The sequence below is a fragment of the Martes martes genome (assembly GCF_963455335.1).
Source record: "Martes martes genome assembly, chromosome: 13".
In the NCBI taxonomy this organism is placed as follows: Eukaryota; Metazoa; Chordata; class Mammalia; order Carnivora; family Mustelidae; genus Martes; species Martes martes.
In genome coordinates this window covers 12,761,127-12,829,089 of record NC_137901.1, presented here as the reverse complement: position 1 = coordinate 12,829,089, position 67,963 = coordinate 12,761,127, and the positions used below count along the sequence as shown (strand labels likewise).

Genomic DNA, 67,963 nt, shown 5'->3' with positions numbered 1-67,963 from the left:
TCAGACTCCTGGCTGGCCCAGGGCGGTGTCTTAAAATAGGCAAGCTTTGGTTTTCTTTGCCCTGGAATCTGGTATTTTCTCTTTCTATGACCTGGGCTCACTCTCATCCAGAGCCTTCTCGTTCTTTGGCTTATCCTCTTCACACACTCCAAAACTCCTTCCCTGACCATGTCTCCCTACTCTGTCAAAATCCTTTCTGTAGGAATTTAGAACATGTATTATTTCTTCCAGATCCATTAACATGATGACTTTTATTGCTAACTATAGAAGGAGAAGGTTTATTCTCTGGTAAAGATATTTCACGAAGCATGTACCGTGTGATGTCTTAGCCAAGGGGACCCCAAATTCACACCACAGAAGTGGCCCCTTTCATATCCGTTGACTCTTCTTGCTCACAGTGACAGCTACTTAAATTTCTATGGTGAACCATGCTACTGTAACACTAAGGCTAATTCATATGAATGATCCTTGTTATAAAAACAGGGTTTTGATATATTTAATGGGAAGTCATTAGTAAAATAAGATCATGAGATGGCATTTTATGTCAAAATGGGACTTCTTTTTTGACCTACAATTGTACTGCACTTTGGATAATTTCAGTGGTGACATGAGAGATGATACATGTGTGTATTTCCCATCTACAAGCAATTCGCATGGAGAGGGGAATTAGGAAAGTACCAGTGGTTGTTCATTCAAAGAGGAGAAGAGAAAAGCATAACGCTGCCACGTGCTGAGCATGAACAAGTCATTCAGCAAACACTCAGGGAGCACTGTAATTTGAGCCGAGTGCCCATCTCCGTCCCTGGGGAAGACTCGGGGCTTATGGAGCTCACGGTGCTTACTGTGTACAGGGAGACTAACACCCGATGGTTAACACACTCACAGGCTGCTCCCTCACAGCTGGACAGGTGCGTCACAGAAAAAAACACAGTGCGTATAATCTCCCGATTAGAATATCAGAACTCTATTCATAAAGTGTTCTTATTTTTGACCTTCTTTCTCCTTTAGACATGTCTCATTGTAGTGCTAGTGGGAAGAAAATAAACACCTCAATAGAGATACTTTGATCATGTATTTCTGGTCTTTTTTTTTTTTTTTAAGATTATTTATTTATTTATTTATTTGACAGAGAGAGAGAGATCACAAGTAGGCAGAGAGGCAGACAGAGAGTGAGAGGAAAGCAGGCTCCCAGCCGAGGAGAGAGCCTGATGCGGGACTCGATCCCAGGATCCTGGGATCATGACCTGAGCTGAAGGCAGCGGCTTAACCCACTGAGCCACCCAGGCGCCCCTGTTTCTGGTCTTTTAAAAGTAATGCATGCCTATTGTGAATGATGTGGGGAGTTTTTTTAAAATAAAAAATAACAGTTGACAGACATCTATGAAGTTACCACAATCACTGTTTACGTTTTGACATGTTTCCTTCAAGACGTATTTCTGCACATATTTTACTTATATGGTTGGGGTCATATTGCATATATAACATATATATTTATATATATGCATATGTATAAAAATAATGTTTCTCACCCCTTATGGTAAGTAGTATTATAATTTTCCTTCCTACTTATGATTGGTTTATGATATTTTTTTTACCACTGTTTACCACTTATGATTGTCTCACCCATTTTCCTAGAAAAAGACAAGCCGTTGAGAGACTTGCCAGTTCATTATCCCCAGCTGCTGCCGAAGTGATCTGACCACAGCTGCTGCAAGCCCAGTTTCAGGTTGACTGAGAGACGTGATCTTATTTACCTCACAACAGTGAGCCTTACTATGTGGTCCCTCTACTCTGCTCAGTGGTCTCCTCCTAGCGGTCCTGCCCGCTGCGTTCTTCCTCTGCTACATTTTACAGATTTTTCTTCCCCTTTACAGTTTTCACAAGCAGCTTCTCGTGTCTGGAGTTCACGTGGGGTGTCTTGAGATTAGGTCTCAGCTGGCTCTGGGGTCAAGTCCTCTCTGTGAGGTGCTGTCCGCTCTCCTCTCTCTCCCTCCTCTACCACACCAACTGCAGGCGGCCCATCCTAGGCAGCCACGCAACGGTCTTTGCTTCCCATGCCTGTAATTTTAGTTCTTTTCCCTTTCCATGGCCACTTTTTCATTTATCTTTATTCTCTCCTGGAGGCCTCTAACACACATGTATCTATCCTTCCCCTCTTTCCTGTGACACTGCCCAGCCCTGGTGCCACTCACGGGCTTCTCATCATATATTGCCCTTTATGCTTCCTCTAATAGTTTGATGCGTGACCCTCTTTTCTTGTTATACTGATCTGATAACATTTCTCTAATCTAAGTGGGAAGGTAGCTTCCAAATCTGGCCACCCACAGTCACTCCATTTCGCTCGCAAACCCTGTGGAACACTTACTCTATGAAAGATACTGTGCTAAGCGCTTGGCGGTCATGATCTCATCTGCTCCTCACAAAAGTCTGTGTTGTTCGGGAATGCTTAGGTAATACAGGCTTATTATTTATCATTTCAGGTAACAATAACAATAAGAACAAAAACTAGAGGTAGGTAGTTTCCAGCATTGACTTGGGAGTGCTCTGAAGTCAGGGCTCTGGCTTGGCATCTCTGCCAAGCTCTTGGCCTTCCTCTTGGATTGATGTGCAGTGGGAGTGTCTCCTGGCATCTCATCCTCAAGCAGCCAGGCTCAAAGCTGGGGAGAAGGGGGTGGTGTATGACAGGGAGTTTCTCTTTGTATGTCTCTATCCTATTAGGAAGGAAAAATTTCCCCAGACATTCCCCAACAGACTTCTCCCAAAACTCACTGACCAAGATTGGGTTATATAGCTACCCCCCAACCAACAATGAGGCCTTCCTTCCTCAAGACAAGGAATCTCTTGATACCTCAACAAAATCAGGAAGAAGGGCAGAGACTGGATTGCTTTTGCGGAGGCAACAGACAGTACCAGCATCATTAAGAAACTTAAGCTCGGAGCAGTTGAGGAAGAAATTTGTGTAAGATTGTATAATTAGTAAGTGGCAGGAAGAAAATTCAAATTCAACCTTTCTGAGTCTCCCAGGATCCATATCTTTGCTCACCATCATCTTTGCCTTTCTAGAAAATCTTAGCATTTCTCTCAGTCAAGAGGTATTTTGTTAAGTACCAGCTGGATGCTCAGCACCGTTCTTGCTGCTGAAGGGGGATTGAGTGTAGAACCTATTTGAGAATAGAAGCCCATCCAAATGAAATCTCGAGAATACATATGATGAATTAGTGAATTAACAATACGCTTGTATGTTGTAGCTCTAAGAAGGGCAGTTCTACATAGCATGACTTCACTGAGATTTATAGAAATCAGACTGGATGTCACGGAAGCTGTGGGGTATGAGCAGAAACTCACAGATTTGGGTCAGTGGGGAGAAGGGAGGACAGCATTCTTGTTGAGAGGGATAATCGAATGAAAGCAATCAGATGGAAACAGTAGAGCCTGAAAAGTGAGCAAAGCAAAGGGTGGCTAGGTTTCTAGCTATACCCGCTCTTGGCCCAGCAGATTGTTGAGCTGCCAATGTGTGGTTCAAGAAGAGTTGAACAGATTGGTCCTGTAGACACTGCCAGAGGAGCCCCCCAGGAGACTGAGTGTGGAAAGGGGGACCCCTGGACCAGCAATGGCATCTACTGATCACTCGCTGAGACAGAGATCTGGCTGAGCACGGGGGGATGTTAAAACTTGTAAAAAGGTCAGTGGCTGCCTATGAGTTCCTTTTGGTGTCATGGAGGAACTTAGGAGTTGAAAGATCATTGTCGAGGGTGGGATTCCTGCTTTTTCTTGATGTGACCTGGGTCTTCCAGCAATTAAGAAAATCAAATAACTTGGCTTTTGGCTGCCAGACACAGATTCTGAAGAATACACTTATCCCATTGTCCCTCTGATAATAATGAGGGGTTTGGGCTAAGTCACCCCCACTCCTTTGGATGGGAGATTCACAAAAGCAAGATGAGGTATGGGTAGATCTAGCTCTGGGAACCACGGATGAGCTAAGAAGCCCATAGAGGGCTCAAACCCACAGACTTGGTGTCACTGACATTCAGGTTGTTAACCCAGCTCTCCAAGCATGACAGGGAGCTTGCCACAGCGGCCGAGAAGAAACACAGTGCTTTTACTTCTAAGCGTCTCTTCCATTTGAGGATTTCCTATACACGAAAGTGGAGCAAATACATGAGAAGCCACCTTTAGTGTTTTGCCCTTGTCAATTAGCTCAAACAATATAACCATGTTTAGACTCAAATTATCTTTCATCATGCCTATTTTTTATCTGTTTTTGTCCTTTAATTCCTTTCCTGTATCTAAACACCTACTGACCTTTTTTCCCCTAAACTTGGCTCTTTTTATTAATTTTTTTTTAAGAGAGGGATCATGGACGTTCGTGACAGGGGCGGGGAGGGGCAGATGGAGAGGGAGAGAGAGAATCTTAAGCAGACTCCCTGCTCAGTGCGGAGCCTGATGTACCGGGACTCCATCTCACAACCCTGAGATCACCACCTGAGCAGAAATCAAGAGTCAGATGCTTAACCAACTGAGCCACCCAGGCACCCCCACCTTGGGATTTTTTTCAATCACGTTTTCAACATCATGATCCTAGAGTTAAAAGTCAATGTTAAGTACAGAGTGGATTTTCTCTGTATAATAAAAGATAAGATCTGTGTTGGAAACACTGGGCAAATAGAAAGTTATTTGGGTGTGGCTTTTGACAGATTTGGGTGGAACCCAGAATTATTTAGAAGATTCCACTTTGAGAAATTTAAGACAGTTTAAAATAGAGAATCTCCAAGAAAGAAAAACAGTATTTCTCTTTTCCTTTCCAAGCCCAAAGGGTCACTTGGGGGCTGTTTAGACTCAGAAAGAAAGGATTCTAGTGTCTTTAAATATTGCAAAGAGTCCACGAGCCATCCCTGTGCAATGATAGAAGGGTAATTGTAGACTTCGGCACTGTCCTTGGGCGCAGGTACGGGGGGGTGCTTGAAACGGGCTGGCAAACTTCAGCTAATTTTAACAGGCATGTGTAGGTATTGCCAAATTCTTAAGTTTCTGAATGACGTCATCCTCCGAACAAATTTCTTAAACGGAGCCTTAGCAAACAAGCATTTTTATAATAGTGATGTCTTTCTGAGTAAAATGTTGAATCACTCAAAGGATACAGATTAGAAAGAGAGTGAGGAAAAAAAATGCTCCGTGGGAGGGGCAGAGCTGTATAAAACCAGTCCACTCCTTGTGTGCACTATGACAGCTCTCTGAGGACGTTTTCTTGTCAGCAGCGCCTCCGGGAATAACCAGGTATTTTTCAGTGATTTCCATGACTGTGGAAACAGGTTTTCATTTTCCTCCCTCTTCTTTCTTACTGGTATTACTAATAATGAAAATTAAAGCGTGGGGTGTCTTTAGAAAATGAGTAAAAATGTCATGGTGTTTTCTTGTTTAGGTTTCTTTTAAGTGAAAATATTTGGGGTCGAGATTTGAATTAAATTTGTAGCAAGACTTAATCTTGAATCTCAGAAGCCTGCAGATGTCTGTGTAACATTAGCTGAGCTATAGTGCCCAGTCAAGTTGAGACGGGGATTTTACTGAACAGGTTAGAATATGTATATTCTTTACTAACTAGGGTTTTGACACAGAATTGGATGGAAATGGTAGACCAGTTAAAAGATAGTAATTTAAGTAATGAAAGTAATCTATAAATTGTATAGAAATATAATAAAAACAAGAAAGAGACAGTCTTTATCTAAAACTACCAGAAATTACAGAAATTCAGCAGCAATCCGAGTTGGGTCTGTTCAGTCCCCCCTTGTACTTATTGAATTGAGTTCAATAATTGGCCAATTTGGTGGGAGAGAAAAATTTTCCAAACAGTTGTTGGATTGACTGAAGTAATAGTTCAATAATCATTTGATACCCATAAACAGACACTCATTCATTATGAAAGTCATCAAATTACAGGAACCGCTTTTAATTTTGTCACGGGGAGAAGGTACTCAGTTTGGATGGGATGTTTCCTTGAAGGTACTATTCTCTCGTTGTCTTCATTGCCTTTTGTGGTCAATTTCTAAATATTTGCGCCATGTTGTCATAAAACAGATGGTTTTAAATGCCACAGCAAACTCAAATCTAGCATCCGGCACCAACTAGAAGAGGCCCTTGGTGGCACCTCAGGACACCTCCCAGCTTGATGATGTGTGCCCAGCTTTAGGGCACGTTTGTCAACTTGTGGGGCAGGAAGTGACACAGATACCACAGGGCCCAGCCCCACGTGTACTCCCCATTTATTCTTCCCCGTGATGATATTAAACCTTAATTAGTGGGATGATATTCAGAAGTTAAACAATTTTTAAAAATTTTAGTGATAAGAAACGCGCAACAGGTGTCACTGTTTTGGGCGATGATGTCATTTGACATCATTCTGTGACTTCAGTTGTACATTGTCTCAGGCAGAGTCCCACGTAAAGGTAAGGTGTGGAGTTGCCTGAGAGGAAAAATGGCATATGTGTGCCTTCATAGATTTCCAAGACCGCAAACTTCTCAAACCTCATGTGAAAAGCACCAGAAGGCTGAGATTGTCTGGGCTCTGAAGCTAACTAGCTTCATCTCCGTATTTTTGTATCAAGAAATTACTAGGGTTTCCTGGGCAGGTATTGACACAAATTAAGCAAAAACAATGCTGCTGATGGAATTTGGTAGCTGCAATATAGACATGAGATTTTTTTAATGTGAAATGCCGTTAATTGCCCCTTATTTAAGGAATAAAAACTAGACTATTTTTAAAAGAAGTAAATGCACCTGGGAGAATTTAATTCTGTCCTTATGTACTTTTTTCCTTTATAAAGCCACCAGAAATCTATCAAAAGCCTCTCTGATAGTTTAACACTTACCTTTCCTTAGTGTCAGAGTGACTGACTACGCAGGATACTATAACGAATTCCATCTGGGAGAAGCCTGCGGTTACTTTTCTGCCTCTGAGCCCTTATTTATTTTCTTCACATGAGGGTAGAGATATATTTTATTTATGATATTAATTATCAGTTTGTTTCCAAAATGTTATGAGGTAGTTCACAAAAATGATCTGCCCAGTAAGACTAATTAATTTCAAGATAATTTTAAATCAGTAGAGAGAAGAGGAAACAAATGTCTGAGTCACCCAGTTAACCCAATCTCAGTGATGAATCAAGAGAAAAAAAAAAAACAATACTGGGGTTTGTTTGTTTGTTTTTCCTGCTTAATATGCCTTCTAGGAGCATTACGGACTTGCTACCTTCCTATTTTTATTTCCTCTTTCTAGCATTTCTCAAGCTAGTAATTTGCCTAAACTCTTACACAAAATAGTGAAGTTCAACCACCAGCAAGGAGAGGCACTGTGAGGCAGTGTGGACCGAGTGGGTTCCTGAAGCAGACCTAGGCTTAAATCCCTGCACCATTGCATAGAAGCTCTGTGGCCTTCTGCAAGTTACTTAAGCTCTCTGAGCGTCAGGAGGCAACCTAAAAAATGAAGATAACAGTATGTACCTTCTTCAGATCCTGCGAGGACTGAATGAGAAGAAATGGTTTCAGGGGCACATTTTGCTTAATTTACAATTTTGTCTCGATAAAATACACTTGGGTGGTATTTCAAATGAGACATTTTGATACAGATTGCAATGATTTTCTTAAAGAAGAGTGTTCATGAACCAAGTGTTCCCCTAAGACAACCCCAGATTGGGGAGGGAAGTGAGTCCTGGCCCTTGCTGGGAAGCCTGCTGAGTGAGCCAAGCCTACAGATGGGGACGTCCCTCATCTCGGAGCCTCCCTCAGCCCCTCCTCAGCTCTGGGAAGCCACTGTCACAAAGGTTCCTGTGGGATGAGTGTCAGCGTCATTTGGTATATTTATATATTTTGGTAATTATAGGGTGTGTTTTAAGCCACTGTGAAAGCATAACACAGAGCCAGAAAAATGATCACTGGCCAGTACCAACAGATACCGTACACACCTCGGGTGTGTCCATGCTTTCCGCTTCACACGGAGACTTGGGTCACAGAAGGTGTGTCCGTCCTTTATCTCCAGGTGGTGATAGGGTGTGTGTGTGTGTCTGTTTCATGTTCATTGCATGCAGTGTTGCCTGCAATGGATTTGCCTGCTGGGGGGGGAGCGGGGGTGCAGGAGAAGCTGGCGGCCATTCCAGCACCCCCCATACTGAACTCCTTAGCACGGGAAGCTGTTTTATTGCAGGTTGTGGATGTAGGTGTGGAGGGGCGGGGGGTACAGGAGGTAGGAAGTGGGTAAAAATACCAACCTCAACTGATGAATCCAAGCCACTTCTAGAAACAGGGAGTCTGAAGGAAGACTGGTGATCTCAGCTGGGGCCGACAGGAATACGTGTTTGACTCTGCGTGTATTTGTCCATGTGTGTGCTGGACATTTGCAGATGGAGCCTTGAGGTTGAAAGTGTGACCCTGGAGGCCCCCCACCTGGCTCCGACGCCTGGTCCTGCCCTTTATAGTTGGGTGACACTGGTCACTTTCCTGATTCTCTGTGCTGTTGTTTTTTCCTTCCTAAAATACAAATAGCAATGCCTTTCTGATAAGGTTTTGGTAAGAATTAAATGGTTGGTAGAATGTTTAGAATGGCATCTGTTGTATAGTCAAAATCTAATAAATGTTATTCATTGTCATTGCTCTTATTATGATTATTATATGAAGCGTCCCTACTCAACATGTAACTGCTCCCTGCATCTCAAGATCAGCTACATAATTTGCAGGATCCAGTGCAAAAGGAAAATGCAGAACCTTTGTTCAAAATTATTAAGGATTTTAAGTTGGTAGTAGCAGAACATCGCATGAAGCCTGGAGCCCTGTGAGGTTGCTCATGTCACATGACCATGATGATATCTGGGCTCTAGTTCATGCTGTGCCATGGAGGAAGAGCAGAGGGGGATCCCCTTTCCTGTGCAGGGTACACCATGTACTACTCAGCCAATATCACCCAAAATGTTGAGTCACCTTTCAGACCTGTTTCTTTCTTTCTCACTTTCCTTCCAGATTGAAACAATGGAAGACCTTTATGTGGCCAACACAATCTTTGCCCTCAATTTTTTCAAGCATCTGGCAAATACTAGTGCCACCCCGAATCTCTTCTTCTCTCCATGGAGCATCTCATCGACCATGGCCATGGTCTACCTGGGTGCCAGAGGCAACACTGCAGACCAGATGGCCAAGGTGAGTGTCTGTTAAAGCTCCAAAGTAGGACTGGATCCCTCCTGAATGGAATTGTAGAATTGCAATTGTATGCTTCAGGTAGCTTGACTTCACCGAGGTCCGTTGTTGTCACGTGCCATCACCACACAAGTTTCCTAGATTTGAATCTCCAAAGCAGCTAAACCATGAAAACTTTCAACTGTAGATAACGGAGAGTGTCCTGAAAAGCTCTGGTCACCACACTGCTGGAGATACAAGGAGAGCGGTGTGACTTCGGAGGGCCTCGGCCACGTTATTGACCCTGTGAGGTCCCATCAACAAAATGGTGTCTGGCCTGATGGCCAGTTTTCAAAATCAGGGTGGACAGGGTGTGCAGGAACACTGTGAGGCCTTCCTGTTAAGTCCACTGGCTTCAGTGCTTGGTGAAGGGACACCAGCTCAGTCAGGAGACTCCTTCACTGAGTCTTGGGCCTTGGAAATCCACCACATGCCACAGGACTCCCGTGGGATGAATTCAACCTGCTCCTGTTATGTCTGAGGTCAGTGCGCCGGATAAGGTCATCATATAATTAAGAGTCTTTCAGACTCACATAGCCACAAATGTTGACATTGAGTGCTTGAGGTACAGGCCCTGCTTTCTCACAAGCACATACCGGGCTCTCAGTCACACCAAAATGCCCCCGGCCACTTTCGGGTTTCCCACGAGAACCGTGCCTGAGACTGCGGCTGTCCTTGGCCGGTGCACAGTGACCCATTTACCATGGGCCTGGTTCGAGGTTGTTCACAGGGAGTGTTAGCCAATCTCACTGCACGAGGCAGGGAAGTAAAAGGCATCCCTCCCGGTGAATGTGGCAGTTTAAACATCTAGGCTTACAACAAAACTCAGTTGCTCAACCCTGATACCGGCGGTATTTGGCAACACTCCTTCCCCTTTACTCTCTTCCCCTTGGAGGAGGCTAGAAACCTCGAACTGCACATCAAACTTCAGAAAACATCAGGGTCTTAATTTTTTCACTATAAAGGGAGCAGAAGTAATATAAATGTGAGGGAAAGTGATAAATGAAGTGCTCTAGGTTGTTAAAATTAAAAAAAAAAAAAAAGATTTTGACACCGGAGGCGAATGAATGCATCCGTCTCTCTGAGCACAGATGGCTTTTCTGTATCTAGAAAGTGCTTCAAGCATGTGGGTGTAGGCGAAGATGTTCTATTGTTTTTCTATAACTCTGCTGCATGTACTGGTTTTATAATTCGAAGGGAAATGTGGTTCATTCCCTGCTACAAGGAAGAAGCGAGGCTCTTTGGCTTGGAGGAAGGAGGGCGGACTCTGGGGACAGGCCCGGCTGTGTGGAGTGGTGGCTCTGCCGCTCGCTGCTAGGTGTGTGAGCGAGGGCATGGAAACTCTCTGAGCCTCTGCTTTCTCATCTACACCAAGAGCACGAGAGCGGCCTGGCTGGAGGACAGGTGTGAGGGCTAGAGTCAACCGCAGAGCGTCTGGGAGCTGCATCTGTGTTAACAGCTAGTGACCCTCAGGGCCTGAGCCAGGCGCCCTAAGAACCTTTCATGAATTTGCCCACAGCTGCGCGCTGCCAGGAGCTGAGGCTGGGATGACGATGTTCTTTCTATAGACCAGGAAGCGGGGCCGGGAAGAGGCCCCCCCACTGGGACTTGGTGCCCCTGGTAAAGGTCATGGTGGCAGTGGAAAGGAAGGAGGACATGTTCAGAATGAAGCCGCAGGCCCCCCTCGGGCTCCACTGCCTGGCTGGGCAGGGTGCCTGCCTCTATTTACCCCACGGCCTCTGCATGGCCCAGGGTCCCCTCCCGTCCCCCGTTTCTGTGGGGGTTTTGCTGTGATTCAGGAAGGCTTTAGGGCTAGCCAGGAGACTCCTGATTTAAGTGTCAACTTCCTCAGAAGGGACGAAACCCAGAAAAGCTGTTTCGGGAAATATTCTTCCCTTCTGTAGGAGCAAGAGTACGGCCACTTCTTTTCAGAGGGTTAGATGGGACTTATGACATATAACCAGAAGAGCGGAGAAAGATCCCATAGCCCCTAACACCGGTCCTGCCGACCCAGAAACACCACCTGGCCGGACAAGCTTGCCTTTCCTTCATCAGCAGAGTCCCCACCATCAGTCCACTCACCAGAGAAGTCCTCCTCACCACAGGCCCCACAAGGGATGCGATGCGGGCCCAATGGGACCCAAGGGGTGTGGGAGGTTGGGGGAAGGCCTTGGTGTAGGGCCAGGCTTGGGGTGCTGAGGCCCGAGAGGCCAGGCTGGAAAGCTGTTGTGCTGGGAAGGAGCCCGAGGCAGCTTCGTAGGACCAGCTTTCATCCTCCAGCTTCACTGTTTTCTGGATCTGCCATTTATGATATAAAGAGATTCATATGTCATCTGACCCCAGTCACCTGTCCCCCCATGGATGCTGGTTTCTCTGTGTAATACAGTGTGTGCAAATATTTTATGGGATCCCTGTTAGTAGTGAGTAAGCGTGTTTATGCCTAAACTAACTTGGGCTTGTAGTTTTCGACAGATTAGTAGTGGATAATAGATAAGGTCTTTGAAAAGGCAGAGACCTACAAGGTCGTGAATTAACCTTATTTTTTTCTTCAAAATACTGGCATTTGTTATCAAGTCCATTTATGGCTTGGATGGTAATTTAGATACTTTAGTGAAAAGGTTACACATCATCTCATAAGAACAAATTGTTGTCAAAATGGCCAGTATATATAGGGATTGGTGTAAAATAACTCAAGCTGTATCTTGTGAGAGAAATTTCAGTTGCAGACACCTGTATATTATGTATAAAGAGTATGTGCTTGTTTCTGAGGTACAAAGGCAGGGAAGTAGATGGGACCTCCAAGAGGTACCTGAGCACCACTGGTTTCAAGGTGACGTAATCTAGCGGGAGAATATACTCATAAATACATTGTCTCTAATTCCCAATGTAGGTGTTTCAGTTTGACAAGGTTGGAGCTCAGAAGACCCCAGTGACCCCAGTGAACCTCACCGGTTGTGAACTCATGCAACAGATCCAGAGGGGCACTTATCCTGAGGCCATTTTGCAGGTATCTGACTCACTGGTTCCTAATTCCTTTTGCATTTTATTTCTAGAATCTTCTTGTTTTAAAGTCACAGTGGTAGACAGGGAAGGAACTGAGTACAACTTCTCCCATTCATAGAAAGAAAACCAAGACTCAGAGCCCTTAAATAAATATCCTATGGGCACATGGAGAAATATGGGCAGGGCCAGAGCAGAATCTAGACTTCAGGGCTTTTAGGTCAAAAACTGGTTTTGGATTTAATCACATCACTCTGCCATTAGGTGGGCATGTGTAATTAATTCTGAAATCGTGGTAGCAGCTCCTAGAATACACGTGCACGGATGCAGGTTTCCAGGTGGAAGAAGGTAAAGAGTGACAAGCAATTGAGCAATGGGGTAGGTCAGGCCGATGACTTCATGAGAGACCACCGACCCTTGGATGTCCCTCTCAACCTCCCTACCTGTTTATCATCTGTCCGTGTACGTATGTATGTACATGTCTATTCATCATCTATCTCAGTTAATATCTTTTCTCATCTATCTCAGCTAATATCTTTTCTCAATCCTCTATTTCCTTAAACACCAGCTCGCCGGCTAACTTACTGGGCATGGATGGACTCTTATTGATAAGCAACTCCCCTAATATGCTGTGGGTTTGGTAAGGGGATATCGCCCATAACTTCCTTCTGGCAATGCTGCTCCATCCCCCGTTGCCCAGGGACTTATGGGCTAGAGGAGGGGAAGAGGGCCCCCATCAAGATGGAAATCCAGCCAGTCTCCTGGGACCCCTGGCAGCCCATCTGCAGGGCTCTGTCCCGTTTTACCCGCTGTGGCTGTCACTGAGTCCTATGTCTGTTGTCTTGCTTACAAACTCCGGGTTGAGGATTAGAATTCACCTACATTTTCATGGCTTTCTAGAACCCAGATTTCCCACTGTACAGACTCCCCTGTAATTATCAAATGGGTACTTTTGGACATATATTAACTTTTTCTAGAACATTTCTTAGGTAATGTTTTAGTATAATAAAATCCCTTAGAGACCTTGAATTCAGGTAATTATAAAAGAAGCCTCACTTCCTTCTAGGACATCGGTTACTTCAAGGTGAAATGTAATCTATAGGGGCAGCAAAATTTGAAACGAGTAAAACGTTGCCTTCTGGGTTTTAGCACGCTCTATCAGAAGTATTTCCTCAGAGATTCCTCTAAGTGTCAGAAAATGCCAAGTATCCATTAATACGGCATTTTATTGTTGCACTGAAAGAACACGTTTGCTTAAGAAATACCTCGTTTAGCCACCCCGTGTTACATAAAGAGACCCCTCCGTTCTGTTTCAGGCACAAGCTGGAGCCGCAGTCCACTCGGCGTTCAGCTCTCTCAGCTCTGCGATCAATGCGTCCACAGGGGAATATTCACTGGAGAGCGTCAATATGCTGTTCGGAGAGCAGTCGGCGAGGTTCAAGGAAGTACGTGGAACCTGCAGCTGAAATGCCAGGCCCCGCCCTGTGCAATGGGGTCACTTTCGAAGCTGCTGTCTGTGATGCACACAGAGAGTCAGAATTCCACACGAGCGCCCTGAGGCTCCACACGCCCAGGGTCACGGCAGCTGTTTGCATGCTCCCGCGGTCAAGTGCTCCCTCCCACGGATATGAAGGCCCCACGTGGGGGGGCCCACCTAAATCACGAACAGTGATTTCCAGGACCACTGCCCACGTGCCCAGCCTTCCCCTCGGACTCAGTGTCTGTAATGCACAGTTCAGGAGGGCAAATGAGTGTGGGCAAGGGGGTCAACGGAGCACTTACAATCCACACCATTTCCTCTTCCAGCTCCCAGCCCCCCAGTGCCACCCTCCAACCCTTCCCCTACCTCAGTCCCTTACCGCCCCTCCTCCCCCCCAACTCTTGACAGTAAGCCCATGATTTACAATTATATCAAGTCTTGTTCAGTATATATTTTGGGTCACCTTTGGCTGGTTTCTTGCTTTAAAGGAATATATGCAACTCTCCAAGAAATACTACTCTACAGAACCCCAGGCGGTCGACTTCCTAGAATGTGCTGAAGAAACCAGAAAAAAGATTAATTCCTGGGTCAAGACTCAGACCAAAGGTAAAACCAAAGCCGTATTTCCTGTTCTTCTTTTCAGTTAGAAACAGTTGATCTATGTTTTTCAAAAACTCGCTCCTGCACTTAGCCCTAACTCCCTTAAAATTCCTCTCACCTTAATTATTTTGGTTAACATAACCCGATGCTTGTTGAGCCGAGTGGTGCGTTAAGTGAGAAAAAATAGTTGAGGTCTACTAAAGGAAGACATGTGTTCAGTACTTAAATAATCTGATTTGGGATATTACCTTGGGATGGAAGATGAGAGGAGGCAGACACATCTTCCAATGTAGGAAATACCAGTATTGAAATAATCGTGCTCTGCTGTCTGCTGGGACAAAATTGTCTGCTGGGACAAAAACAAAGAAAAAAGGCATGGCCCTCTGCTGAGTAACTGGTGTGAGACCACTGGCAACAGAGGAGGAAGGAACAGAAAATTATTTTACCTGTTTTTCACCATTCCAAGTCTACCTGCTGTGAAGTTCTTTTGGTCCCTGCCGATAGTCCAACAGGGACTATTGGAGCTTATGTCCCTAATTCTTTCATGGACTCCTGCTTCTCCTTTGTTCTTTACCAGGACTCACACTTGATTAAGTCATCCATTCGTTGTTATTGTATTGTTATCGAATCCACCGCGTGTTACGTGCCAGGCACCGTACACGTTCTGTAAACGAAACAGAACTCAGACCCCGCCACCCAAGAACTTGCAATCTAGGGGAGGCATTCAGTTCAGTCAGTGATGGCTGTAAGGTGACCATAAGTGTTTTGATGGGGACATACAGGACACTGCATGGGAGCGCGTGAGGAAGGCGCTTGCCTCCAACGTTATGACAGGAGGGGTCTTCCTGGAATGAGAAGTGCTTACGTCGTGACTAGGAGGATGGGCTGCAGCTGGCCAGGCCAAGGGCATGGGAAGAGGATTCTAGACACAGCGTATAGATGTGCCAAGATGCCTAGGTGAGAGAGCTTGGCCCTCTGAGGCAAAGAGTGGAGACTGGCTGGCCTCCAGTGTAGAGTACAGGGGAGGGGAGGAGACTGCAGGGGGGACTGACCTCACACACTTGTCATGCCATCCGTCCCCACGCAGAAACAGCGTCGCTGCCCTCTAGCTGGCCTCTGCCAAAGATCTTACTCTTCACCTTGGCTTTCGAATCCTTAATTATCCAACAGACCGGACTTGATGACTGCTGGCCCCCGAGCTCTTGGTTGCTGCCCTCCATACTTACTTCTTACGCATTCCTTAATGTCAGAGTTTAATTTAAGTGGCAAGCCAAAGCCCTAGCCTTTCTAGAGGTACCTCCCAGCCACTCCCCTCTTCTCTACCCCCTCGCTCTTTTGTTAGCTTTATGAGTCCTGTTAACATTCACCTTATACAGCCTTCAACTGTAGCTGACCTGATTTTATTTTGTTTGCTTTGCCGTCCCCTACAGACCATAATTATTTGAGGGTAGGGCCAATATGTCACTCTTCTCCTGTGTCTCCACAAAAATTAGCACAGTCTTTGGCTGATAATGAAAATCCTTCATTCTTCCAAATCTCCAGGTTGAATTGTAGGTCATAAATAAATAATTGCTGACTAGTAATATATAGATGGATTTCTAGGGAGAAAAACACAGAAATTATTAGATTTGTTCTGGGTATTTCATAGATTTATGAGCTCTTAGGACTGGAAAGGTCCTTGGAGATAATTTATCCAAATTTGCCCCTTCGTGGTGGTGGCCCTCTTGGTCTGAGGGGGTTAACTGACTCTTTCAAGATTCCACTACCAGTTAATGATGAAACTGGGGGTTCTTTGTCTTTGATCCTTAGTCTAATTCTGAATTCTTTATTTGGGTGTTTAAAAAGTTTGCTTTATAAGGTAGGCAAAAAGTAAATGCTCTTGTAACTCCTATGTTTAAAACATGGTTGCAAGCAATAGTTTGCAGTCTTGGTTTCTTGGCCCCCATACTGGGAAAAAGCACAAGTTCTGTAGAACTTATAAAATATTTTTGTTTCTCTGAAAATAGTTGTTCTCCCTTTGTTCTTCATTTCTATAACGGATTTTGAAATTACTGTTCTAAAATACTGGCAAACCACTGACACAGAGGAGTCAGGGAAAGGGAAGATTAGCAGAAGTGAAAGTAAAAACCAACTGCAAATTCAAGAGACATGTAGGAGTTCTGCTTTTCTGAGAACAGCACGAATTCGCTTTCTTTCTAAGCATTGTCTTCAGCGGCCATGACTCAAGCAGTTGTGTTGTCAAAATGCCTCGTCCTTTGGGCTGACTGCTTCACCAAATTTTGTAATAATTTGAGGGAACTGTCTGTTTTATTTATTATGATCACATGAATTCTGTCATTTACATCACAAAGTTAAGTAAAGCTGTAGCATTTTTCAAGAGTAACCAAGAGTTTTCATTGCCCGGGGGATATACTGAATGGATAAATGGAAGCTGGTCAGATCCCATTGCCCTTTATGTGAGTCCTGCGTCTGTCAGTAGGATCGGGAGGTGGTAGAGGCCGACACAGAATCCTGACCACTTTCCCCGTTTGTGACCTTGAGGAGGCTGCTAATCTTTCTCAGTGGAGGATCTTTTTGTGTAAAATGACGCTAGTAATATCCCAATAGAATAGCGGTCAGGATTAAGTAAAATAATGTGTTTGAGCAGTTGAAAAATTATAGGGCAGGTATTAAGTGTAAGTGGGCTGTTTCTCAAGCCATGTTGTTGTTGTTGTTCTTAACTACCACAGTTGGGTATTATAATTTCTGAGACCCTTCCCTCCCTGGCTTATTCATGTACTCCCTTCTCTGCACAGCCACAGTACTTTGCATTCTGTTGCAGGATTTCTGACACGTTGTCTCACTGCTGATTTTGAATGCCTCTTCTAATATTCTCAGCCCCTCCAGGGAAATTCTTCATTTTTTCCCTTCTTGTATCTGCCCAACTCCTGCGGTAGATCTAGCACAACTCCAAAAAAAAAAAAAAAAAAAAACAGTTTTTGAATGAATCAGTGGGTCAGACCCATAGATTGTCTGGATCTGATCTAGAAGGAGGGCGAAATTTTGAGAAACTTTGAGAAAACAACATAAAAGGAGGTGAAAATCTTTCCACGTTTGATAGTCATTCTAAATTTTAAATGCATAACTCCTTCATTTTCTCTTGGACTTTGCAAACCTTCTGAGAAAGGTGGTCTGATTTATTTATGCTCTAAATAAATTGGGAGAAAAACCCGAGCTTGAGATCATCACCTCTGCAGAATCTGACAAATGTAGATGCTGAGTTTGATGGTGACTCAAGAGATTCAAATCATAACATCATCACAGTTCTTGGTCATGAACCCTAAACATATGTTGTTTTCTGTAGGCAAAATCCCAGACTTGTTACCTGAAGGTTCTGTGGATGGGGACACCAAGATGGTCCTGGTGAATGCTGTCTACTTCAAAGGAAAGTGGAAAACTCCATTTGAGAAGAAATTGAATGGGCTTTATCCTTTCCGTGTGAATGCGGTATGAGACAAGATGGATTTTCCTAGCATATATTTTAGGATCTTGGCCAAGACAGAGAAAGAAAAGTTAGAGAACACTCATAATCCTGTATGACTTGTTAGTAATAAATTATGCACATTGGACAGTTGGTTGACTCTTTCCAGCTACTGAGTATCACTCAGTAATTTTCTGAGAGACCATATGCGTAATGGTGAGGACCACGGGCTTTATAATTACATAATTCTGGATGCAGTTGTAGGTTCTACCACTAAGGTTCTACTAGTAGCCATCTGTGACCTTATTTATCTTCTGGGCATTCCATTTTTTAATCAGTAAAACTTGGCCATTGTCAGGATTCAGTGATATTGCACAGAGTTCTTGGCCCATGGCAGGACCTGAACAAATATGTTAGTATTATTATAATTATTAATGTTGTCCATCTTAATAATAGATGTAATCATGATAAGGCTAACGAGAGCAACTGTAAGGGTATAAATAACTTATTTTGTTGATTTTTAAGAACATATTTCTTCGACACTACAGCAGAATTGATTTCTTCATGTCTAATTATAAATCTCGTGACTCTTAATATCAACTTTCATATTTTACTTTTTAACGATTTTAGAATCAGCGCAAACCTGTACAGATGATGTACTTGCGTAAAGAACTGAACATTGGCTACATAGGTGACCTAAAGACTCAGATTCTAGAACTCCCATATGCTGGAGATATCAGCATGTTCCTGTTGCTTCCAGACGAAATCAGTGATGTGTCCACTGGCTTGGAGTTGGTAAGCCGTTCCAGCTTGAATTGTTTGAAACCTCTAGAGCTAAACTCACCTTTCATGAGAAGCATGTCTAGAGGTGCAGAAAATGGTGTGTAGCTCCTTGCAGAAACATGTGAATTGGTTGATTATGAATGTTCATGTCTCAAACTTTCATTCAGAGCATGAAAACACGTCATACATGCTACTTTCTTGCAAATATTTCACCAGTGTATTACATTTTTCTATCACCTACAACGTGGTAAAGTTAAAGTCATTGATTGCTAACATGAGACTTGTAAGTTATTTGCCTTCTATTCTGAGCACTTAAGGGTTTTTTTCTTTAATGTTTGGATTTGTAGCTGGAAGATGAAATAACCTACGATAAATTCATCAAGTGGACCAGCAAAGACATGCTGGCCGAAGATGATGTGGAGGTGTACCTCCCTCAGTTCAAATTAGAAGAACGCTATGAACTCAGATCCATTCTCCGGAGCATGGGCATGGAGGAAGCCTTCAGCCAGAGCCGGGCCAACTTCTCAGGAATGTCTGACACCAATGACCTGTTTCTGTCCCAAGTGTTCCATCAAGCTACCGTGGACGTGAACGAGGAGGGCACGGAAGCAGCTGCTGGCACCGGGGCCATTGTGTCGGGAAGAACTGGCCACGGAGGCCCACAGTTTGTGGCGGACCACCCTTTCCTCTTCTTTATCATGCACAAAGTCACCAAGAACATCCTGTTTTTTGGCAGGTTTGTTTCACCCGAAAATTGAAAAGTTCTGTTTCTACACAGGATTTCATAGTATGAGCTGTAAGCCTCCAAATTGCGTTAAGTGCCAAGAATTTAGAGACTTTTCCTACACATTTCTGCTTTTTTCTGAACAACTCCTACTAGACACTAAAGATAAGTACAGCAATAAGTAGACAGCTGTCCACCATAACATTGCAAGCCTATTAATCATTTGGTCTCCTAAGCGGGATGATGCCCCACTTAGGTCTTCCTTAGTATTGGTTAATTGTATAACATTAACTTTTACTATATTATTTATTATTTTATATAATGGTTTTAATTATTGTTCACTGTCAGTTTTATGCAGCTGATAGTTGCAGAAGCAGGTGATCAGTAATTTTTCTATGTAAAAAATGCATTTACTTGTTTGTATAATGAGGGATGAGTGGTTGTCCTTTCCATGCCCTCTTATAATAAATAACTAGAAGAAAGCATTGAACAACAGGAAAATATATGTTATGTACATTTCTAGTATTATGTATCACATAGATGTGTCTACAACTTAAGTAAAATTGCAAGTATATGAAAAAAATAAACACGTTTCCACACAACCATTTGTTTGTTGTCATTCCATTGGGTCATAATGCAAGGTGGTCCTTGCATTAGCTTGTAAGACTTGTCATACCTTGATTCCTAAGGATCAGGCATCGTGCTTCATTTTGTGGGGACCAAGAAAAAACAGAATAAAGGAGATAAAAGGATAACTGCCTCTTCAGGGAGCCCCAGTGTTGGGACTGGAATGGGGTTGTGTGGAAAATGGTTTAGAGCTATGGTCTCCTAGCAGCACAGGGCATAGGAATTCAGAAAAGCTTGAGTCAAAGTCCTTTGGGGATCCTCTTGGTTAAACCTCAAGGATATCAGGAATAAACCCTATGTGCAGTGGTTCAGACATAGAATCAAGGCCAAGGTCATTGAGCTGAGGGTTCAGAGAGGGGAAGATGGCCTTGGGTGTAAGAGTAAGAGAGGAAACACAAATGCCTTCTTTCAGGGGTGTTTTCTTCAAATAGTGCTGAATGCCTTGAGTGGATCAGAGACAGAGCAGAACATGAGTAAGTCCTGAGAACTGAGGCGGGTCTGGTTTGGGGAGTCCGAGCTGGCTACAGAGTCTGTCTCCAGGAGCGTGGCCAGACTCTGAGAATGTCTCCCAGGCAAGAGGCTTCCCGTGATGGAAGGCAGGGATGGATGACCCACTGGAACATGGCAGCTAAATGGGTAACCTCAGGCTTTTGACTGTCCGCCCCTACATCTCAGTTTTAGCCCTTATGAGTCCTCTAACCATGGGCCAAAATGGTGCTTCTTTATGTTTTGGTTTTCAACCTAGAAAAAGTAATGTTTTTCTCCTAAGGCTGCCATGATGGTTAAATGAATTCATACATCACAAACAATTCAAAGAATGCTGAGCACGTACAGAGTTTAATAAGTACTAGCACTGATGTTGATTACCTTTGTCAGAAATAAAACTGTCTGTCACCTGGTCAAATGTAGAATCCCAGAAAATCATAAAAAAAAAAAAGTGTGTAAGGCTTGAATTGTGGTTTGTTCCCTCGACACCAGCCTTTTTTGAAAATTAAGAGTTCTTGCTTCTTGGATTCTCTTATGTTTAGATTCATTTTTCTATGAACTTCAGTAATTCAGCAATTAGATAAGTAGCAGCATTTGGAATCATTGTGATTCTTTAGGTATCCATATTTCTCACTCTCACTTTTGAGTTAGAGGATGGGCATGGAATTCAAGGTTCAAAGCACTCTTCAACACTCCAGGGGTATGATTTTATGGTCTTCCAGCACCAAAATTGCTGATGGGAAAGCTGATGTCAAGATAATTCTTTCTCCTTGTAGTTTTCATAATTTTCTTTGTGTTCTTAATGATGTTCTTGGTATTTCCTTGCATTAAGACTATTTTTTAAAATTGTTCTTAAATTTTGTCTTGCTCATCAGCAGATTTTTTTCCATCTGGAAACTTGTATCTTTGCTTCAGTTCTGGGAAACTCTCAGCCATTGCTATGGACTAAATGTTTGTGTCTCCTCTCCCCCATATATATGTGAAAGCCCTAATTTCTAATGGGTTGGTATTTGGAGATGGGGCTTCTGGAAAATGGTTAGGGTTAGATTAAGTCATGAGGGTGGAGTCTTCATGATATAATTTGTGCCCTTAGGAGGAGATGAAGGGATCAGAGCTTCCTCTCTCTACCATATGAGGACAAGAGAGTAGGCAGCCTACTGTGAACCAAGAACCGAGTGAGTCCTCACCCCAAACCCAACCAGTCTGGCACCCTGATCTCAGATTTCTAGTCTCTAGAACTGTGAAAAAAAAAAGTTTGTTGTTTAAACCACCCAGTCTTTGGTATTCTCTTATAGCAACCCAAATGGAATAGGGCGACTATTATCTACTCATTTTCTCTGCCCATTCAATTTACGCTCTTCTTCTGGATTCTTATTAGAATAATATTGATGCATCTAGAGTTCTCTCTGTCTTGAAAATTTTGGAATACCTAATGAATTCATAAAAAGGCCAGAGCAAAATCTCTCCCTCCCACCCCTCTTCCCCATTCATATAGTTCCTATCCCTACAGCCCTATTAGTAATTTGTACATATTATACATATACATATACATATACATATACATATACATATACATATACATATACATAGGGCAGGCCATAAATGATAGCAACAAACAAAACTGTGTTGATAATATTATGTTGTTAATTTAGGATACTCTTACCTCTTTTTCTTTCCCTGCCCACCCCCAAACAGGCATCATAATAATGTACAACCATGATTTCATCAACATGGGTAGTATAGCTATAAAAATTTAATCAAGAGATAAATGGGAAAGGAATCTGGAGAAGGCTCAGAGGAAACCAATGAGTAAAACTTAGTTTGTGACTTTAGAGAAGATGAAACAATTTCTTGGCTGGTTTGGCAGTTTTTGCATTGATGCATTTAATGTGACATAAATAATGAGCGTCTCCGTGCTGTGCGTTGATGTTGCCCAAGTCACTCTCTGCTGAACTGCTCTCAGTCAGGATGAACAGTCCCTCTATCTCCAGCCTCCATGTGAAACTTTCTGCTAATAACAGTCTGGAGGCACCAGTAGATACTACTGTGTGCTCAGCACACGTCAGGCAGGCGCAATAAACTTCTTACACAAGCCCCATCCCCTAGTGAAGTCCAGAGAAACATTCTGCTCTGGGTTCCCCACTAACCTTCAAATGTTAAACTCTGAACCAGTTTATCAGGAGACAAGTGTGTCCCATGAAGAGAAAAATGCAAAATGCATGAAGAACATTCCAAATCTGTTATAAGTAGAGAGGCTCCTTCTCTCCCTCAATTCCTCTGGAAGGTTCTCAATTCCATCCCTCTCCCCGCTCCCCTCAGCACCTCACCATGCACAGGTATTCAGCAGTAGAAAATAAAACAATAACTACGGTTTTTCCTATAGAAGATATCTGGAAGAGGAAGGGAATATTCATAGGAAGAAATAAAAGAAAACTAAAAAGTGATGAACCAACATCTGACTCAGCAACTGTGTCTAAAACATTGGTCCAGAGCCCTTGTCCCCAGAGGTGAGAAAATGGACATGGGACTGGATGGAGTTGTTCCTTGGGTTCCACATCAACCCATCAAGGGAGAAGAGGACCAACATTTGTTGGATGTCTCTAGTACATGGCACCTTAAAAGCGGTTTTAACAATGTAATGGCAAATATTTCACCCCCAATATTTTCCATTTTACTACCCATTATTATTCTGCTAATTAAGAGCTTTCTTTCTTTCTTTCTTTCTTTCTTTCTTTCTTTCTTTCTTTCTTTTAAGAAAGACTACTGGGGAAAACTACTAGAATTGCTGCCAATTGGCAGACTAGAGAAGAGAGTAAACAAGGAAAGTGTGAGTTACAATTTGTCAGAGCTCAGGTTTCTACCTGCAGACAGACATGGAAAGTGTAGGTAAGTAAGTCATCCAGGCAAAATATTCATTGTGGATCTCTGTCTTTTTATTTGAGCTCTTGGCCAAGATAAACTTGAAAGGAAGAGTGTATGGGCTTGTAAAAGTGAATCAGAGGGTGGGGCCAAGAAAAGGGAGGTGCTAGAATTTTTAAAGATGATTTCTACAGTTAAAAGTTACTTAACTCACCACAATCTCTTATTAAAGGAACCAGTTGCCAATTCTGCTCCAGCAGAAGAAAACAAGGTATTGTAAACATTTCTTTGTTTAAAAATGTTTATTTATGTTTCCTTTCTATACTGAAATGTCTAGCTGAGTAACAAATGATCAAGAGCTCTCAAAAACAGAAATCATAGGTAAAGCTTTATCCCCCCAAGAATTCTGTACAAATCAGACAGATTTAACCCTGAGCTCGTTCAAAGCTTGTGTGGGAAAGAGGGCAAAGAGGGAGAGACAGCGTTTATTTAAAAGGAGTTAGAGAAATGGTTTTACCAGAAATTGTGAAACTGTGAATGGAATCTCCTCCAGTCACATTTCTAGATTGACCACCTCTGGTATCCGTCAATGGAAGCAAAGAGAAATAGAGCATCCTCAGAATAATTGAGGCCAACCTCTTCTAACCCTTTGGAAGAGCGAGCTTGGCGATATGAATTTGATCCACATCATTAATGCATGGAATTAATGGTTGGGCTCTCTTTCCCTCTCTCCACCTAACATCCCGTCCAGGCCAACACCCCATGGGCTGTTAGCTTTCTTCTCTTCCATGGAGTAGTCTAAGCCCCAGCCTTCTACTATGTGCTCATTGTAAAACATCCCAAATTATTGCTTCCCTCAGAAAATGGCTTTGGGTAGAGATAGAAGTGCTGAGGGGAGATGTCATCCTCTGGTAAGCACAGCTCCAAGAAGTAGGCACTGTCATTAGTATCATCAAAAGTCAAGGAGCTTTGGGTATCCTTTTGTAGAAAATGGAGTGAGGATCCTTCCCACTTCCTCATCCTCTATACCATCTTCCCTCCTTTCTTCCTCCCCCAATCCCTCCTTTTTTCTGTTAAAATCTTGAAGACAATGAGATACAATGACAAAGGAGATTGTATTCAGAGTCCAGAGAATGGGATTATAGTGATAACTTCACTCTTAGCTGTCTGTGCACATTGGACAGCACATTTAAATTCTCTGGGCCTTAGTTTCCTAGTAGATAAAACAAGGCAATTGTACTAGAGGGGACTCCGAGGTTCTTTGGGACTATGGGTATCTATGATGCAAGATTTTGATGAATGACACTATCATTTTTTTTTTAAAGATTTTATTTATTTATTTGTCAGAGAGAGAGAGAGCGAGCGAGCGAGCACAGGCAGAGTGGCAGAGGGAGAAGCAGGCTCCCTGCGGAGCAAGGAGCCCGATGTGGGACTCAATCCCAGGACGCTGGGATCATGACCTGAGCCGAAGGCAGCCGCTTAACCACTGAGCCACCCAGGCGTCCCGACACTATCATTTTATTACTTTCATAGTTCTTCAGTTTTTCCCCTAAGCCCTTGAAAAGGCTTTGTCCGTATTTTACATATATATATTTGTATATATTAAAGTATGCATATATTTTTATATATATAGATACAGATCTAAACTGACACATCTAAAACTTCTGAAAACTGCAAAGAATAATTTATTCTGAAAATGGCATAGTAGTCTTCTGATCTAGACATTTTTAATCTTCTCTGAAAAAAATCATTGTCCAACCTTTTTATGGATAAATTATTTCCTGGAAAACATCATTCTAAAATTCTGCATCCTTCAGAAAGCACTTTTCGCTCTTGGGTTAAATTTTACCAATGGCTTAACACTTCTATAAATTTTTTGTAAAAAAAAAAAAAAAAGGCAGGAATTGTTCTTTTATGTTTTAGGCAATACCTCATGTATTAATGATGATATTAACAAGAGAATTAATGAAGCTGAAGATAACTGGATATTAACTTCCACAAATAATTAACTCTTTCATTAAATAAAATTATTGTTTTCAGGAATTTGTTACAAGTAGTCAAACTCTAGAATAACCATAAACTGTAGATAGAAAGATAAAAATCTCAGGCCCTAAGATATTATTTTCTCCTCCCTTCATGGTTAGTATGGTTTTAAGGAGACAAACATTTTCCATATGAATGTGTTTCATGAATTCTAAGGAGATGAAGCTTAATATATAGGTGGTAAACAAAGCATCATTTGAATGAATACAGCTATAAAGACATTAAGGAAGTTATTTCCAAGATGGCCCTGGATCTATCAAGAAAAAATATATACTGGTAAGTTTCAAACATTTTGTGAGGTATAGACTTACTACAAAACTAGAGTTGTTTTTCTTTAGTCAAGTGATATTAACCTAGGATTATCATCACCTTCAGCAATAGACATGGGCTACAACTGAAGCAGGACTTAGAGGGGGAAGTTCTTTGACTAAGTGTAAGCCTATGGCTAGGAGGGATTTCAGCAGGATCACTGTTAATCCAGTTTATGATGAAACCAAAACTTGGCCTACCTATGCCTCTCCCTTGATTCAGAGACTCTTGACCCTTATAAGGTCCTGAGGGCCAGGTGATGTCAGTATAAGTTGAAGTTCTACACAACATTGGCACTAATGGGAAATTCTAGTCTAGGAAGTTGACTTATTTGTAATCACTTAACCAGTTTGAGAGATTATTTGGCTATAAAATGACATCAGATTGAAGTAGTTGTTCCTTTGATAGAACCCAAGTCTTAAAAGACTGAAAATGTTGGGTAATTAGGGGTGAAATTTAGAGGTTGAACATAATTTTTTTTTAATGAATGAAACTGAGTTCTTTTTGTTCAAGAAGATCATTTTCAGAGGGTCCCAAGTGAGTGAGAATAAGGGCAAAGAGCCTTGACTTCCCTACTTCTCTATGAGCATTTCCCACTAAACTGTGTATGGTTTCAAGTTTAATTGTCCTCTGCTGCGCCTTAGCACTACAATTTGAGCAATTCCCTCAAACTCTCTGGAATTCAGCTTTCTAATATGTAAACTATTAATGTTGGCAAGGGATTTTCCACAGTCCATTCAGCTGTTATGAAAAGGTACATATACAAGGATGAATGGAAATACATGCATATAAAATGGATGGAAATATATACACTATATATATGATATAAATTTGGATTAGATAATATATATTTTTGTCACTTCAAGAAGGGTTGATTAAAGAAGATAGTTGTGTCAGCCAAAAGTGAAATAAGTGGAAAGGATTATTAACAAGTTTTCCATCTCTGCTTTATTTTTCTTAGGTTTTCCCAATGGACTCTCTAGCCAAATCAATCAACCAATTCGCCCTGGACTTCAGCAAAAAGCTGGCTGAATCGGCTGAGGGCAAAAATATTTTCTTTTCTCCCTGGGGCATCTCGACCTCGTTGGCCATGGTGTATTTGGGCACTGGAGGTACCACGGCAGCCCAGATGGCCCAGGTAAGCAGGAGAGGTCAAGCATCCTCTGCGGCCTTTAAGCAGAGCCTTCTTTTTAACTGCTACCATCATTTGCTTCCTGAAGTCCACATAGCTTACGTTTTACAGCCATATCCTACAAGACAAAAGATATACTTCAACATTGTTTTAGAGCATAAAAAGAATTCTGGGGAAGAGAACCAACTAGAAAATTGCTGCTTAAGGGGCACCTGGGTGGCTCAGTGGGTTAAGCCTCTGCCTTTGACTCAGTTCATGATCTCAGCGTCCTGGGATCGAGCCCTGCATTGGGCTCTCTGCTCAGCAGGGAGCCTGCTTCCCCCTTTCTCTCTCTGCCTGCCTCTCTGCCTGCTTGTGATCTCTGTCTGTCAAGTAAATAAATAAAATCTTAAAAAAAAAAAAAAGAAAGAAAATTGCTGCTTAAAAAACCATGTAAGAGCCCATGTTCCCTAGCACGATCAAGCGGAGAGACAATAAGGTTATCAAGTTTGGTTTAGCACCAAAACCAATTTTATTTTGATTATTAATATATTTCAGAAAGTAATGGCCCATACTTTACTTTATTTTTAAATTTTAATTTCAGTAAAGTTAACATACGATATTATATTAGTTTCAGGTGTACACTATAGTGATTCACCAGTTCTGTGCTTTACTCAGTGCTCATCAGGACAAGCGAGCTCTTAATCCCCTTCATCCATTTCCCCCATTCCCCTACCACTTCCCCTCTGGAAACCCTCTCTTTGTTCTCTCTAGTCAAGTCTGGTTTTTCCTTTGTCTCTTTTGTCTTTGTTCACTTGTTTTGCTTCTTAAATTCCACATATGAGTGGTATCATACCATTTTTGAATGGCTCATACTTTAAATAATAGAATTAGTCATCGCCTTTCCAATCTCAGAAGGATTTTCTTGAAGATGCAGATAGAAAAATCAAATGAATCCAGTTCTTTGTGCTTTGTTTGGTTGTTTCTGTGCCCAATCCCTGGTTGTCTGCATGAATGTAAAGAACCCACTGAGAGCATTAAAATAACAAAGCAATAGTATTGTTTAAGCAATTATTGATTTGCTGTAAACATCTTCAAAGCATTGTGCCTGCATGTGTAGACACATGCGTGCATTTCACAAGTAGAGCCATAGATAGCAAAATTATAGTTTAAAAAGTCATGTGTATATGTGTGCTTGTGTGCAAACGTACAAATATATGTGTGTGTGTGTGTTTTAAGATAGAAATAGAAAAGAGGAAATCCAGCCCTAAATCATGCAATAATCAAAAGGTTAAGTGACAGAATTTCCACTCCAGGTGGTGCCCTTTGAGTCAAATACAGAAAACAGCACAGACAGTAATTCTGCATGAAATAGGCAGAATTTATCTCCTGTCAGCTTGGGCCTAGGATATCCCCCTTATTCTTTTAGTTCACAAGATATTGTGTGTTTCAAAATGAAAACAAAATCCTGGCTTACCCCTGGTTAATAACTGGTTAAATATTAAAAGGCTTAACAGTTAATGTGATCGACAATCTTAGATGGATTCCAACGGGGGACCATTTCATGTGAATATATTTCTGTGTGTTTCTTGTCCTTGCTTTATTTAAATGCTACTGACATATCAATGGCGATGCTTTGTGACTGAGACTGAGTTGCTCATGTATCCCTGTTTGTCACTGGGTGTCAGTCAGCACAAGCTTTGGTAAACTAGATTTTATTCCTCATTGTGAGCTGGGTCCAGGCTATGGGAGATGGAATTCTCACCTTGTTTTCTACTGCTGCGCAGTTCAGGGGAAGCAAGCATGTCCACTTCCTTTTTGTTAACTTCCAAATGAAGTGCTGGGCTGAGCACAAAGAATGTGTCTATAACTGTCAAGTGAGGCAGACAAGTAGACCTGAAACACTTAACTAGAATAAGCAACTAAAATCCCTGAATTTTCTAGATAATTGAAGCAACAGTGGCTTATGCTTAAATCATCTAAATGATGCTTTCAAATGAACAGTTCGTTTTCAAAACAACCGTATATAAAAACAAAACAAAACGGGGAATACAAGGGATTTTTACCTCTAACGATTTCCCAACATCATCTCAAATGTCCTATAAAGAGTATAAGAATAAAGAGAGTAGCTACTTAACAGCAGCTTAAAAATTTATTTAGAAGCTGCTGTTGACTTCCCCATCCAACTAGTAACACATTATTTAAGTGAAATCAGACCCCCACCCCGGTAATTAATTATATATTCTGTGGTGATGAGAATGACTGACTTGTATTTGCCGAGGAGAATTTCAGATGATCACATCTTCGCAAACTGTGTTCACATATTCCCTTTTTATTGAAATGACAGGTTCTTCAGTTTAGCAGAGATCAGGACATCAAACCTTGTCCTGAAAGTGAGAAGAAAAGAAAAATGGTATGTCTTATTTTTAATATGCATTTGATAATTAAAGGGAACTTCTCTTAGAAAAATATCATCAAACTATAGAAAAATTTTCAAAATACAGAAACGTGTACACTTTTTGGAAGGGTCGTATTCTTTCCCTCTCTCTCTTTCCACTTTTTCCTTCCACTTCAAAACTGCCCCACCTTCAAACCTGTTCTTGCCTTTACAAACTAAATGTGAAGAAAATAATACCCTAACAACTTGTAAATTCTTGCACTGCTAACATTAAAGAAAACGTTTTTTGTCTACCATGCAACTGATTTCAGTTTTTGCGTACAGGACACCAACTCATTTCATTGAGATAGAGGTTGTTCATATAGACCTAGTTCTTGTTCAGTGTTTTTATTTGACTGTTTGACTAATCCCTTTTCTTTTAAAGGAATTCGGTTTGGGCAAGGTTGAAGATATACACTCTCACTTCCAGACACTTATCTCAGAAATCAGCAATCCCAGCAAGGCTTACATACTTAAAACAGCCAACAGGATATATGGAGAGAAAACCTACCCATTTCACACTGTAAGTGCAAATGTGTCTTTTAAAGCTGATGGGAAAGAAAGAGGCATGTGAGACCAATCAGGAAACTTTTTGTACATGTCTCTAGAGGTCCCAGGGACGATGTTCATGTATGGGGTTGGCATTTCTGGGAAACAATCATTTAGAGCACCAATAAGTGTCTAGGTGTAAAGGAAATCAACAGTGGGTCTCAAGCCAGACCTAGGGATCAGACCTTTATGCTCAGAATAAAGGGGTCCACCTCAGCCGGTGAATGGGTAAGAGATGTGGTTTGCGTAGTCTCCGGGTTAGCATTTGTTTCATGGGGAATGGGGCAGGAGATGCAAGGTAACCCAGTAGGGTCGATGTGCAGGAAGAGAGGGCAGAGCTGGTCCCGGGAGCGCAGCTGGACTTGGAGCTTGTAGTTGAGCAAAGCTGACTCGGGGATCAGATGAGTCATTTCCAGCATGACTTTAGAGACTTTAGGAAAGACTCTTGGAATAATGGAATAGTATCACCTTCACCCCTTCTCCGGTGGTTGAGACCCCAGAATAACGGAATAATATCACCTTCTCCCCTTCTCTGGTGGTTGAGACCCCACAATGCTGACCATGCTTTCGTCCTCAGTTCAGATTCAAGGGATTCCCACAGTGGGCCACTCTGAACCAAGCCAAGCAATGACTTTCCCATTAGTGCATCACATCTCATCACATAAGAGAGCAGGAGGACCCAGGTGCCCAGTGGGCAAAGGGCAAGGAACTTGGGTAGGGTAGAGGACAGCAAGAGAAAAGATAAAGCTGTCTTCTGATATCAAGCAGGGCTGTCCCTGCCCATAGCCAGTGAATTCAGGGAGTTCAGCACTTGGGCTTGGTTATGACTAAAGGCAGAAAAGCATCCAGACGAGGCCTTAAAGACATTTCTGGTACTGGTAGCTTTGTGCATTCCGGTTTGGTCCAGAAGTAAGGGGTATCTGAGTGGGGCCGGCACTTGGAGATGAGAAGGACACAGATATACAAAATGAGACATCTTTTATAATGTGCACAAGCCCTGGATGTGCTCGGAGAGGTTGAGTAGAACCCATGAGTCAACCCAGGGAATGGTGCCTTGTGAAACTTTAAGCCTTCCTTTTTTACTGGATTATAATTTCTACATAGTTTACACTTCCTAATCTTCAAACCACTGCCCGGAGGCTGAATTACCTCAGCACTTTTTTCTGAACACAATTCCTCCACCAAGTAATACACTGAAGGAGTATGACAGGGGTCCGGAGGATGGCAGGTGCCCTCATAAGCCCACTTCTGATGACTGCCACCAGGGGGGACATCAAAGGTCCAGAGGACTAGGCCAGCTTTCTTCCCTCAGACAACCTGCTGAACCTTTGGCCACACTTTGCAATCCATTTTCAGGGCAGCGTATAGCTCTCCTCAGGGGCCCTCCACAGGTTTTTGGTACTTAGTGTTCATAGCAGGGGGCTGCCGGACCCACAGGCTGCACTTTGGTTCTGGCTCTGCCAGAGAAAACCAAGTGCAACTGCCAATGGGTCTTCGTCGCTGGAGACAGTCCTGGGTTCCTCGAGTTCTCTCCCTTTTCATACCAGCCCCATTTCACAGGCATGGATAAACACAGGAGAAGATAGAGGTGCTTGGGTCACTCAGTCCGTTAAGCATCCGAGTCTTGGTCTGAAGGTTGTGAGTTCAAGTCCCATGGTGGGCTCCACGCTGGGTGTAGAGCCTACTTAAAAAAAAAAAAAAATAGAGAGGGTGTGGGAGCCCCAGAACTGGGAGGCAGACCGTTCTCCACACTTGGACTTCTGCATGGCTAGTCTGTGCCCAGCTAACTTTAAAGAGGGGAGTGCTTAGTTTTTGACCAAAACGGAAGTATGGAAAGACAGAGGGGGCAGTGGGGTGGGGGTTTGCAATGGTCCATTGATAGACTTGATGTCTCGGTTTTGGACAAACTCTACAAAAGAAGATTTTACCTCTATCTTCCAGAGATATCTAGAAGACATGAAAACATACTTTGGTGCAGAACCACAGTCTGTTAATTTTGTGGGAGCTTCTGGACAAATCCGAAAGGAGATCAACTCTTGGGTTGAAAGTCAGACTGAAGGTAAGTTTTCACCAAGGTGCTCGGCAGAGTATCTTCTCCAAGCACTTTTGTATTTTTTTGAATTTGCTTTGTAAGTATGTGTATTTCTGAACTAGAACAGTGGATACATTCTAAATACGCAGAACATTTCTTTCTATCCATGCCCATGATTTTCAGATTCCTAGCTTTCCCAGCAAGTCTTATCTAAAACATCTAAGTCAAGATACCCACTTTACTAAGAGGACAAGAAAATTCTTGTATCCCAATTCCAAACAGGAGCCCAGGGGCAAAAAAGCAGGAAAGTGCAAAGAGGAAAGTCAAAATACTGCAACATTTGGGATTTCTGAGGAAAAATAGCTAGCAATTAATAATGAAATTGTGGCATTAAATGTGTTATATAATCTTAAGTAATTTTCAGAATGAGGTCGTGTATTACAGTGGGGGCTAAGCTGCTGTAGCGGAGAGATATGGTATACAGTGGCTTAATGATAAGGCAGACATTTATTTTTCTTTTACATAATAGTCAAAAGGCAGATAAGCATTCTCTTTGCTGAGGCAATGCAGAGACCCAGACTGGTGGGTTAGTTCCACCATCCTCAAAACATGGCTTTCCTATTTAAGTCTAAGATGATTCTTGCATTTGTCATTATAAAGTCACTAGGAAAAGGTGAAAAGAAAGCCTCTTTGCTTTTAAGGAGATATGACCCAAAGGTTTCACACATCAGTTGCACCCATATCTTAAACTCAGCTACATGGTTGAGTTTTACATGGTCCCCCGTTTAGGATTTGGGGACCCACCTGTCCTGATTTTCTTGGGACTTTCCTGGATTTAATACCTAAAGACCTCTCAGTCCGAGGCAAACCAGGATAGTTGGTCACCTAGACTTGCTGTAATAACCATCTTTAAGATGTAGTTTGTAGCTGGGGAGCTACACACTCACTTAAAAGTTGAGTGTTCTATTTCTTTTTTAATATTTTAATTTTAATTTTCAAATTTTTTATTTAAATTCTAGGTAACATATAATGTAATATTAGTTTCTGGTGAAAATTTAGTGATTCAACACTAAAATTTAGTGATCATCACAAATGCCCTCCTTAATCCCATTCCCCATCCACCTCCCCTCTGGTAACCCTGACTTTGTTCTCTGTAGTTAAGAGTCTGTTTCTTGGCTTGCCTCTCTCTTCTCTCTTTTCTCCCTATGATCACTTGTTTTGTTCTTAAACTCCACATGAGTGAAATCATATGCTATTTGTCTTTTTCTGACTGACTGACTTCACTTAGCATTATACTCTCTAGTTCCATCACATCATTGCAAATGGCAAGATTTCATTATTTTTTATGACAGAGTAATAGTCCATTGTGTGTGTCTATGTGTCTATCCTTTTTATCCCTTTATCAGTCAATGGACACTTAGGCTGTTTCCATAGCTTGGCTATTGTTGATCATGCCACTAAAAACATGGGGGTGCATGTCTCCCTTTGAATTAGTATTTTTGTACCTTTGGGTAAATATCTAGTGGCACAAATTGGTGGGTGGTAGGGTAGCTCTATTTTTAAATTTTTGAGGAAACTGAGAACTATTTTCCAGAGTGGCTGCACCAGCTTGCATTCCCACCAACAATACAAGAGGATTCCCCTTTCTCCACATCCTCAACAACATCTGTTGTTTCTTGTTTTGTTGATTTTAGCCATTCTGATAGCTGTAAGGTCATACCTCATTGTAGTTTTAATTTATATTTCCCTGATGATCTGTGATGTTGAGCATCTTCTCATGTGTCTGTTGGCCTTCCGGACGCCTTCTTTGGAAAAATGTCTATTCATGGCTTCTGCCCGTTTCTTAACTGGGTTATTCATTTTGGGGGTGTTGAGTTTTATTAGGTTTTATTTATTTTGGATACTGACCCTTTATCAGATACGTCATTTGCAAATATCTTCTCCCATTCCATAGGCTGCCTTTTAGTTGTTGATTGTTTCCTTTGTGGTGCAGAAGCTTCTTATCTTGATGAAGTCCCAATAGTTTGGGTATGTCTCCCTCTTTGCTCACACAGCACTCGGTGTGAAAGCTCACTTTGACAGGTACCGCACTGTTATTGAAGTTAACCACTGAAGCCTCCCCTACTAGACTCAAGGGCCCAAGTACAACGATGCTGCCTGATGTGAGTTTCAGCTTCGAATCACTAACACACAGCAGGCCTGCTAATTGTCATTGTTCAGAACGTTAACATTTACTGAAACGCCCTGAGGAAGTTGGCAGCCCTTAATTCTCAGTTCCTTTTTCGTTGAATAGTGACTCAAAAGCTATGGTGGGGCAAGAGTGACCACTGTACTTAACTTACACCTGACTTGGGTTCATTCAAAAGCAAGCCTGTTTTTAGAATGATAGACCAGCAGGCATTTACTGAGCACTTGCGTGGATTCAGTCGGCAGGAGGACCAAATGGGACTGCACGGGCAAAAGCCTGCTGTAACACCCAACACAAATTCAACATGGCAGATGTGGCTATAGGAATAATCTGGGGCTGAACGAACCCCGAGGTCTCAGATTCCTAACCCAGTGTCTGTCATGTTTTTTTGGGGAGCTCTACAGATAGGAAGGCTAAGAGCAGTTAATCTGCCATCTTTACACAAGAAGCAAAGCTTTTCAGAGCCGGGAGGAGAACCATGGTCTCGGGTTGCGGAAGCTGGCTTCTTCCCGTCCTTGCCCTGCTTCCCCAGCACAGACCGCCACCCTTAAGGAACATGACCAGACACAGCTGTCTAGGTCACACAGCCTCCTGGGAGATTGTCCTGTGTTGACAGAAATGTGCCATAAGTCTGCCCTGCCCAGTGTGCTAGGGTCACGTGTTCCATCCACACGTGACTATAGATGAGTTCAAATGTGGCTAATGTGACTGATGAATTGAATTTTTGGCTTCAGTTCACTTTAAGTAATTTAAGTTTAAGCAGCAATGGATGTCTCGTGGCTGCCATATTTGACAGTGTAGGAGTTTTGATTTTGAGGAAGAACTGAATAACTTATCTTAAATTATGGAGGAACGAGTAGACTTCAGATTATAGTTATTATAGGGTCAAGATATAGGATAGACACGCTTTGAGAAATCCTCTGTTGTCACACAACTTATAAAGTGAGAGACCTCCAAAATAAGCTAACCTAGGGCACGGTCAGAATCTTTTATTCAGCCCCTGTTTCCTGCATGCTATGACCTCATTGTTCTAGCTGGCAAGGCTGGCTCTATTCCTTAGAAGTGGTATCTTCCAAAGAGGCAGAAAGCTGTAATCTTTCTGTATTTTCTCTTTTTGTACTGAACATGAATATTGGTTATTTGAGGGCTATTCAAAACCAAATAAGGTTAAGGAATTAAACAGCTCTTCAGGAATTTTGACTTCATCCAGGCAGAATTCTGCACACCCTGGAGAAAAAGTTGTTAGAAAGTCTTCAGCATGACTACGTTGCACCTGAAACACCTGAAAGAAGCTTCTTCTTTAAGCTTTCAAATAGAACTTCTTTCAAGTGGCCATATGGACCACTGGGACATACACGGCATTCAGAGTCAAAGTCTAGATAGCGTCAGTTACATGTTGCATTTTTTTTTTCTGGTTTGTCTTCTTTCTAGTCTATAAACTACTTGAAAGTGGGTGTTGGAGAAGGTTATTATCTACGTGTTTGTCATCTCAAAATCTCTCACGTGCTTGGCACACTGGGCGCTCTAGTGTCACATTAATAACTCTGTGCTCAGCAGGACTTACTTACCCTGAATGTCTTGGAAGATTGTCCTTCCCATTTATTACATCAAACTACCAGGGGTGTGTGCAACGAACCAGCCAGTAGGTGGCACTTTAGCTCTAAAGAGTACAGCAAAATCATGGTCAAATTTGGCTCTGTTACATTGAAGTTGTATTTGACTACACTTTGTACATCCTTTATACAATAATTATATTTTACATACCCTAAAACAGCTGCGGGTTCAAGAGGTTGGTTTCTTTGAAAGCATATGAGTCCATAGAATAACGCGGCACAACTTAAATCATCTGGATCTCAACCAACCTGAGATAAATCTGTGCAAAACTCAGTCCTCGATGTTTTCTATTTGCATCTACAACTCTATCGAGTGATAGAATACTTGATTAAAAATGACAGCGTTTAAAAAATGAAACTTCTGTGCAAAAAATAAAGATTAAAGAAATGATGTACACGGCCTCCCCATGGTGAATCATCAAAGAAATTGTAAATTGTTTAATACACTGTCTTTTAATAAGAGAGGCGAATACTAAAATGACTTAGAATGTTCTGACATCATTTAATTGTTCATTGTTAAACCAAAATGTCTGTTTCATCGGTGAGGGAGGGCTGTCCTGAATAGACACGTCCAAGTCATACCTCACATCAACTGGAATCTCTAGAAGTGTTACTGACCCCAAAACTTTTTTCAAAAGCTGCACAGGGGATTCTCGTGTGTGTTGGGTGAGGACTTCTGCAGGCGGGGTGTGAGCACGCGCAGTCAGGCTCTTGGAGCCCGTTTGTTGCGTGTGCGCATGTCTTCCCAACACTGCTTTCCGAGACTTCCGTGTTGGTAGCTCGAAATCAATATGGTAAGAATATTTACACCCCAGAAATGGGCTCAAATCAGGAGTTTCCTTCTCCCCCACCCCTACCTGGAGCCAGTTTACCAGCAAACCACTGGAACTGGAAAGACAAGCTCTGGATTTCATTTGTCATTTTATTATATTTCACTGACATACTATTGTTTTCCATACCTACTTTTTTTTTTTTTTTTTAAGATTTTACTTATTTATTTGACAGATGGAGATCACAAGTAGGCAGACAGGCAGGCAGAGAGCTGCTGAGCAGAGAGCCCGATTCGGGGCTCGATCCCAAGACCCTGGGATCATGACCTGAGCCGAAAGCAGAGGCTTTAACCTACTGAGCCACCCAGGCACCCCCTACTTTTTGTTTGTAACAATAAAGGGAAATTGAGAAGTTAAATCGACCTAATTTTAGTTGTTCTTAATTATTTTTGAAAGTTTTAGCACATGTGTTATATATAGTCCTTATTTAAAAAAAAAAAAAAGAGGCAAATCAGCAACCCCACTAGTCCTGACTTCACTGTGGTATGGGTGTCCTTGCTCATTGCAATAACCTGCAGGCGGACATATTTGCTACCCATTACTGGCACACAGGGAGGTATTAAAGACCATTAGACCAAATGGCTCCAAACCAGTGGCTCTCAGTTCTCACGACACATGAAACTAAGTTTACTAATTCCTAAGTCCAACCCCAGATGAATTAATTGAGATCTCTAGGAGCAAGGCTCAGGCATCAGTATTGTCTAAATCCTCAGGTGATTCTAATTGACAATGAAGACTAAGAATAATTATCATGAATAGGATAATACCCTCAATTCTATTAACACTCCCCCTTTCCCATTGAGCTCCATTGCTCATGGCCTTTGAGGTTCCAGTTCCCTGGATAACATTTGGCCTTGCTCAGCAGTCCTCTGGGGTGTGTGTGTGTGTGTGTGTGTGTGTGCACGCCTGCACTCACTGTGGTTTCACTTAATCCATCTGTATTTTCTCTTCAAAATGTCTTTCAATAGCATCTTTTCTTCATTTGCATTCCTGTTTCAGAATTATTCTTTTCAACAAATATTTGTTCTAGAAAAACATAGTTTGACTATGTACTCTAAGGCTTTAAACAGAGAACTGTACACAGATCTTGCACCTTAGTTATCAAATTTGCTTTTCGTAGGAGAATGGGTTAGCCATTCTGAAACTATTTTATGTATATTCTAGAACTGAGCAAATAAGTAAATATATTGGAAATAATAAGGTTCAGGTGTTTCACTGACAGGGAAAGGAATTGTAAATAAGGAAAAGCAAAGATGAGCGTGAACCCCATGGTGCTGGATTGAAATAGGAGATATCAGTATGAATTCATCATCTATAATATATAAGCAGAGAATTGGATAGATATGGAAATATTTACAGATGTGTGTATAATACATGTATTTTCTAGCTTTCTCTGCTGAGCAATGACACCCCAGGAATAATGAACATAGCTAACATCCACATCTTGATTTCTAAAACCCATCCTTCAAACACACACACACACACACACACACACACACACACACACACACACACAAAACCAATATAACCAAGGCTCCTAGAAGAAATGCCAGTTCTAGGGCCGGGACATGGAAAGCACCAGATAAACTTTAGGACATACCATAGTATAGGTATTATACTAATATATACCTATATTACCAGAATATAGGTAAATGCTCAAAATATCTGAGAACATGTCAAATGGACGTAGGAGCCAACTTGAGGAGGTTTCTAATAGCCAAATCTGGGACAATTTGGGCAACAAAAATAGATAATGATAGTAATAAATTATAACCCATAGGGTAAAACAAACATCCATGAGTCTATACTGATATAAATTATTGAATACCTAAATAAAAGGAGGAGATGGGAGAGTTCTTCCTCATAGTAGAATTCCAGTTGATACATGTAGAAGGAATAGTGGAAATTGAAAATCACCATTTGGCAAAACACCACAGTCATCATTGTTTCAGGCAAGATCATCAATGAATGCTAAAATTGGTGGGCCAAAGTTTGATGAGAAACAGGAAATTTATATGGTCATCTAGTAGCTCCCCACATGACACTTATGAATTAGAAAAGGAAAAAGTCATAATTTTACAGTGAGAAACCTGTGGGAATCAAATCATCAAAGTTAACATCACCCATAATGGGAAATAAGAACACAATCTGTTTCCTGGTATGATTCATTGAGAAGCACATAACATTGTTTCTGTGATTGTGTTGGTGACCTAGGGCTGCCATGACCAATTACCACAAACTGGATGATTTGAAACAATAGAAGTGTATTCTCCCACAGTTCTAGAGGCTTCAAATCTGAAATCAAGGTGTGAGCAGGGTCACGCTTCCTTTAAATGCTCTAGGGAAGGCACCGTTCCACGCCTCCCCCCAACTTCTGGTGGTTGCTGGCAATCCTTGACATTCCTTGGCTTATGAACTCTTCAATCTCTGCCTCTGTTGGCACATAATCTTCTTCTTTAAGTCTTTCCTGTGTCTGTGTTTTTACCTCGTCTTGTCCTCTCTGTGTGTCTATGTCCAAATTTTCCTCCTCTTGTAAGGATACCATTATTAGATTAAAGCTACTCTAATCCAGGATGACCTCCATCTTAACTTGATTAGGTCTCCAGAGACCCTATTTCCATATAAGAGCACATTCACAGGGAGTGGTATTTAGGACCTAACATATCTTTCTAGTGGGATACAATTGAGGAAACATCAGACAAATCTGAACTGAGAATTGAGGGACACACTACCAAACCTTTTCAAAAGTGTCAGATTCATGAAAGACAAAGAAGGAATGAAGAACAATTCCAGATTCAAAGGCACTAAGACAAAATGACACATAAATACAACTTGAGATCTTGGATTGATTTCTGATCCAAAAGAAGGGTTTTATTGGAACAGCAGATGAAATTTAAATAGGACCTATTAGTAATATTCTATTAATGTTAACTTCCTGGTTTGGATCATTGGTGGATATAAGATATCACTTACCAGTATTTCATAATTATCGTTTTTATAAGTGTGGCATATTGCCAGGATGTAACTATACCATTTGTAATCTGTCCTTTTGTTCTTGTAGGAAAAATCCAGAATCTCCTACCTGATGATGCGGTGGATTCTGCAACCAGAATGGTTCTGGTGAACGCCCTTTACTTTAAAGGAATCTGGGAACATCAGTTCTTAGTCCAAAACACCACAGAAAAGCCTTTCAGAATAAACAAGGTAGGAAACTTTTAATAATCAGCATGGTTTTTACATGACATTGTAAAGGAGATTCTATTTGAAATTCACTCTTCTTTCTGAATATATGTTTCTGAAAAGTCTGGCTATTACCAGGGCAGGGATACCTGAGCTAAAAGCCAGGTCCATCCCACCTGGGGATTCTTCTTTCATTGTTTCGTCTCTGAAGATAGACAATTCACATATTTTATCACTTAGTTCTTGCTATGACTCTGGTGGAGTAGGTGAGATAGTTATTATATTTATTTCCCAGCTGTCAAAGTGACTGGAGCCATGCCTAAGTTAGAAATCTACCAGAACCGTAACCTCCAACTCTTCACTATTAGTTCTGTTCTTGTTCTATTAGACCAATACTTTCTTCTACCAAACCAAACTTCTCACCATAAGTAAAAGAAAGACACATTTAAAATCTCATGCTTTCCATTGTTTTCTCTTTGTGTTAGGATACAACACGCTCGTTTTTGTGATAGATAGGAACTCACTACCTCAAGAAGGGAGACTAATACAAGGTGACAGATCCCCTAGAATCCAAGGGCTGGAATATGGCTGGGCCTTGGAACTTGAGTGGAAACAAGAATTCAAATGTAGTCAAGATTCAGTCTCTATCTTTGCAACTCTGTTTCTCCCATCATTCTTTCCTCAGGCTGAAGTCTAACTTTCTCTTCTTTTCAGTCCATAATGGCAGAACATGGCTACTCACAACTTTGTCTCCATTTTAGAGACCAGGTTAATAGATCTCATTTTAAATTCCTAGGAAAGGAATTGATTTGTTAAAGCTGATTAGTCCTGGGGTGGGTCTTCTCACATAACCAGTGCTCCCAGGGACCTACTACAGTAAGCGTGTAGGTATGTGCAGTAGGTGGTTTTCAGACAGTCAGTGGTATAAAATGGGGAAAGGACCAAACATATAATTGAATAGGCTAAGCAGAAATGAGCTGGATAGTTACCTGGCTTAGTATATCCACAAGGAATTTTCAGTTGCAAGTGATAAGATAACATTCCAAAATAGCTCTAGTAAAATGCGGATTGTATTAGCTTTATTTACATAACTAAGACAACTGAGACTTCCAGGGAGTCTCAAGACTTAATCTCACTTCTCTGTCCCTCTCTCCCCTGACTCCCATCACTTCCACTCCCTCTGGTTATTGCCTTCATTCTCTAATACTGAAGATACAATTTCTCTATATGACCAGAGAATATGGTTGCCCCATCGTCAGCCTTTGAGCTTCACAACCCTGGTAGATAGTCTTTCCTGCTAGCTCTAACAGAATGCTCCTTCCTTAAGGAGGACTCTGTTTTATGCCATTCATGTGTTCATCCCTGAAAAATCACTGTGTCATGAAGTATCCTGAATGAACAGCCCTAATCATATGGCCACTACATTAGCAGACAGATGGGACTTTGTGATTAACAGCTCCCTATAGAATGGATAAGTAAAGTGTCTACAACATCTGAATTGCAGGGTTTTGTTTTTGTATTACTATTGGACTTACTATAAATACACCTTTTTAAAGAGCATTTTTAGGTTTGCAGCAAAATTGAGAGGAAAGTAGAATTCCCATATTTCACCACCCACATAATTTCCCTTATTATTAACATTTTGCATTAGTGTGGTGCCTTTGTTATAGTTAATGAGCCAATATTCATACATTTTCATTAATTAAGTCTGTAGTTTACATTAGGGTTCACTTTTGGTCTTGTATAGTTCTATGGGCTTTGACTAATGCATAATGTCACATACCTGCCATTCTGTTTTCAAATGGAATAGTTTAACTGTCCTAAAAATGCCCTGTACTCCACCCATTCATCCCTCCTCCTAAATTCCCGGCAACCACTGATCGTTTTACTGTCTCTATAGTTTTGCTTTTTCTGGAGGGCCACGTAGTTGGAATTGTATAGTATGTAGACTTTTTAGACTGGCCTCTTCCACTAAGCAATAGGCAATTAGATTTACGCTTTCTCCCTGTCTCTCCCTGGCTTGATAGATCATTTCACTTTACTATTAAATAATATTCCATTATCTGGACATATTGCAGTTTGTTTTGCAATTCACCTATTGAAGGACATCTTGGTTGTTTCCAATTTGGGGCAATTATGAATAAAGCTGCTATAAATAATCTGTGTGCAAGATTTTGTGCAGACATAGTTTTAAACTTCTGGTAAATACTCAGGAGCACACTTGCTGGGTCATGTGGTGATACCATGTTTAGCTTTGTAAGAACCTGCCAAACTGTCTCTGGAAGTGGCTTCCACTTTGCATTCCCACTGGCAGGGAATCACAGCCACATCCTTGTCAGCAGTTGATATCGTCAGTGTTTTGGATTTTCAGCTATGCTAAAAGGTCTGTTGTGCTATCTCATTGTTCTAATTTGCAATTCCCTAATGACGTATGCTTGAGCATCTTTTCATACGCTGTAAGTCTTCCTTCAGTGAGGTATCTGTTCATATCTTTTGCCTATTTTTTTTAAGGTTTTATTTATTTATTTGACAGACAGAGATCACAAGTAGGCAGAGAGGCAGAGAGAGAGAGGGGGAAGCGGGCTCCCCGCTGAGCAGAGGGCCGGATGCGGGACTCGATCCCAGGACCCTGAGATCATGACCTGAGCTGAAGGCAGAGGCTTTAACCCACTGAGCCACCCAGGTGCCCCTCTTTTGCCTATTTTAAAAATTGGGTTCTTTTATTACCATTGAGTTTTTAAAGGTTCTTTATATATTTTGATACCGATTCTTTATCAGATATGTGTTTTACAAGTATGTCCTCCTAGCCTATTGTCTTTTTATTCTCCTAGTAAATGTCAGTGTTTATGATACTAAAATACTTTCTCAAATGTTTGCGTGTGAAACCCACCTTATGCTGTTTCTGAATCATTGACATTGGCATAGTTTGCATGAGATAAGATACTTTTTTAAGTTTTAAGTAGGATCCAGCTGTGATTTATAGAGGTTGCCACAATAGTGTTATAAACCACAATAGTGTTATAAAAGGCAACTTCCACATCACTTATCGATAATGTTATCCAGTAGAACACCTATTTCAGAAAACAAGGTCTGTGTAACTTTATTCAGCATTTTGCAGAGAATCACCAGTTTTGCCAGTGTCCCAGACTACTGGGAACCAATTACGATAAAACAAAATTAAGGATTTGGTGGAACACTTTCTCAATGACTTTGTTACTTCCTTTCCATAGAATACAAGCAAACCAGTGCAAATGATGTCCATGAAAGAAAAACTCCAAGTTTTTCACATTGAAAAGCCACAAGCTATGGGCCTACAACTCTACTACGAAAGCCGTGACCTCAGTCTGCTCATACTGCTGCCAGAAGATATCGATGGCCTGGATCAGGTACAGTCTGTCCGCTGTGAAGGTGGTTCTGGCATTTACCCCTCCGGGGAGAAACAAGACGTGGTCTCGCTGTTTGTTTCTTTGATTCCTGTAGAGGAAGACAACCAACATACCTTGAGCCTTCAAGACTTTACCTTCACAGTGTCGTTTAAGTTTTATAAAATTCTATAAGTTGGGTATCACTATTCCTCAGAAAGTTTAAGTAATCTGTAGGCGCTAGCACTGGGTAGCTAAAAGAACAGTCACAGGAGCAACAGATACGTATATTTTTTGTCAGTCACAGAGCTGACCTCAGTCTAGGTCTTTCTTCTCCCTCTGGTAGGGCCTACTTAATCAAAGGTTAATTTTTTAATCATTTACATTAATCTAGCTTGAGATATACATTTTTCAACAAGACTCTGACTTCCAAAACTTGAAAAAAACCCCATTTTAATTAAATAAAGTCTTTAGGAAGAAAAGGCTGTATCTGTACTAAGTATCAGTACTACCTTCAAGTATTATTTGTTTATCAACTAAATTTCTATGAAGCCTGATATAACTTTGGTCAGACCATGTTTCTGAGCAATTTGTATGTTTAAGTTGAACATTAGTTTCCCATGCAGTGAGTGGCCTGGCTTTCTTTGAATTGTGCATAACTTTTTGTGTGTTCCAGATTCTTTATACTTGTAAGTTTCCATAGCCCTGCTAGAATGTAGAAGAGATTTCTGAATGGTATCATAAAATTTGTGAAACTGGAAAGAATGGTAAAAGTAAGACCAAGGGTGTACAGTAAACTATTAGCATCACACCTTTATAAGATAACCCTTTCTTCCTAAAAGTGCAGGCTCCTGAGCTGAATATGTTGTCAGATTACTAATGTGTACCATCTACAAGTATGTCACTGACAGCTTGAGTCTAGAAAACTCTCAAAGTAGCAAAAAATGCATCTTGAAACAAACATGTTATCTAAAAAAAAAACAACACATTTTTTGTCCTATATATATGGGTATGTATATCCATATATATTTATTATTTTAAAAATTTAAAATATAAAGAGGAGAAAAACACTCTAAAAAAACTATACTCAAAAACAGGCATTATTTTTAAGATTTGGAGATTTTCCTTTCTTTACTCTTCCTTCCCTTTTTTGGGGCATAGCTTATTGTTACTAATTTCATATTGTTGTGATTATATAGACATTTTATTTTATCTCAGATATTGTTTTTGAAGAACTGCCTCTCCTGTTAATATAACAGATATCCTTCTGTACCCTGGCACATAATTTGTTCTAAAGTTTATACTTTTGTGTAGACAGCACATAAGGCATATTTATGTTGACCCATTTCCGTGTGTAGTCGATGTCTCGCATGCTGGCATAGAAGTACGCCGTTTTGAAATAAGGTCTAATTCTCCTGTATCCTGGCAACTAGTCAGTTGCAAAACAAAGATTCTGTAGGTCAACGGGGTGAAGAATCTCATGACACAAAGAATTTCCAAACGTGTGTGCTTTATTACCCTGGTTAATGGGAGGGACGGTAATTCATCTCTCTAGTATCCAGGTCTCATGCAACCACTCTTTATAGAATTACTGACTCTCTCCTCCTCGTTCCGCACCTGCAGCTGGAAAAGGCCACCACCTATGAGAAGCTGAGTGAGTGGACCAGCGCAGACATGATGGAGTTGTACGAGGTTCAGCTGCAGCTCCCCAAGTTCAAGCTGGAAGAGACTTACAATCTCAAGTCAACCTTGAGCAGTATGGGGATGAGCGATGCCTTTAACCAGAGCAGAGCTGATTTCTCAGGAATGTCTACAGAGGGAAACTTATTTCTGTCCAATGTTTTCCACAAGTCTTTTGTAGAAATAAATGAACAAGGTACAGAGGCTACAGCTGGCACTGGGAATGTGGTGGGCTTTCGAACTAGGCTCCCTTCCATTGAATTTAATGCAAACCACCCGTTCCTCTTCTTTATCAGGCACAACAAAACCGGTAACATTCTCTTTTACGGGAGATTCTGCTCCCCCTAGACAATGTATCTCTCTCATTAAACGAGACCAACTTCTGGTGTGAAAAGTGTACCAAAAGATGGAGAAACACAATTATAATAAAAACCAGTTTGCAGCTTGTATCTTTTTCACATTTGAGTGTTAGCAAATAAACCATGAAATAACGCATTCTAGTGGTTTTATCATACTTATAAATCTAGAGAGAATGGCAAATTTTATTTTTACCACTTAACATTTTGTCTTAATGTGGCTATTATTTACATTTCAGGAGTACTGTTATTCAATTGAATGCCTTACAATTTTTGAACTACTTGGTCATTATATTATCATTGTTACTTATATTTCACATGCCTCATTGAGAGAAGAAAAATCTTTATAAAGGTGATATATGGATTTTTAGTTTGAACAAATGTATAAAGATTATGTTAGATATTAGCACCAGGGAAGAGGTGTTAGGAGTATACAGAATTCCCTGGATTATCTTTGCAACTTTTCTGTGAATCTAATATTATCCAAAATAAACATTTTATTAAAACAATTATTGTGTAAAAGTGTAGTCATATTAACATCCCTGCCTTTAAAAATCTTATGAGGTAGGGGTGCCTGGGTGGCTCAGTGAGTTACGCCTTTGCCTTTGGCTCAGGCTCAGGTCATGATCTTAGTGTCCTGGGATGGAGCCGGCATCCAGCTCTCTGCTCAGCAGGGAGCCTGCTTCCCCCTCTCTCTCTCTCTGCCTGCCTTTCTGCCTCTTGTGATCTCTCTCTGTCAAATAAATAAATAAAAATCTTTTAAAAAAATCTTATGAGGTAGAAGAACAAGTTTCTTTTTTTAAAAGAGATTTTTTCTTCATTTATTTAAGAACATGAGTGTGGGAGGGGCAAAGGGAGAGAGAGAAGCAGATTCCCCACTGAGCAGGGAGCTCCAAGACTATGGACACTGGGCTCCATCACAAAACCCTGAGATTATGACCTGAGCCAAAGGTAGATGCTTAATTGCCTGAGCCACCCAAGTTCCCCTGTTATTCTGATTTCAGAAACTGATTATATACTCTAGGTTATTTTTTTGATATTCATCTAATAAAAGGAAAGGCTAGATCTGACATGAACAGTGTATAAATTCATATCAGAAAATGTGTGTTCTGTATTAAATCTTGGCTCAGTATTGTAGGATAAAACAATGCCTTAGCTGCAAAGATAGGGAATTGTAATATATATGAAATTTTGTCATAGCTTTGCTTTAGCTCCAAAGATAGAAATTATAATATATGTAACATTTTATCATATCTCTGTGAAACATTTGCCTCCATCCATAATATCGCACACATAATATCTCACAGTAGCAGTGAAACAAATCCTTTTGTGTCTGTGTTCTGGTAAGTTGTAAGTCCTTAAATATTATAAAGGAAGATCATTGTAACACTCTCACAGTCTGACAGCATTAAACACCATATTTTTTAAACAAACAAGAAAGGAAGAAGGATGATACTAGAAATGTCAGATGAGTAAGAATGAGATTAGTAGGGTAAGTCTTGCAATCATTGTGCTCTTTTGTGTATTTTTTTTTTTTTTAACATGCTTGAGTCTTAGGAGAGTCTAGTTCACTAGACTTGTAAGTCTTGATTTATTGGATTTATGGAAGTTCAAATGTTTGCAAAAGTGTTTTTATGATCTTTGTAAATTTGCTTTAAGGTGTTTAAAGCTTTTAAAAAATCTGACAGGTTGTGTAATCAATGCCTAAACATTTAATAAAAAAATTTTTTTGTTATTTAAGCACTGTGCTTTAATGATCTAGAAAAAATTATTTTTACTCAACTGACAAGCAACTTGCCTGCTAACTAAGGTTTAACAGTAGGGGAAGTCTTTCCCCACCTGTGAAATTACCCTGTGGGAGGGAAAATCCCACAACTTTAAAGAACCTTGCCCTTACCAGCAGGGTGGCAGACTAGGAGAAGAAAAACGGGATTGATGAGTTTCTCATATGGAAGAGCGCACGCAGAAGTATATTGCTAAGTTTGCCTGATTGGCGCAGTATTTGGGGACACATTTGCCATCAGTACACAGCAAACTGAAGAAACCGGAAGAAGGCAGTAGGAACATAAAGAAAAAAGCTATTATCAGGAAAGACTAATACATTCGTAGTATACTCCTTAACTCAGCAATAAATACTATTTAGTTGTAATCAAGTTAACACTTAGGGCAAGTGAGATCGTGTGAGTGGTGTAAGAAGACCCAATCCTCAGCCCCTAAATTAGGAAGGCAAAAGATAATGTCTCAAATTGTTAGGTCAAAAATGGAAATATAACCATATTATTTGCAAATCTGGAGGCAGGTATGAGGAGAAAGAGTGACTGCTTCTGGGGAGGTGGGAGGAGTGGTTAGGAACCTCTTGTCTTTTCAAATATCTCCTCGAGCATTATTTGATTTTTCAGCTAAATGTATGCACATTAATATCATGAAAGGAAAAGTTTTCAAAGCCCTCCGAAAAAACATAAATAACATAAAAATTACCTGTCACTCAAAAACTCGTCACGTATGGAATTTATTTGTTCTAATCTATCCAAGATTACGCTCATATGTAACTTTATTCCCAATTTACACTTAATAACTCATGCTCCCTGTGACAACACTGTTTTGTTCTCCTAATATTTACATTAATATCCTATCATGGATGTGATAGAATCTGATCTGTTGTGTTGTTGGGCATTTGCTGATTTTCTCTGTGCACACGAAAAGAAGGATGAAGGGGTCATCATTCCGCATAATATTTTAATCCATGTTTGTGCGTTTTACTTTCAGTGAAATTCCTTGAAATGCAATTTTGATTCAGAAAGTATAAATATTTTCACAGCAATTTCTTCTTTTTCTTTCTTATTCCACCCATGCTTCTTTTCTTTTTTCGTTTCATTTCATTTTTTTTTTTCTTTAAACACGATTGTGGAAGTAATTGGCACCCAATTTACAGCATTGTTTATGGAGAATAAGAAGTCATGCCCATCTGACCTTACCAGCCCGATAGTTTTGTTTGTTTGTTTGTTTTAAGATTTTATTTATTTGACAGGGATCACAAGTAGGCAGACAGGCCTGCAGAGAGAGAGGGGGAAGCAGGCTTCCTGCTGATCAGAGCACCTGACGCGGGGCTTGATCCCAGGACCCTGAGATCATGACCTGAGCCGAAGGCAGAGGCTTAACCCACTGAGCCACCCAGGTGCCCCTTTTATTTCCTTTTTTAATGGTTAATTTTTTAATGTGAGCATAGTTGACACACTGCTACATAGGTTTCAGGTGTACCATAGCCATTGCTTTTCTTTCTTTTCTTTGTTGCAAATTTGCTAATGTCCTTTGCTCCTGTCTCCACTGGGGTCTGTTTTTAACTCAACTTTTCTCTTGAGCTATTTAAGTGAGGTTTAAAAATTTCAAATGTTTTCTTATTTTGTCATTCATCTTTTAATTTTGGGGTACCTTTTTTGACATATGGAAATCAAATATGTTTAGTCAAATGTACTGAACTTTTGTGATTGGTTTCAGATGACTCATTATAAGTGTGTTAGGATGCTCTGAGTGGTAAAATGTTAATTTTGTAAGTATTTAGAAAAGATGTAAGAGCAGAGGAGTACTGCTCCCCACACAGAGCTCACCAATTTACTTACTGGGATTTCTCTACTGCATTTACAGGCTTTCGGACTAAATGGGCCTTTTTTTTTTTTAAAGATTTTATATTTATTTGACAGAGAGAGATCACAAGTAGGCAGAGAGGAGGAAGTAGGCTCCCTGCTGAGCAGAGAGCCCAATGCGGGGCTCCATCCCAGGACCCTGAGATCAGGGCCTGAAGCTGAAGGCAGAGGCTTAACCCACTGAGCCACCCAGGTGCCCCCTTCCTGGGCCTTTTAATTCACTTCTTATTCTCATTCAGGTTCTTCCTTGCCTACTCTACTCTTCCTAAGTAAGGGCTCCAGGGCGGTGATCACAACACAGGGCATTGGTGGGAGATTAGGTATCAGTTAATTAACATTAGTTAATCAATTAACAGTAGTTAATTAACATTAGTTAATTATTATTTTATTTTCAAAAAGTCTAGTGTTCCAAATGTGCTGACCTTTTCTGTGATGCTAAGTGGCTGTTACCAGTAGAACCCCTAGCAAGTATTTTAAAAAAATGCTGTTGACTGATTGTCTTCAGGTAAAGGTGTGTTTTATCTATGAATGTGAAATCAACCGCTTTTGAAGGATTGTAAAGGGATCATTTGAGAACATCCATGGGCATGTTTTTCCATTGTTGTATAATCTCATTATTAGAAAAAGATGTTAAAACTCTCAAATATGGTCACTTAAAAAGTTGCAAATATAATTCTGTAAACGTCACAAAACCTTCCAAAAAGAAAAGATTTAGTGGGCTTCTAACTGTTCAAATACTGAAAGTACACGCTGAAAAATCTGGGTTTGCAAAAGCCAATGATTTTCAAGAGGATAATTAGATTTTTAATATTTAGATCTCAACCAGAAATCTTTGTACAGTTAGTATGTCAATGAAAATCAAGTGTCAAGGTTTAGTCAGTAGAACCAATGATGACGACTTTATTCTACTTTAATCAACCCATTTCCTGGGAAGCATTTCCTGGTGACAGCTATCAATCCACGTTTAGAAATAAATTGAGCTTAAAAGCGGGTCTTTACATTATTGTACTTCAAAGCGTTAAATTAAGGTTAAAATTAACACTTAATTCAATCACTGTGACCTCATCAAATATTGAAATAATTTGAGCGCACAAAATGTATTTCTAATAATTTTTTTAATTCTTTGAAATTTTTATTTTTTATAACGTTTATCATATATTAGTATTTAGCGTATTAGCACAGCCAAACATGAATATTGAAACCGGAGATCGTGCTCAAAACCTGTCCTGATGGGTGTCCTACCAAAACAGTTTGGAAGCCACTGGCTTTAAGAACCTTTAAACTCTGCTCCTGCTTTAGTTAATCTCCAAAGTGAAGTCCCAATGTTGAAACTGCTCTTGCGTGCACACACCAAACACGAACACTGCGCCGACTAACCCGGGAAAACAAACCAATCCCCTTTGGGGAGGCCCTCGGCCGACACCCTCGGAGGTCGCGGCCCAGCCTCCCCCACGAGGCCGCGTGCCCGCAGGCCGGGGCGGGAGCACTGCCGGGGAGGCTCCCGCGGACGCGCTGGGTGCCCAGCAATCCGGAGGGCTCTGAGTCACCGGCCGGAAGCCTCGCCCAGGATCAAAGCCGCCGGGAAGCTCGCAGCAAGCTGGAGGAGCAGCCGCCGCCGCCGCCGCCGGAGCCGGAATCTCCCAGGTACCCGGGCCGGGAAGCGCGCGGGTCCCCAGGCTCCCCGGGCGGAGGCCCCCGCACGCCGGGAGCGCGGCGGCGCGCGGGACGCGGGGCAGGAGGGAGGGGGCAGGAGGCGGCTGCAGAGCGCGGAGCAGGAGAGGACGAGGCGCCGTGGGCAGGATGGTGGTGGTGGTGGGGGCGGTGATCGGACCGGACAGCAGCCGGGCAGCTGTGCGCGGGGCTCTAAGGTGGCTGTGGGCGCGGCCGGCCGTGGCAGCGAGCGCGGGAGCGCAGACACGCCCTGGGCGGAGGGGGGGGGGGTCCCTCCAGGGGGCGTGACACCGCGGCCGGCTGACGCCACGGTGCTGCGATCTGCCAGCAGGAGGGAGAGGCGGGTCGCCCAAGCCCGGGGTGCTGGTGCGGGAGACGGCTGGGCGGAAGCCTTGGGGAGGGTGCGTGGGAGCAGCCGCCGGGCGCAGCAGGGAGACCGGGGCGCCGGGTGCCGCCTCGCCTGGAATGTCCAGGGCGCCTTGGGCAAGTTCCGGGGAGGTGCTGGGTCAGCGCCACCTCCCGCGAGGGGAGGCTCTGAGGCCCCTCCCTCTGCCTCCTCCCTCCCTCCAGGCTTCCCCTTCCTTCCTTTATCCTGTTTTTCTTCCATATTCTTTGCTTTTCTTTTTTTCTTTCTTTCACCTGCTCTTTATTGGCTGCGTTTTCCCAGTTTGAGAAAATGCTCTCCTGCTATTTCCACCTCGCCCGCAGCCACAGTAATTAATTGAGTGGACTCCCCACTTCCCGGATTCTCCCCAGTTCCAGCTCCCCCTGCTCGTTGAGCCTCTTTCTGGCCCTGCCACCTGTCTGTCCTCCAGCCCTGGGGCTGCCCTGGGCTTCAGCCCTTGTCTCTTCCTCTTCCTACCTGCAAATACCGGAAGTTCTTAAAAATTAGGTGAGTTTCTCCTCTTAATTTCATCCCATTTGCCTAGGATCTCCTGCAGTCTGGGTGCTCACGGCCCCCAATCTCTTGCTCTGGGACTTGTGCCCGACTCAGTAACCTGCCTGGATTTACAAACCTCTCTGGGCTGTCCCTGGTGCAGGGCTGCAGGGCCTGTACCTAGTCAGCACGTCTCAAATAGAATATATCACCTTCCTCATTCCATCGGGCTCCTCATACAAATTTCCAGTGGGTCACGGCCACCCCAAGCATCCATGACCTAGGAGTTTGTTAAAAGATAAACGGAGGCATATTTAAAAATTCAGTTCATCGGAGCACAGGGGAATTCGAATGGGGCAGCACCCAGTCTAGCAGGTAGAAAGGAGCCCTGAGGAGCTCTTCAAAAATCCAAGACTTATAAGCAGAAGGGAGTGGGGACAAGGACGTTATCGCAAAACAGAGGGTTGGGTATTGCAAAGTTATTTTCCTTTAGCGGATGGCAGGGGTCTGCCAGGCGGGTGACCTCACTAGGGCAGGCGAGGCTGTTCCCGATTGACTGGTTTAAGACTCCATTTCCGGGAGAGCTGAAAACTAATTCAGTTAGGTCTCTGCATCTGGGGCTGAGCATAAGCACCTCCATCTGGGGTCTGGGGTCTTGTTTTTAATCGGCCTCAGTGTACTCCCGGACTCCTCCTGCTTCCTGTCCCTCCTGTGATCCGTCACCTGTCACCTGGCCTGGCAGTGCCACCGGGCACCCTGCGGTGCTCATGCTCCCTCCTGCACTGTGGTGACACCGCGTTTTCTAAAGCCCAGTGCACTCCTAGAAGGCATTTTTCTAAACACCAGACCTGGCTTTCCAGACCATAGCTCAAGTTCAGACTTCTTTTCCAGGTGCGCCCTGTTCACACAACCACAGAGACGCGGTCCCTCTGGACCCTCCGCCGTACAATACACAGACCTGCAGCATCGCCACCCTCTCTCCGCTGCCAGTCCCACCCCTGCACCTGCAGCACTCACCTCCCCTCTCACCACCTCACAGACACTCCTGTCCAGCCGCCCCTCATCTCCTGAGCTTCTAAGGAAAATTAATTCCGCTTCTTTGTCTGGGGACTTCTGTAGCGCTTTGTAAATTTACCAGGTTACAGAGTGCAGGGCTGGCTTGAAATCACACGTTTATGTTTGCGTGTCTCCGGCGGGGTAGGGGGGTGCAGTGAGGGGAGCGTCCCATCCGCAATTATGGTCTTTAGTGTTCATTTTCTTCTCTAAACCATGTAAGGAAAGTTCTATAATAAATGTTCTTTGTATAGATTCACTTTTGGAGATGTCCGTAGGAAGGCGGAGTGGAGCAGGGAGACCACAGGCGGTCGGGGCCCTAGGAGGACAGCAGTGTCTCTCCCTTGGAAGCAGAAGGCTTTGCTTTTGCTGCCGACTCTGCTGCTCTTACAGTGAGAGCCTAGGACAGTCTTTAATGATCCAGACCTCATTCACCAGTAAAAGAAAAACTAGTTTAATCCCAATTCATTTTATAGGCTGGAAAGTCAAACCTTTCCACGTTGCTGTGTTTTTATGACACAGTGGAATGGTGTACTGGTGCCCAGAGGTATTGTTTCATATTACATTGAAATTTGTATTATATTGAAAGTCCTTTTTATTTTTTTAAAGATTTTATTTATTTGAGATTGAGCGAGCGAGAGAGCACATGAGCAGGGGAGAGGCAGAGGGAGAGGGAGAAGCCGACTCTCCACTGAGCAGAGAGCTCAATGCAGGACTCGATCCCAGGACTTTGGGATCATGACCTGAGCTGAAGGCAGAGGCTTAACCAACTGAGCCACCTAGGCTCCCTGAAATTCATTTCTATTTAGATTTATTGGGCAAGTTTCACTTTGTTTCAGGTACAACCCCCTTGAAAGCTTAATGTGCACACGAGACTGGGGGAAAGAGAGTTATTGGGTTATCCTGCCTCTTCATGGGTGTGACTTGGGACACACTCCCCAGGTGCCCGCCTGGTGAGCGTGAGCCAGGGTGTCCTTGCTGTGAGGCAGACGCTGATGGGAAACACCGTACTACTGACCTGCACCTGCCCCTGTGGAAATGAATTGAAGGAAGAAGAAACGTGGAAGAAACCAGAAGTAGGCATTTGACATTAAGAGCATTAAAATGTTAAGTTGGAATTGATGCGATATTCTAGTACCCTCCTTTGCCTGTGCAGGCAGAACAACACACACACACACACACACACACTCTCTCTCTCTCTCACACACACACACATACACACACACAGACACACCACTCACACCGAGCAGCCTAACCTTAGGCTCAGGTAGGATCCAATCCAGATGTGTTTGTCTTCACCTCCTGTTACCCGGCTCTCCTCCTCCGGGTCTCTTTGGTGCCACCTTGTGGTGGGCCGAGTGCTGTGCAGTTTGCATCCCCCTGGCTCCTAGCTCTTTTCGAAAAGTCCTCCAATGTAAGGCAGAGAAACTTGGGGCCGGAGGTGGCCTGCAGGCAGGCCGCACGCTGCTCTCTCTCGTGGGACTTGCCCACTGCAGACCCATGAGCTGTTGCACATCTGCCGCCTGACGGTTCAGGCCCTGCGGCAGAAAGTTCTGGAGTGAGGACTGTGAGGACAGTGTCTACGAAACCACCTGGCAAGTATAGCATGCTGCTGGGCAAAGTTTGTCACTACTGTACTCTCTTGGTTAATGCTTTATTATTCACTTATTTATTTATTAAAGATTTACCCGTTTATTTGAGAGAGAGAGAGAGAGAGCACAAGCAGGGGAAGGGGCAGAGGGAGAGAGAATCCAGAAGCAGACTCACTCCAGAACAGAGCCTGCTATGACCACGTGGGGCTCAATCCCAGGACCCGGAGATGGTGATGTGAGCTGAAACCAAGAGTCCGCTCCTTAACCTACTGAGTAACCCCTGCCCCCAAGGCGCCCCGTGGTTGATGTTTTAAATCATTTCTTTTAAACCTGAATTTGCCCTGCTTGGAGCTGTTGTAGAGTCTGTATTTAGAGGAGAGCCTTTATACTTGTTTGTTTGTTTGACATCACATTTTTTTTTCTTCCTAAATCAGAGGCATGGTATGTCTTCTCTTGAAAAAAATATTTTAAGAAGAAGCTTTCAAGGAACCAGTCAGCCATTGGAGAGGTTCTGGTTGAAACAGTTGTCTCCCTGTCTGCTTCCCACCCACTGAGTTCCTCTTTCCTCTCCTGCCCCTGAGAAATCCAGGAGACATGCCCCCCCCCCCCCCCCCCCCCCCCCCCCCGCAAGGAAGGCCTAATGAGATACAGATGCAAGAATGCTCTAGGAGGCACGGCTAATCTTCTGTGAAACTGAAAGAAGAAATAGAAATACCACATGACCATGCACTGGTTGATAAAAATGCACAGATGTGTGATGACTCTTATTGGAGGCAGAAATTCTAGTACTTTTGGTATTCCTTATTTGCTGGTTTTCCCAAACTGGAATCTATTTTTCTTGTGTAGCTTTAAAACTTTTGAGTTAAAAACATATATGCAAATAGACGGGAGAAAAGGGTAACATCAAAAAAAAAAAAAAGGTAGCTCGCAGAGTCATGGGATTACGGGTGACGATTTGTATTTTATTTTCTAGAATGTTTTCACTGGGAACAGCAAAGAGACTCAGGGAAACCAAGATGAGTTGATGAATTTTAAGAATTTACTGAATAGTAGTCCAGGGTTCTAGAAGGCAGAAGAGAAATAAACAATTAATGCAAGACTTAAAACAGCTTGCTGAAATTATAATCATTAAGAAGCTGCAATAATATCTCTCATCTTGGAGCAAGGGGGCCGCTGAGGTTCTGCCCCTGCCCTCCCATAGAGACTGGGAGGTAAGGGCGCTGTCTTCCTTGATAATTCCATTTTTATAAGAAAAGGTTCGAGGGATAGAGAAAGACTGTCCTGGGTTGAAAACAGGAGAGAGGCTTTCAAAATATTTCTATCTCAAAAGAGCAGAGAAACAATTACAGGGACAAGTTCTCTAAAGTAAATGCTCTAAGGAAAGGGAGGTCATCGAGAGGCAGGAAGGAGTGTGTCTAAAGTCTCTTCAAGGAGCGCCTGGGTGGCTCAGTGGGTTAAACCTCTGCCTTCGGCTCAGGTCATGATCTCAGGGTCCTGGGGTCGAGCCCCACATTGGGCTCTCTGCTCAGCAGGGAGCCTGCTTCCGCCTCTCTCTCTCTCTGCCTGCCTCTCTGCCTACCTGTGATCGCTCTCTCTCTGTCAAATAAATAAATAAAATCTTTAGAAAAAAAATTAAGTCTCTTCAAGTTGGGGGAAGGTCAAGGCTGGATCGGTCAGGCTGGCCTTGGAATTGATGCCTCTGACTCAAAGTGCCCACCCGATGACTTGAGATTTGAACCTCATGTTTTATTTCCCTGCTTATGGGCTCCCATGCCTGCTCGCCAGCCCTGTTTCAGCCACTCCACGGAAAACAGTGTATCTTTTTAGAGTCCTCCTGATTCAAAGTGAACTTTCTGTTTTCCCAGTAGCCCATATTTTAGGTCAGACCATCCTAAACCCGGCCTTAAAATTTGTTGAAATCCATCCAGTTGATTTCACATGACACGGTGACAGACATGTCATTTTTATTTACGAAGATTTCTTTATAGTAGGACGTTGTTTCTAGATTATGCTAGAAACACCAAACTGAGGGGAACTTGCAGCAAGAGGGCGCTTGTGGAATGAGGAAGAATTCAGGCTCTTGCCTTTTGCGGCTCCCAGAGGCTGCCTCCATTCCTTGGCCTTGCGCCGTTTTGACCTTTGCTTCTGTCGTCGCGTCTCCTCCTCTGACTCTGACCCTCCTGCCTTCCTCTTCTAAGGACCCAGTGATTACACTGAGCCCACCTGGGTTCTGCAGACAATCTCCCCATTTCAAGATCCTTAATTCAGTCCCTTACATCTGCAAGGTGCCTGATGCCAAGCAAGATAACAGAGTTTTGGGAGGTTCTACGTGGGCGTCTGTGGGGGAGCAGTTATTTTTCCGACCACACGCTGTGTCTACTGATGGGTGCTAATGGCCCGATGGCGTAACAGGGGGCGTGACTGATGTGCCTCCGTGTTGTGCTTTCCATGCAGACCTTCCCTCATGGACGATCTCTCTGAAGCAAATGGCAGTTTTGCCATCAACTTATTGAAAATGTTGGGTGAAGAGGACAGCTCCCGAAATGTGTTCTTCTCCCCTCTGAGCATCTCCTCAGCCCTGGCCATGGTCTTCATGGGGGCCAAAGGAAACACCGCTGCCCAGATGTCCCAGGTAGGTGTGCTAGCATTCTGTCCAACAAGAAAAAAAGAAGTCCCCAAATTTCACCTTTGTTACATTTTAAGTTTTGGCTCACGTTAAATATCAAATTGAAATGTAGCCGTTTGAATGAACTTGCTGTTCAATGGGTTCTTTGTAGTGTATGATTATACACTAGAAGAAAGCAACACAAATGTAGACTTCCATCTCCGGAGTTATTGAGAGGAACTGTATAATCTGATTGATCTAAAACGGGTTCTGTGGGACTTGAGCTACAAAGGAAGTAGTGGCAAGCACCTTAGGGAAGTAGTCTTTAACCTCTTTGTTATCTTAAGCTTCTCTGACAGTCTTGTGAGTGTCCCAGAACATTGCCAATGCACATGACTTCCCCATTGATAGCAGGGGTGCATGGGTGCCCTTTGGAAGTGTCTCTGGGGATGGCAGCTGTTGGGGGGGGCAGTGGTTTCTTCTGGGTGTCTGGCAGAGGGAGGCTTTGGACTGGAGCCGTTGGGAGATAGAGGAACAACCTTAATTTCCACTCTGACTTGACGTAGAAGTCCCAGTCTGGTCTACAGAATTTCTGTGAAATTACTTCAGTATTTGCTGTTGATTTCTGCTCATTCTTGTGTTCCCCGGGTTGTGCTAGATTCATTCCAGCTACCTCTTTGTCCTGTTCTGTTCTGTCTTCCTCCTGAGTTTTCTTTTTTTTTTTTTCTTTTTTTTTTTTTTAATTTTTTATTTATTTTCAGCGTAACAGTATTCATTGTTTTTTCACCACACCCAGTGCTCCATGCAATCTGTGCCCTCCCTAATACCCACCACCTGGTTCCCCCACCCTCCCACCCCGCCCCTTCAAAACCCTCAGGTTGTTTTTCAGAGTCCATAGTCTCTCATGGTTCACCTCCCCTTCCAATTTCCCTCAACTCCCTTCTCCTCTCCATCTACCCTTGTCCTCTATATTATTTGTTATGCTCCACCAATAAGTGAAACCATATGATACTTGACTTTCTCTGTTTGACTTATTTCACTCAGCATAATCTCTTCCAGTCCTGTCCATGTTGCTACAAAAGTTGGGTATTCGTCCTTTCTGATGGAGGCATAATACTCCATAGTGTATATGGACCACATCTTCCTTATCCATTCATCCGTTGAAGGGCATCTTGGTTCTTTCCACAGTTTGGCGACCGTGGCCATTGCTGCTATAAACATTGGGGTACAGATGGCCCTTCTTTTCACTACATCTGTATCTTTGGGGTAAATACCCAGCAGTGCAATTGCAGGGTCATAGGGAAGATCTATTTTTAATTTCCTGAGGAATCTCCACACTGTTCTCCAAAGTGGCTGCACCAGTTTGCATTCCCACCAACAGTGTAAACACCTGCCTTTCTAAGTGGGTTTACACCCAGGAGCGACATTTGCCACCGATTGGAGCAGCTTGATTGTCTGAGAGGTGCTACTGACATCTAGTGGCCAGAGGTCAGAAATGCTGCAAAATGTCTTAGGCACAGCCTAGGCCCTGCCATGGAGTATCTGGCCGGAAATGTCAACAGTGCCCAGGTGGAAAGGTGCTGTGGGAGGGTTAAACCCAATGCCATTGCCTTTCAAGATGGGATCATTTGTGATTTTCAGCGCAGGGCTTGTTGGAGATAGTCTCTGTCGGAGCAAGATGGCAAAGTTACAAGTCGTGTCCTTGTCTGTTACCAGGCGCTTTGTTTGAACAGAGGTGGAGAAATTCACCAAGGTTTCCGGTCCCTTCTCAAGGAGGTTAACAAGTCTGGCACTCAGTACTTGCTCAGAACTGCCAACAGACTCTTCGGAGAGAAGACGTGTGATTTCCTTCCTGTAAGTTGTCCTCACGCACTGATGTTAAAAAAATGGCAAATAAGAAACTGCAGAAGAACAGAGATAAAATATAATTCTGTTGCTTTAAAAATGTGCTTTGAATTGTACTTTTATAATTGTAATTTTGAATTTTATGATTGCCTCTGAATTATGTCCTTTTTAAAGTTTTTTTTTTTAAGAAGTTTTTATTTATCTGAGACAGAGAGAGAGCACACAAGCAGGGAGGAGTGTCAGAGGGAGAGGGAGAAGCAGACTCCTTGCCAAGCGGGAGCCCAAAGCAGGGCTTGATCCCAGGACCCTGAGATCATGACCTGAGCCCAAGACAGATGCTTAACTGATTGAGCTACCCAGTCACCTCTAAGTTGTTTTTGATAGATCCCTTCCAGATATCAATCTCAGTATGTCTATCTTCCTGCAAGCAGGCTTGCTTCTTCGGCTCGATCCCCTATGCCTCAGTGACCACAGAGTCCCGTGTGTTTACCTGGTTGTCCCCAAGCTCACCTCTGGTTATTGGGCGGTTCTGGCAGAGCTGGTCTCTCAAGGCCTCCTAAATTTGTCCCCTCTTCTAAATCACCACCACGACTGCCTGGGTCCAGACTCTCTCACTGGATCTCCTACATCATTATTTTGATTTTTTCCTGATGGATCTCTCCAAGTCCAGCCAGGTTCTTCCACACTACTGACAGAATAGTCTTTTGAAAATTAAAATTGGGCCTTAAAACTGAGGTTTTAAATCTGCGCACTTCCTGAGTACTAAAGCATATAATTCTCAAGTTCCCTGGTCCAGTAAAAGCCTGCCATCATGCAGCGAGTGAGGGCCAAAAAAATATGTTGCATCCATGCAGAGTGTCGCTACCTCAGATTAAAGAAGAGATCTGGGCAAACCCGGCTATTATCCTGGCTGGCAATTCCAAGGATTTTTCTGTGAGATTCAGATACATCCCTGTCCTGGCTCCTGTTGGGTGCGACCCCATGAAGGTCACTCGCTCTGGGCTTGAGTATCATTGGAGATAATTCTGGGTCTTCTAGGACAGGCATTAATGATCCCAGGAATCTTGATTAATTGATGTTCATTTTTGAATGTCAGCCTGATCTTTGGGGACTGTCATGGGGGGTACTGGGGACACAAGGAGCCACCTTCCCATTTTCTCAGTTGCTTGGCTCCTCTTTTTCTCTACATTTTCTTTCTTCTGTAGAAGCTAAAATATTTGAGAACAGGAGATGGGCGGAGGATGGGAGCCAATTGCCAGGCACATTATATCTGACACCAAGTTTTTGTGAGGTGAGTTGTCTGGGTTTTCCTGTACTGGGTACAGGCACTTCCTGACTTGACCCCAAACCACGTTCCAAGGCTCACCCCAGGCCACTGTTTTCACTAATCCACCCTCCACCCCAACAGCCTCCCATGGGATCCAGGCCTATCACGTTCCACTGCTGGAGGGACCTATAAGATTTCTGGATGATCTGGTTCTACCAGGGAGCCTCCCACTCATTCACAAAGCTCAGACATCGTGGCTGGTGTTGGTGATACTAAAACTGGTCAAAGAGAGCGCCCGGGGCAGACTCAGAAAATCAAACAGGAAGTCGGCGTGGAGCGGAAGTGCTGGGCAGGGAGGAGGGGGCGGTCCTGCGCATGCGCGCCGCTGTCCGCGTTCTCGAAGCCTGTGCGGCTCTGCATGTCCCTGTGCTGTTGCTCCCCGCGGACCGTGCGCCGCCTCAGGGCCAGCGTCACGTCTTCAGCCCCCGGTGTCCGGCCCCTGACACGGGGGTCCGGCCCGGTGGCGGCGGTCGCCACATTTTTGTCATTCACATGAATGAGTCTTCAAGTGCAGGACGCCCCGCACTTGAACCCCACACAGGTTCAGAGAGGAAATGTTTTCGCTCCGGTGCGAACTTGGCTGAAGAGGGCCCGCTCGTGTTCGCAGGCCTTTAAGGAGTCCTGTCAGGAGTTCTACCAGGCCGAGCTGGAGGAGCTGTCGTTCGCCGAAGACACAGAGGCGAGCAGGAGGCACATCAACGACTGGGTGACCGAGAAGACGGAAGGTGAGGCGCATGCGCTGCGCCGCACTTGGGGTGTTGGGGGGGGCGGGGAGGGGTGCGGGCAGCCGAGATCGCTGCGGGCGCGACTTCCGCGGCGTCGGCCGGTGGGTGTTGGCCGGATTTTCAGGCCAGCGAGGCGGTTCGCTTATGTTTCTCGGGTTCGTGAGGCCACGGAGGGGTGATTTCTAAAAGCCACGTAAACCGAGTGTGAGGGTCTCAGACCCTCTTTCCTCCGGAATGTGCTGGAAAATCTCCAAAAAGGCTTCCTGTTTGGGGCTGGGCAATCTTCTGTCCGAGGGGAGGGGATGAGAGCCCTGAGAGCAGCATGACTTTCAATGTAGGCTGTGGTTGAGATGGGCCGACGGGGCCCGTTATCTCCCAGCGGCCACGAGCACAGCTGGTTTTATCTGCAGGACTCGCCTCCCTCTGTCACGTGGCTGCGGCTGCGCGTGCCTTTAGAGCATGACCTTTGCTCCAGATTCTGGAACTGCATTTCCAGAATGGAAATGGAGCCTGCGGCCTCCCTGGTCCAGACCACACTCTGTCTTGCCAGGAGTATTTCCGCCAGTGCTTGACTGGGGTACCGAGAAGGGCATGCTTTTAAGCACTCAAAGTACCTAATATAATCTAGAGACTTCCAGAAATATGTGTGTGGGGGGGGAGTTAAATCACTTACTTCTTCCTGTGCTCACCTAGCAGGCGTCAGGACAGCCGTTCAGGCTTTAGGGTGCACCCACCATGTGTCCGTGTCAGCAACGCCCACGATTATACTGAAAGCCAATAAAGTAATGGCCGTCGGAAGGGCAGAGCCTTTCACGTTTTCCTACGTTGTATGTGCAGTCGTCTCTCGCTCTCCAGTTGATCCAGCAGTACTGGGTCCCCCAGGGAAGCCAGAAGCTTCTCCCTACATCACTTGCTTCCTCTTCATCAGATTGACTGCCGGCATGTTGCCCCAAAATATCAGAGCCACAAGGGACATTGGGGGTCACCTTGCCCCCGGTCTCAATGGAGAACTCAGTTTGGGCCCCTTTTTTATACCCCTGAATTCCTTCCCGCATTTGCTGCCTTCAGAAAGGCTGCTCTCACCCATTTACAGGTCTGTAGTCCTTCATCCTTCGGAAGCTTCTCCTCACCTAAATGAGATTTGAAGGTTGGCGTGGAGCAATGATTCTCAACCAGAAGCAGCCCCTACGTGACATTTGCCAATGGTGAAGACATTGTGGTTGTCCCAGTTGGGGAAAGGCTACTGGTGGGACATCCTACAACGCACAGGACGTCCCCCACAACAAAGGATGATCTGGCTTAAAATGCCAGTAGCCACATGGTTGAAAAATTATGGCACCGAGGTTGGGAAGCTTACAGTTAGAAGAAGTAAGACTCACAGGCTCTTGTCTCAGCTCAGCCACTTGCCGCCTGTGTGACGTTGGCAACATGTCAGCCAAATGCTCTGACCTGAATTTCTACATCTATAAATTGAGGGTAGAATGAGAGTTGACCTGCCTGCTTCGGGATTGCTGTTCAGGGACCAGCGGGGGTAATCCACACCGCGTGCGAGCACAGCAATACAGCCCACCGCCCTGTTCCTCAGGCCTCTGGGAAAACAGGATTCCAGTCTGGCTGGCAACCAAGTCAAGCTTCAGATGTCAGGAGAGTTGTTGGAAAAAAGCATTTATTCCCTTCCCTTCTCCCCCACGTGGCAATAAACCTCTCTCATATTCTTTGCAGGTAAGATTTCAGAGATCCTGGGTGCTGGGACAGTGGATCCACTGACTAAGTTGGTTCTCGTGAACGCCATCTATTTCAAAGGAAAGTGGAACGAGCAGTTTGACAGAAAGTACACAAGGGGAATGCCCTTTAAAGTCAACCAGGTAGGGAAATATTTTTCAGGTGTACTGCTAACGTCAAGTAATATGCTGGGAAAGATTATGAATGAATGGAAAAAATAATTTGTTTTCATACTATATTTATGAGTGAATTTCATGCTCCCTATGTATCTTTTATTGGAGAGGGGAAGAGAAAAGACAGTTCTGTGTTTGTGTCCTTGTATCTTCGGCCATATTATTTGGATTGAAAGAAAATTTCTTCCAACGCTTGGAATTATGTTTGTCTTGTGCTGTTGCTGTCTGTATTTACACAGACACCTTCTTGCAATGTCTTGACAACTATGTGTATATATTGCCTGATAACTTATAGCCATACAGTTCTGAACACAAGAAAAAAAGTGTTAACAGATGTTCAGGCAAACTTTGTCTTTATTTTTGGATCTTTTTTAAAAATAAAAATTGTATATAATGTGCATGAGATGATGATTTGATATAATTCACATAGAAATAATAGCTTTGGTCCAGCCAGTTAGCACACATTTTCCTCACATGGTTATCATGTTATTTTTGTGATGAGAGCACCTGAAACCTGCTCTCTTAGCAAATTTCCAATATTTACTACAGTGTTAGTGACTGTAGTCATCAAGCCGGACATCAGATTTCTAGACTTAGAACCTAACTTTAAAAACAGTTTTGTCCCTTCACTTTTGGGTATGATGATGGTTGGCATCAAGAGCCGTTAGCTTGAAATTTGACTCCATCAACCTGATGATGGCATGTTGCACAGAGATTTAAAAGCCTACATTTGGTAGAAGCTCTAGAATCAGTGGACACTGTGAATCTTGTCAAGGTCTTCTCTCCAAGAAAACCAAAGCCATAAAGCGAGTTATATAACTGCGCAACTTTTCACAATAAAAATATGTCTCTGTGGCCTGCCCATCTTTTCTTACTACATCCTTCAGCCCCCAAACCTGAAATTAGTTAATTATCCCTTTAACCTGGATAAATAATCTTTAATTATGAGGTCCCTGGGAGTGCTTCCCCACTGCATGTTCTCAGAAGAGAAAACCACAGCTTCTTCCAAAAATAATGTGGGGTTTTATGTCTGTGTCTGTCAGTTTTATTCTTGCTCACCGGGTCATGGTCGATCTGCTGGGACAAGAGCACGTGGGATTCCGTGCTAATATGTCACAGTGAGCATTTCACCTCTGTCAGCAGAGTGTGCGGAAATAACAGTTCTCTCACATGGACCGAGGGGTTGTGCAGATGAGATTTAGCTCATTTTCCGTGAGCCGTGCTCATTTTTCAGCCATCTGATTTTAATTCCGTATTTTTCGTTAGGAGAAAAAGACGGTGCAGATGATGTTCAAGCAAGCTAAATTTAAAACGGGGTACGTGGCTGAAGCGCACACGCAGGTCCTGGAGCTGCCCTACGCGGGGCAGGAGCTCAGCTTGGTGGTTCTTCTGCCGGATGACGACACTGAGCTCGCCGTGGTAAGCCCTGGCCGGGCGTCTGAGCGTCCATAGACTCGGGCTCAGCTCATGTCTTCCTGTCCGTCTGTCCGCTAGCGCATGAGGAATGTCCCCTTGAGGGTTGTTAGGAGTCCTGGTGAGCAGCGTGTCATGTCTGGGGTGACCATGGGTTTGCGTTTCTGGTGAGTGGGCATCCAGGAGTGCAACTGGTGGTGAGCACCCATCCTGATGGAGCTAGGAGGACAGACTTCCGAAATTATAAGAACACTTGCCTTATTCTGACAGGAGGGGCTAGTCGAGTCCCAGTAATTGTGGAACAAAAGTGCTAGACAAGGAGAGGGATTGATCTGGGCAGTGCTTCTCAGACAGTAACGTGTACAGGACTCTGCCGGGTGGCTTGTTAAAAGGCAGTTTCTGACTCAGGCCGCAAGGGCCTGGCATCTTGCATTTCTGCCCACATTCCAGGTGGTGCAGATGCTGTTGGTCAGGGACACACTTTGGGTGGCAAGAGTGTCAAGGACAGGTGAGGAGTATTCCTTAGACAGGAGGGGAGTGATCTCTTCCCACGACAGAAAAGCAACAAAGTTCAGGGTGCGAGAAAGTCAATTTGTAAGGAGGTCAGGGCCAGTAGTGGGCTTGTTAGCGGGCTTTCTGGGGCTGGAGCGCGGCCTCAGTCACGGTGTCTGGCTGAGGGAGGCGACTGAGGGCTTAATAATCGGCTCTTGCCGGAGGTACAGCCAGCTCCAGCACACCGATGCACAGATGTCGAGGGCAGGACCTGGCCAGTTTCCCTGGTTTTCTATGGAATCAGAAAGCTGTTGGCGTTAAGTCAAGGGTGAGATCTGTCACGGCTAGTCAAAATTAGAAGAGTCTGGGAATTCGAGCTAATGTCCAAACAGCCATCCCTGGAGAAGCGCTTTCACCTGGGCTGCAGGTGGTGAAGAGAAGAGGGAGAGGCGGTGGAAGTTCCTTCTTCCTTCCTTTCTTCACTGTGTCCAGACAGACAGAGTGATGGGTCTGGGAGGTTTTGAAGTGAACGCCAGGGAAGGCAGAAGATGAACAAGAATGCCGGGAGCCACAGTGTTGTCGAAGTCTCCAGCTCCGCTCTCCCCTCCCCAGAAGCCGTATCTTCCTTCCTGTTTGGATAATCCCTGGTTTTCCCGCTCTCGCCTATCAGAGTTCTGAGCCGTGCTCTGTCTCTTTTTTGTCAAACAATCTCTAATTCACATTAATGTGCATCACATGAATGTGATCCCTTGGTTGTGAGAACTTTCCAAACTATAAACATTTGAAGTGACTTTGGTACAGCTAATTAAAAAATCTCCTCTCTCTCAGTGCTTTTTTTTTTTTTAAGCTATTTCCCTTTTATATCCATAAAACAGGGAAAAAGATGAGAATTTGAGCGAAAATTTTTGGTGTGTGTATAAAGGGAGAATCTGTAGATTGTCTTGGACCAGAATTCATCTTATTGTATATCATGGGGGAGAGGGGAGCTGAGTGGGGAGAAGGGTACCAGGCTGTTGTTTATATTTTAAGATTCAACGACTCCTTTTTTCAGGTGGAAAAAGCACTTACGTATGAGAAGTTCAGAGACTGGACAAGTCCAGAGAAGATGACTAAGGATAAAGTTCAAGTTTTCCTTCCCCGATTGAAGCTGGAGGAGAGTTATGACTTGGAATCTTTTCTTCGAAGTTTAGGTATGACTGATGCGTTTGAGGAAGCCAAGGCAGACTTTTCTGGAATGTCAGCCAAGAAGAATGTGCCTGTGTCCAAGGTGGCGCACAAGTGCTTTGTAGAGGTGAACGAGGAGGGCACGGAGGCGGCGGGGGCCACAGCCGTGGTCAGGAACGCTCGGTGCATCAGACCCGAGCCAAGATTTTGTGCAGACCACCCTTTCCTTTTCTTCATCACACACCGCAGCACCAGCAGCATTTTGTTCTGTGGCAGGTTCTGCTCTCCATAGGGAGGTGCAGTCGCTGTAAACACCCTCCTTTCGCTTCTGCCAACCTTGTCTTAATACAGATTCCTGGGACCGAACTGGTGTGGTGGTTTGGATGCCCAAACGAAGAGTGTGCACCTGGAAAGTCTGTGTGAATGTCCTCACCGAGGATTCCACAGCCGCTGAGAAAACTGAGGCATCACGTGTGTGCAGTTTGGGCTGGAGGAGGCTGTGTGTGTTCTGGAGGGTTCGGGCAGCTCCGCTTTCTCATTGGCTCTGCCCTCACCTGCCTGTGAGAGGGCGGCCTGCTCCTCTCAGTCTGTTCTTGTCGTTTGTGGGCATCGTGAGGAGCACATCAAGGATCCACATCCCCGCCCTCTCTACTCATTCCCATCCTGCAGTGACCTCAGAGCTCTGTCCCCCTCTGCTGCCAGGCTCCCGTGGAGATGCCAGAGCCCAGCCCTGCTGCACACACAGCCCGAGGGGAACGCCCTGATGGAAAGCCTGCGGCCACCCTGTCTCTGCCCTGTCAGGATCCCACAGACCGTCCTGCATGTCCCGCATCTCACACAGTCCCTCGTGGAGACAACTCCTTCCGATCTTCTTGCTGTAACCCTTCAGGCCTGCGCTAGGAGGCAGAGCTCCGAACAAGCCATGCCCTGTAGTCTCCTCCATGCCCTCTTCGTCTGAAGCACCGCCCCCTCCCTGCCCCAGGACCTTCATGTGAAGCACCTGTCAGGACAGCTGACCCTCTAGGTAAGCCACATACAGTCACGTGTGGCTCCAGCATGGCCCTCCCTACAGTATTTTTTTTTTCCCTACAGTATTTTTTTTGGCTTAACAAAGGATTTGTATTGTAGCAATTTGGAAACTATTGAAAAGTACCAGACAACACTGAAGTCACCTACAATTCTGTCACTGTGAAATCAGTATTAATTATAGTTAATCCTATTCTGTGTATGCAAATATAAACATTATAAACATTTTAGCATGTTAATCATAGACTTCTGTAGCTATTTCTACCCTTACTTGACATAAACTCTCCTCAAGATAATTACCTATGTCATAATTTGATATGTCAAAGTGTATCTCTGTATATTTTCTATTATTGGATCTACTTCTAGATAAATTAGGTAATTAAATTTGTATACTCTTATGAATATATTAAATATTTGCTCACATTTTTAATATTTTAAAAGAAGTATTCCTAATGGTACTGTCAAGATAAAAGTTGGGGACATCTTGAGACTGTTTCCAAATTGGTCTCCAGAAAGTTGTCCTGGTTTACATCCTCCCCACCACTCTCCCCCTGCCCAAACATGACCGTTTACACTACTGCTAACTGCTGCTGGCTATTTTTTTTTTTTTTTAAATGAGTGGTTATTCCTGACTCTGTTTTGGATTCATAGTTCACAGTTACATGAACCATTCATATTACAGCTCTCTTTGTTATTTTTTTAAAGATTTTATTTATTAGAGATAGCGAGAGAAGGAACACGGCGGCGGGCGGGGGGAGAAGGAGACGCAGGCTTCCTGCTGAGCAGGGAGCCCTGTGTGGGGCTCAGTCCCAGGACTGGGATCATGACCTGAGCCAAAAGGCAGATGCTTAACAACTGAGCCACCCAGGTGCCCCTATATTACAGTTTTTACTTAAAATTCGTCAAGTTAGGGAGGAGTCAAGATGGCGGAGAAGTAGCAGGCTGAGACGACATCGGGTAGCAGGAGATCAGCTAGATAGCTTATCTAACCATTGTGAACACCTATAAATCCAACGGGAAATCGAAGAGAAGAAGAGCAACAATCCCAGAAACAGAAAATCGATCACTTTCTGAAAGGTAGGACCTGCGGAGAAGTGAATCCAAAGCGACGGGAAGATAGACCCCGGGGGGAGGGGCCGGCACCCGGCAAGCGGCGGAGCGACGGAGCACAAAATCGGGACTTTTAAAAGTCGGCTCCACTGGGAGACATCGCTCCAGAGGCTAAACTGGGGGGAAACCCAGGCGGGGTCAGCATAACCCCAGGACCCGCGGGGTCACAGAAGGACTGGGGGTGTCTGAGTGCCACAGAGCTCGCAGGTATTAGAGCGGGGAAGCCGGCTATAGCGACAAAGCCGAGGAGTGAGCTCTAAGCCCGGGGTTACCTTGTGCCGGTCGCAGGCTGGGTGGGCTCGGAGCGCGGCCGGAGGCCACGGAGACAAAAGCGACCCGGCGCTTTTCTCCAGCTCCAACAATTGACTGCTTTCCTCGAGGCGCGACCGCAAGCCAGGGAGGCGGGGCTATTGGGCGCTTTGCTCTGAGAGCGCACTGAGGAGCGGAACCCCAAGCTCTCGGCTCCTCTGGGCCGAGAGATTGGGAGGCCGCCATCTTCATTCCCGTCCTCCGGAACTCTACGGAAAGCGCTCAGGGAACAAAAGCTCCCGAAAGCGAACCCGAGCGGATTACTTAGCCCGGCCCCTGGCAAGGGCGGT

General features: G+C 43.4%; 3 protein-coding genes across 3 annotated transcripts; all 3 read left to right on the top strand.

Moving 5' to 3' along the window:
- The first annotated feature begins 9,012 nt into the window (after nucleotides 1-9,012).
- On the top strand, nucleotides 9,013-19,866 carry SERPINB2 (serpin family B member 2). The gene is made up of 7 exons (XM_080822000.1): nucleotides 9,013-9,183; nucleotides 12,110-12,226; nucleotides 13,536-13,664; nucleotides 14,188-14,305; nucleotides 17,643-17,785; nucleotides 18,390-18,554; nucleotides 18,890-19,866. The coding sequence occupies exons 1-7, from the start codon at nucleotides 9,016-9,018 to the stop codon at nucleotides 19,298-19,300; spliced, it is 1,251 nt and encodes a 416-aa protein (XP_080678126.1). The 5' UTR covers nucleotides 9,013-9,015; the 3' UTR covers nucleotides 19,301-19,866.
- A 3,590-nt stretch (nucleotides 19,867-23,456) lies between these two features.
- On the top strand, nucleotides 23,457-46,665 carry LOC308354524 (serpin B10). The gene is made up of 8 exons (XM_080822003.1): nucleotides 23,457-23,509; nucleotides 26,552-26,728; nucleotides 29,049-29,114; nucleotides 29,524-29,661; nucleotides 31,629-31,746; nucleotides 39,412-39,554; nucleotides 42,761-42,916; nucleotides 44,516-46,665. Exons 2-8 carry the CDS (start codon nucleotides 26,561-26,563, stop codon nucleotides 44,918-44,920), a joined length of 1,194 nt encoding a protein of 397 aa, XP_080678129.1. The 5' UTR covers nucleotides 23,457-23,509; nucleotides 26,552-26,560; the 3' UTR covers nucleotides 44,921-46,665.
- Nucleotides 46,666-50,028: 3,363 nt separating this feature from the next.
- LOC308354525 (serpin B8-like) lies at nucleotides 50,029-66,835 on the top strand. The gene is made up of 7 exons (XM_080822004.1): nucleotides 50,029-50,213; nucleotides 56,217-56,394; nucleotides 58,084-58,221; nucleotides 60,147-60,264; nucleotides 61,987-62,129; nucleotides 63,426-63,578; nucleotides 65,116-66,835. The coding sequence occupies exons 2-7, from the start codon at nucleotides 56,227-56,229 to the stop codon at nucleotides 65,518-65,520; spliced, it is 1,125 nt and encodes a 374-aa protein (XP_080678130.1). The 5' UTR covers nucleotides 50,029-50,213; nucleotides 56,217-56,226; the 3' UTR covers nucleotides 65,521-66,835.
- Nucleotides 66,836-67,963: the final 1,128 nt, after the last annotated feature.

What these genes read in the sequence shown, in the direction of transcription:
- LOC308354524 (XM_080822003.1), top strand. Translation starts at nt 26,561, where the DNA reads ATGGACTCTCTAGCCAAATCAATCAACCAATTCGCCCTGGACTTCAGC. An exon ending in AAACCTACCCATTTCACACT is followed by an intron (nt 29,662 to 31,628) that starts GTAAGTGCAAAT and finishes TCTATCTTCCAG; the next exon opens with AGATATCTAGAAGACATGAA. An exon ending in GGTTGAAAGTCAGACTGAAG is followed by an intron (nt 31,747 to 39,411) that starts GTAAGTTTTCAC and finishes TTGTTCTTGTAG; the next exon opens with GAAAAATCCAGAATCTCCTA.
- LOC308354525 (XM_080822004.1), top strand. Translation starts at nt 56,227, where the DNA reads ATGGACGATCTCTCTGAAGCAAATGGCAGTTTTGCCATCAACTTATTG. An exon ending in GGTGACCGAGAAGACGGAAG is followed by an intron (nt 60,265 to 61,986) that starts GTGAGGCGCATG and finishes TATTCTTTGCAG; the next exon opens with GTAAGATTTCAGAGATCCTG. An exon ending in ACGACACTGAGCTCGCCGTG is followed by an intron (nt 63,579 to 65,115) that starts GTAAGCCCTGGC and finishes TCCTTTTTTCAG; the next exon opens with GTGGAAAAAGCACTTACGTA.
- SERPINB2 (XM_080822000.1), top strand. Translation starts at nt 9,016, where the DNA reads ATGGAAGACCTTTATGTGGCCAACACAATCTTTGCCCTCAATTTTTTC. An exon ending in ATCCTGAGGCCATTTTGCAG is followed by an intron (nt 12,227 to 13,535) that starts GTATCTGACTCA and finishes GTTCTGTTTCAG; the next exon opens with GCACAAGCTGGAGCCGCAGT. An exon ending in AGTCGGCGAGGTTCAAGGAA is followed by an intron (nt 13,665 to 14,187) that starts GTACGTGGAACC and finishes CTTGCTTTAAAG; the next exon opens with GAATATATGCAACTCTCCAA.